This window comes from Hyperolius riggenbachi, chromosome 1 (genome assembly GCF_040937935.1).
Source record: "Hyperolius riggenbachi isolate aHypRig1 chromosome 1, aHypRig1.pri, whole genome shotgun sequence".
In the NCBI taxonomy this organism is placed as follows: domain Eukaryota; kingdom Metazoa; phylum Chordata; class Amphibia; order Anura; family Hyperoliidae; genus Hyperolius; species Hyperolius riggenbachi.
In genome coordinates, this window is record NC_090646.1 from 41,008,407 (window position 1) to 41,080,495 (window position 72,089).

Consider the following 72,089-nt stretch of genomic DNA (forward strand, 5'->3'; position numbering starts at 1 on the left):
GCTCTTTTCAGAGCTCATCCTGTACTTTTTTTTTTCTGTGTGTCAAACTGAAACTTTTGTTGCATGCACAGCCTTGCTAATTCATAGTGTGTGTGCCACTGCCAGCAGCCCAGCACATTCAGTGACTACCTGTGTGAGTGACAGGGAGCTGTACATTGTACTACCCAGTACTGCATATACCCAGTACCTGTTGTGTTTACTTAATCCACCTCATCACTGCATATACCCAGCTTTGTGTTGAGTTAACCCAGCTCACTGCATCTAACTACCTGTTGTGTTGAGTGAACCCACCTCACTGCATCTAAGTACCTTTACTGTTCAGTGAACCCACCTCACTGCATCTAACTACCTCTTGTGTTGAGTGAACCCACCTCACTGCATCTAAGTACCTTTACTGTTCAGTGAACCCACCTCACTGCATCTAACTACCTGTTGTGTTGTGTGAACCCACCTCACTGCATCTAAGTACCTTTACTGTTCAGTGAACCCACCTCACTGCATCTCACTACCTGTTGTGTTGAGTGAACCCACCTCACTGCATCTAGGTACCTTTGCTGTTCAGTAAACCCAGCTCACTGCATCTAACTACCTGTTGGGTTGAGTGAACCCACCTCACTGCATCTAAGTACCTTTACTGTTCAGTGAACCCACCTCACTGCATCTAACTACCTGTTGTGTTGCGTGAACCCACCTCACTGCATCTAAGTACCTTTACTGTTCAGTGAACCCCCCTCACTGCATCTAACTACCTGTTGTGTTGAGTGAACCCACCTCACTGCATCTAAGTACCTTTACTGTTCAGTGAACCCACCGCACTGCATCTAACTACCTGTTGTGTTGAGTGAACCCACCTCACTGCATCTAAGTACCTTTACTGTTCAGTGAACCCACCTCACATCATCTCACTACCTGTTGTGTTGAGTGAACCCACCTCACTGCATCTAAGTACCTTTACTGTTCAGTGAACCCACCTCACTGCATCTAACTACCTGTTGTGTTGAGTGAACCCATGCGGACCTGTCCCAAAATACAGTGCTCAGAAGAAGGCACGTGCCATCACTTCCCAAAATTGTGAGGACGTGGTTGAGTATTTAACACAGAAGACCTCATCTCCCGCAGCCAGTGCCACCAGCGCTAGTACAAGCACCACATCTGCTGCATTTGACACTTCGCAGGAGTTATTTGGTGGGGGTGAAATCACTGATTCACAGCCCCTACTGCAACAACAAGAAGAAGGCGCAGGTACACCACCTCATACATCTGAGTTAGGTGGCAATAGTATGGACGTAAAGTGTGAGGAGGGGGATGATGAACCACCTGAAGTTGGTGCAGTTGAGGACGTGTCTGAGGAAAGCGAAGCTGGGCAGGAGGATTATGATGACGATTATACGGATGCCACGTATGTTCCCGGTAGAGGAGATGACCAGGGGGACAGTTCAATGGGGGAGTCAGAGAGGAGTAGGAGGAGACGACTCCATGATAGAAGCAGAGGGAGCTCATCCTCAGAAACAGCTGGGGGCAGTGTCCGGCGCCATGTATTTCCAGCTATGGACAGCCAGCCAACATGCCCTTGAACGTCAGCTGCTGATGCCACCGTAGCGCCATCACCCCAGGGGGGCTCAGTGGTTTGGAAATGTTTTAACATGTGTGTCTCAGATCGGAGCAAAGCCATCTGTTGTCTCTGCCAGCAAAAATTGAGCAGTGGAAAGGCCAACTCTCACGTAGGGACAATTGCCTTACGAAGGCACCTGGAGAGAAGGCACAAACAGCTATGGCAAGAACACCTGAGGAAAAGCAGCACCCAAAAGATAAGCCACCCTCCTTCTCCTCTTCCTCCTTCAGGTGTATCGTCTTCATCCGCTTTCTCCCTTGCACCTTCACAGCCACTCTCCTCCACACCGCCTCTTCCCTTGAGCGGTTCCTTCTCCTCTGCCCACAGCAGTACCCAGCTGTCCGTGAATGACGTATTTGAGTGTAAGAAGCAAATGTCTGCCAGTCACCCTCTTGCCCGGCGTCTGACAGCTGGCGTGGCGGAACTATTAGCTCGCCAGCTATTACCATACAAGCTGGTGGAGTCTAAGGCTTTCCGTAAGTTTGTGGCCATTGGTACACCACAGTGGAAGATACCAGGCCGCAATTATTTTTCACAAAAGGCCATACCCAAACTGTACCGTGCAGTTGAGAGGCAAGTGGTGTCATCTATTGCGAAGAGCGTTGGGTCAAGGGTCCACCTGACCATGGATGCTTGGTCTGCCAAGCACGGGCAGGGCCGCTACATTATATACACAGCCCATTGGGTCAACCTGGTGACCGATGGCAGCAAGCAGGGAGTACGTGGCTGCGCAGCGGACTGACTTGTCACACTTCCACGGCTTGCAGGCAGGCCTCCAGCCACCTCCTCTCTGCCTGCTACCACCTCTTCACTGTCGTCATCCTCCTCCTCCTCCTCCTCCTTGGCTGGTGCCGCGATCTCCTCTCCAGCTACACAGTCCCCGCAACCCAGGGCCTATGCTGCATGCCAGGTACGATGGTGTCACGCAGTGTTAGACATGTCTTGCCTGAAAGCGGAGAGTCACACTGGAGCAGCTCTCCTGGCTGCTCTTAACAAACAGGTGGAGCAATGGCTGACCCCGCACAAGCTTGAGATCGGCAACGTGGTGTGTGACAATGGCAGCAATCTCATTTCTGTGTTGAATTTGGTCAAACTGACACACGTACCCTGCATGGCACATGTGTTGAATCTGGTCGTGCAAAGATTTGTGTCCAAGTACTAAGGCTTAGAGGACGTCCTGAAGCAGGCCAGGAAGTTGTGTGCGCTCTTTTCAGGTGCTCTTACACGGCCATGGCACGCTTTGCGGACATTCAGCGTAGAAACAACTTGCCGGCGAGACGCCTCATTTGTGATAGCCCGACTCGCTGGAAATCCACGCTGCTGATGTTCTCTCGCCTGCTAGACCAGGAGAAAGCCGTCACCCAGTACCTGTATCATTACAGTACAAGGACACAATCTGGGAGGATGGGGATGTTGTGGCCCAACAACTGGACACTGATGCGAAATGCATGCAGGGTCATGGAGCCCTTTGAGGAGGTGACCAAACTGGTGAGTCGCGCTGAGGGCACCATCAGCGACTTGATCCCCTACACCTACTTCCTGGAGCGTGCCGTGCGTAGAGTGGTGGATACAGCTGTGGAGGAGCGTCAACGAGAACAGTTATGGCAGCAGGAGTCGTGGGAGCTATTTACATCCGAACCCGATGTTATCACAACACCTGTGGCAGCACAGAGTGGGGAGGAGGAGGAGGAAGAAGAGGAGTCATGTGGGGAAGGAGAGGAGTCATACTCTGATGATGGTGATGAGGAAGGTGTTTCTGTGGAGGAGGAAGAGGCGGCGGAAGACGAACAACCGCGGCAGCCGTCACAGGGGGCTTCTGCTGCTCCACGTTCCCGTGGTATTGTTCGTGGCTGGGGGGAGGAAGAGGAGTTGCGTCCCGTCACTGAGGAAGAGCAAGAGGAGATGGAGAGTACGTCTGCATACAGCTTTGTGCAGATGGCCTCTTTCATGTTGTCCAGCCTGTTGAGGGACCCCCATATCAAAAAACTCAAGGTGAATGACCTGTACTGGGTGGCTACGCTACTAGACCCTCGGTACAGGCACAAAGTGGCAGACCTGTTACCAACTCAACAGAAGGCAGAAAGGATACAGCACTTGCAGAACAAGCTGTCGATGATGCTTTACAATGCGTTTAAGGGTGATGTGGCTGCACAACGCAATCAAGGTACCACTGGCAGTAACCCTCCTCCTCCCAAGTCCACGCAGGCAAGGACAGGATGCACCAGCGATCTCAGGGTGATGTCGGACATGCGGACATTCTTTAGTCCAACTCCTCGCCATAGTCCTTCCGGATCCACCCTCCACCAACGCCTGTACCGGCAGGTAGCCGACTACCTGGCCTTGAGTGTGGATGTAGACACTGCGAAAAGTGACAATGAACCCTTGGACTACTGGTTGCACAGGCTTGACCTGTGGCCAGAGCTGTCCCAATTTGCCATACAACTTCTCTCTTTCCCTGCCGCAAGCGTCTTGTCAGAAAGGACCTTCAGTGCAGCTGGAGGCATAGTCACTGAGAAGAGAAGTCGCCTAAGTCACGACAGTGTTCAGTACCTGACCTTTATCGAAATTAATGAGGAATGGATCATGGAGGGCTACTGCATGACCGAAGACTAAGTCAGTCCCCACACACAGCATCTCTGCCTGCAGGCCGCTTGCCTTCTCCGCCACCACCAACAGGGTCCAGGACTCTAGGCGGATTCCTGAATTTTTAAGGCCGCTGCTAGCAGCGACCGCTACACTAATTTTTCTGGTGCGTGTACATGCCTGCCTAATTTTTCTGGCTGCACTGCGGGCGGCTGCAACAAAAAAACAAAAGGCATGTACATGTGCCCATCCCCCTTCGTGATCATTACCTTGCCGTGGTGAAGGGGCTTGCGTATCACAATGAAGCAATGACCGCCGGCTATTTGAGTGTCTCGGGTGGGGTGGGACACAAAGGATAATAAGGTCGTTGCTTCATTGTGGTCAGACCAAATTTGATCAGCTGGACAGTCACTGTTGTTCTATCATTGAGCTACCACAGCCCGGCCACCATATGGGCTTGAAAACCGCCACGGCCTACACTCTCGTCACGGTGCGCACCAGTCACGGCCGTCACTACGCAAACAGCTGTTTGCGGTGCGTTACACAGTGAGTTTGGTGCGTCACTGTGAAGCAGAACTCTAATTACACTCCTTGATTGATGTATACACATGCAAGATGTTTTAAAGCACTTTAGGCCTGCAATTTAGCATTCAATGTGACGCTGCTTTGCGTCACATCCAGATTTTTCCCCGGGACTTTGGGTGTGTATCCCACTCCGCCATGCCCCCCTCCAGGTGTTAGACCCCTTGAAACATCTTTTCCATCACTTTTGTGGCCAGCATAAGTTCGCATTCCCATTGAAGTCTATTGCGGTTCGCAAACTTTTCCGCGAACCGAACTTTCCGCGAAGGTTCGCGAACGAACCGAAAATTGGAGGTTCGCGACATCTCTACTTGCCCAGTATACCCTTGAACTCCTGTCCTGCCCCCCTTCCAGTGTCCTCTCCGAGAGATGCTTCAGTGCGGCTTCAGTGCGGCCGGTGGCCTGGTCACCGAGAAGCGCTCTTGGCTCTCCCACGCCAATGTGGAAAATCTCACCTTCCAGAAAATCAACCAGGTTTGGGTGGAAGGTGAGTTCCTGGCCCCTATTGCCAGACACAAGGGGACATGAAGTAGCTGCTGCAATGTGTTAACCATGCCTGCCTTTGATCTAACCTGCCGCTTTGTCCTCCTGACTCAGTCACTACTAGTACTACTCTGCGTTCACTCTGCCCAGGTAACCGGACGCATATAATTTTTGGGGCAGCACTATTACACTGTGGTACTACTACCAGTGAGTTGCCATGGTCCTTCTGTGCTGCTGAACTGATCAGCCGCTTTGTCCTCCTGACTCAGTCGCTAATAGTACTACTCTGTGTTCACTCTGCCCAGGTTACCGGGCGCATCTGATTTTTGTGGCAGCACTATTACACTGTGGTACTACTACGAGTGAGTTGCCATGGTCCACAGCCACTGCCTCTGCACTCCTGTCCACCTTACAGCAGCAATATGGCAAGCCACACCATCTGATAATAGATATGCCAACTTGCTGGAATTCTACTCTGGTCATGTTGGAGCAGCTGTATCAGCACAGGCTGGCTCTTAGGGCCTACATGTTAGACCAAACTGGCCCCAGCAACCAGCATGTCCCCATCATCAGTGCAAGTCAGTGGACACAGATGCGGCAAGTATGCCTGGTGCTGAGTCCCTTCCTGGAGGCAACCAAGATGGTCAGCGAGGAGCGGGCCTCAATGTGTCAGTGGGTGCTAATGCTTTGCCTGCTGGAGCAGGCAATGTGCCATTTAATTGAGCATGGAGAGGAAGCCCTGAGGCAGTTGGAAAAGGAGCAGATAGCAGCACAAGAGGGCTTAGAGGTAGTGGAGGAGGTGGAGGAGTTGGAGGTCCCTAACCTAAATGCTGAGGAGGAGGAACAGAGCGCCGCTGGCGTTGTACGGGGATGGCGACTTGGGGAGGACGACACGGCACAGGAAGAGGACAGGCATGTGATATGGGATAATGAGAATGAGGTCACCAAGAAGCGCTCTTGGCTCTCCCATGCCTCTGTGGACAAACTCACCTTCCTGAAAATCAACCAGGCTTGGGTGGAAGGTGAGTTTCTGGCCCCTATTTTCGGACACAGGGGGACATGAAGTGTCTGCTGCAATGTGTTAACCATGCCTGCCTTTGCAAAGAAAGTTACAACCTTCCTACCTTGGTTCATTTTTTGGCTGTGGTACTATCAGTGAGTTGCCGTGGTCCTTCTGTGTTGCTGAACTGACCGTCCGCTTTGTCCTCCTGACTCAGTCACTACTACACTCTGTGTTCACACTGCCCGGGTCACCGGACGCATTTAATTTTTTGGGCAGCACTATTACACTGTGGTACTACCAGTGAGTTGCCATGGTCCTTGTATGCTGCCGAACTGACCATTCGCTTTGTCCTTCTGACTCAGTCACTACTACACTCTACGTTCACACTTCCTGGGTCCACTGACGCATCAAATTTTTTGGGCAGCACTATTACACTGTGGTACTACCAGTGAGATGCCATGGTCCTTCTGGGTTGCTGAACTGACCGTCCGCTTTGTCCTCCTGACCAGTGTTGCTCATCCGGATTCCGGATATCTGGGTAACCCGGATATCGAAACTGTTTTCAGCTATCCGCCGGATTCGGATTCCGGATACCTGGGCCCAAATCCGGATAGCCATCCATGGATTTCTGGCCGCATACCCGGATATCCGCATCCGGGTACTTGTTACCATGGAGATGACGTCCATGATGTCACTTAGTCAATTAGAGGGCTCCTAGCCTAAGCCCAACCAACCAATCACAGAGGAGAACCTTGGCCAGTCCCTCCTGTATATAAGGGGCGGCCAAGTTGAGGACAATCGTTCTTGCTTTAATACTGCCACTGAGAGACATTCTCCAGTGTGTTTGGCTGAAGCAAATGCATTATCTGAGTGATAACACAGCATTTTTACACACAAACACCTGTACTATAATACTGTTGTATTGTTGTTTAGCTAGTAGTGTGTTGTAATGTGATTGTAGTTAGTGTGTGTCAGTCTCTGCTGTCTGTGAGCTGTGACAAAAAAAAAAAAAAACATATATCCAGGCACATCGCCTCTAGTTAGGACATGAAATAAGTTATCAAGGAAAGGGAGGTGCTGAAGGGGGTGTGGCTAGAAAACAGCAAAAATCTATTAACCCCTCGCACTGAATTCACAGATTCACTCATCCAGGCACAACTGTTATCCCTACAGCTAAGTTAAAAGCCGAGGTTTTAGTTCACAGAAGAATGCAGTCTTATGCTTAGTCACCTATACTGCACAGAAGTACCCAGGTAAACATAGGTGTCCTCACTCTAGCCCTGTAACATGCATAGTGTAAACATGTAAACACATTAATTGCATCAAACCTATCAATGGATTAGGAGCATACATTCTGACGTCCTCTCCTGGGACAGACAGTGCATCTTACCAATCGCACAAGGGAGCTAACGTTATGTATCCATGTGCACCATGCACATACACCAGCAAAAGCTGTGTGCATGCTGACAAACACATACAGGGGAAGGAGGGATCTGTGACAGTCTCTGCTGCAGCCTGCAGCAGTTCTGCTAGTTAGGTGTCTGTGTCTGTGTGTGCTGTTTGTGCACATAGGCCAGGCCTGTGCTATTGCCTTAGCTACACAGTATAGTTTAGGGCATAGGGAGGATAACTGTATATTGTGCAGTTATTTAGTACTGCAGTGCTAGTTGTTAGAGTAGTACTGTCTGTGTGACTACTGCATTTCTGCTGTGCTGCTCACTCTTAGGGCTCGATTCACAAAGCGGTGATAACTCAGTTATCACGCCTAAAAGACTTTAGGCATGATAACCTTTGCACTAGCAAAGTTATCACCGCTTTGTGCTCTAACTCGCGCGAAGCTACCGCGTGTACGCGCGTATGCAAAGTCCCATAGGGCTTAATGGGAGCTTCGCGCGAAGTGCAATACTTTGCGCGCGGAAAATTCGCGCGAGTTTCTTCTTATCATGCCTAAACTGAGTTTAGGCGTGATAAAGGGGTTTTCACCAGCGTGCTAACACTTTGCACCGCTTTGTGAATCAGGCCCTTAGTGTCAGTGTGACAGACCGTCCGTTAGTGTGCACACTGTGCTGTCTGTCACTCAATGCTAATTAATTCAAGTCAAGTCCAATACCAATTACCCCGATTTGACTAAAGTGCAAGTACCCCACATCCATCTGGTGACATCATCAAAACTTGTATTATGTCTGCTGGCACTGGCAGCCGGGGGAAGGCTATCAAGGCCAAGAAGAGAGGGAACATTGCTGGCACCGTCACCGCCAGCAGTTCTGCCGCACCAGTGTCCATTTCACCGGTAGCCACTGGCTGTGGACGCACTGGGCGCCCAGCTGATAGGGGGAGTCACACTGCAGAGGCCCAGCAGCATGTAGCGGCCATTTTTCAGCAGGGTCGGCGCCACAAATTAGAGGAGAAACACGCCGAGCCTGTGATGCAGCTGATGGTGGATGAGCAGGCCACCACCACCAGCTCTACAAGAGAGAGCTCCACCCCCTTGGAGAAGGACATTCTGGGCACACTAGGGTTTCCGGAGGAGTCAAAGATGATGACAGTGATAGTTGGTGGGGATTCCTTGCCTGAGGTGTCAGCAGAAGAAGAGTGTGGGGGGTCATCACCATCCCAGCCATTGTTTGATGATGATGATAATAATGCTGGCCGTGACTACCAACCACAAGAGGGGGATGTTGGCTCTGAGTCTGAGGAGGAGGATTAGCATTGCAGACAGTGGCAGGAGCAGCAGTGAGCATGGAATGTGGGACCCACAGCCTACTGCTTCATCTTCTCCTGCCGCAACCACCAGCCGCACCACTCAACCCCAGGCCCCAACCACCACAGGTCCAACCACCGCAGGGAGAAAAAAAGCAGCAGCAGTAGCCCATTCAGGGCGTAGGGGTAAATGTCTATCCCCAATCTGGCAGTTTTTTGACCTGCCCTCAGTGGACAGCCAGTTTGTAACTTGTGTGCAAGGTGAAGCTGAGCAGAGGTTGCAACCCCTCCAACTATGGCACCTCAAGTTCAAGAGGCTGAAGGAAGCTGGTGCTGGCAGTGCTCCGGCAAAAAGCACCACCAGAACCCCCTCTGCCACTCCTGCCGACACTGAGGCCTGTTCAGGCAGCCAGTCCTCAGCGGTCTCCTCTGCTCCCTCCTCCTCATCCCGTGCAAGCCAGAAGCGATGCCAGACCCTGCTGAGTGAGTCCTTTGTCATCAAGGCTCAGCCTCCCAGCAGTCGTCGCATCCAACAGCTCAACGGCCTGCTTGCACAGGCCATGTCCTCCCAGCTCCTCCCGTACTCCTTTGTGCAGGAGGGGAGCGACATGCATGCGCTCCTGCAGAGCGCAGCGCCAGATTGGCCAATACCGAGCCGGCACTATTTCTCAAGCACGGCCATGCCAGCACTGCACCGCTTTGTGATGGCCAACATGGAGCGTGGCCTAGACCATGCGGTAGGGGAACGGTCCATGTGACGATGGACTCCTGGAGCAGCAGGTTCGGGACAGGCCGCTATCTGTCCTTCACGGCCCACTGGATCAGTTTGGTGGAAGGGGGTGAGGAGGGGACAGCACCATCGTCAAGCCAGTGGGTGGTGTCACCACGCAGCAGGGTCAGGGAAAGTTCAGCAGGTTCCTGTGGTCTGGTTCCACCCTCCGCCAAATGCCCCTGCCTCAGCAGCAGTGTGAAGGCCCACCACTGCCAAGCGCTGCTGGAGATGGTCAGCCTGGCCAAGAATAAACTGACAGCAGACCACGTTCTGGACAAACTCTGAGAGCAGGAGAGGAGTTAGCTGACCCCCAGAGGCCTCAGAGTTGGTGTCCGATAATGGGGCCAACCTTGTTGTTGCCATCCACCAGGGAGATCTCACCCACATCCCCTGTCTGGCTCAAGTCCTGAACCTGGTGGTTCAGAAATTTCTGAGCACCTACCAGGGGATGGAGCCACTTTTAAAAGCGGCTCGCAAAGTGGTGGGTTATTTCCGCCACTCAGGCAGTGCCTCAGCGGCCCTGGAAGCCGTGCAGCTGGAGCTGAACCTGCCACGGCACTGTCTGATCATAGACATACCAACACGGTGGAATTCCACAATGGATGGTGGCAGACTATATGGGATCCTACAGCGGCCTTGGGAGCGACACCACTGTGGACCCCTTGTATTACTGGGTCAAGCACCTGGATATTTGGAGTGAGCTGGCACAGTATGCCCTGGAAGTCCTTGCTTGCCCCCCTTTCAGCGTGCTGTCCGAAAGGTGCTTTAGTGCTGACGTTGGTGTGGTAACTGAGAAGTGCTCTCGTCTGTCCACCCAGTCTGTGGACAGACTGACGTTTCTCAAAATCAACCATTCTTGGGTGCTTGGTGAATTCCTGGCCACTGTTGTTGGCAAGCAAGAGGAGGAAATGAAGTGGCTGGAAAGAAGAAATCACTATGCCTGCCTTACCACCCATTACAACCACAACCTCCAGGCTCCATCTTCTTGAGTCATCATCATAAGCCTGGTTCAAAAAATTTTTACTGAGCCGTGGTACCACCAAGTGCCACGGTGAACAGTGTTAACACAATTGCTGTGTAATTTTTTTGGAAGTGTCTGTGCTGTCCCAGTTGTGGGGACTAGGCCCCAACTGCGGCAGTACGACCGCTTCCTGGAACCTCTCCTAATGTTTTTACTGAGTCGTGGTACCACCAAGTGCCACGGTGAATTATCTAAACACAATTGCTGTGTAATTTTTTTGGGAGGTATCTGTGCTGTCCGAGTTGTGGGGAGGCCCCAACTGCAGCAGTACGAACGCTTCCTGGAACCTCTCCTAATGTTTTACTGAGCCGTGGTACCACCAAGTGCCACGGTGAACTAACTAAGCACAATTGCTGTGTAATTTTTTTGGATGTGTCTGTGCTGTCCCAGTTGTGGTAGTACCACGCTTCCTGATCCTGGAACCTAGTCCTCCTGATGTTAATTGACACTTTGGCAGACAATTTTTTTAATTTTTTTTTTTTTTTGGGGGGGGGGGGGGATTTTAAGTCCCCACATCATCATTTGGTGTTCCCCTTTGAAAAATAATGATGCTACATGCCTCATTTACCCTTAAAAAACGTTCTGGAAGCAATTTAAAGGCCACTTCCAGTTTTCTATGCCGATATCCGAATAGGTCAGATATCCGCGGATAATGCGTTCGGATATCCGCATCAATCCAGATACCGCAAAGTTCGGATTCGGATATCCGATCCAGATCCGGATATCTGGGTATCCGGATCTGGATCAATTCGGATTTTGAAAAGGGGTATCCGAGCAACCCTAGCTGCCATCCTTGCACTGTTAATGACATAAGCCTCAAACCTGGTACAGTTGGTCATTGGGTGACTGGGGTTCAAATTGAGAAAGAGGGTGGAGCCACAAACAGCCAATCAGATTTGTTTCATTCCAATGCAAATTATTGATGCCAAACACAGCAAAGCTCACAAAGTTGGTAATTAAGTAATTGATTAATTGTGTGTTAGGGTTAGAAAAAGTGGGCAGAGCCAACCCCGGCCAAATACATAATCAGGCAACGCGGGGTCATAAGTGGGTGGAGACAAATACAAATTTCACTGGAAAAATGTAAACTGTAGCCATTCTTACACTGTTAATGGCAGGGTTCTCAAACTTTGCACAGTTGGTTACTGGGTGACTGAGATTACTATTCAGAAAAGTGGGTGGTACCTACAAAAGCCATTTAAAATTCACCCATTGATTTTGAAGGGAAATATTTCATTGCTGCCATTTTGCACTGTTAATGGCACAAGCCTCAAACTTGGTGCAGTTGGTTGGGTGACTGGGGTTTAATTTGAGAATCGAGGGTGGAGCCACAAAAAGCCAATCTGATTTGTTCATTTTAATGTAAATGGTTGATGCCAAACACTGCAAAGCTCACAAACTTGGGCATTGAGTAATTGATTACTTGTGTGTTAGGGTTAGGAAAAGTGGGCACAGCCACCACCAGCCAAACACTTACCCGGGCAACGCGGGGTCATCAGTGGGCGGAGACAAATACAAATTTCACTGAGAAAATGTAAACTGCAGCCATTCTTACACTGTTAATGGTAGGGTTCTTAAACGTTGCATGACTGGTCACTGTGTGACTGGGATTAATAATCAGAAAACGTGGGTGGGTCAACTCACGTCATGATCACGGCCGTGATCATGAATCTAAATCTGTAGTTGGCAGAAATGATGTCTCTGAGCCCATCAGAGGTTCCAGCCAGGCTCTAGCAACCAAATATAGGAGGGGAGGCTCTGCCCTCCCCTCCTGTATCTAAAGTGGTGGCCATGTTCAGAGGCCTCGTCCTTGCTAGACTTTGTGGACTGAGAGAGGTATCTCCAGACAGTCCATATAGCATAAAGCAAGAGTGTTTTTGTGTAAAATCCTAGCATTTTTACTCATATCATTTCTCTATTACTGTATTTGATACTTGTATTTAGCCAGCCAGCCAGTGATCAACTTAAGTTAGTTGTAGTCACTCAGTGTAGTCAGTGACATTGTACTGTGCCAGCGTGCAGTTACTTTGCTGTGCGTAGTGCAGGCAGGCAGGTGTTCACTCATTTTACTGCTCTATTACTGCACCATTTCTGCCACTCCGCCACTGCCTCTGCAACCCTGGATGACTGCGAGGGCCTGCCATCACACCATCTGATCATAGATGTCCCAACTCGCTGGAACTCAACCTTGGCGATGATGGAGCAGCTGTGGCAGCACAGGACAGCTCTTTGCAGGTACATCTGTGAGGTAAACGTCTATGGTAACGGCTCCACCAACATGCAAGTGATCTCTGCAGCTCAGTGGACAGACATGCAGCAAGTGTGCCTGGTCTTGACTCCCTTCCTGCAGGGAACCGGGAGCGGGCATCCGTCTGTGAGTGGGTGCCCCTGGTTTGCCTGCTGGACAGGGTGCTGTGTGTTCTGATGGAAGAGGGGGAGGCAGCCCTAAACCAGCTGGATTAGGAGCAGTTGGCAGCACAGTCCACCTCACAGGAGAAGGAGAAGGAGGATGCCGACGACTTACAGGTAGTGGAGGAGGAATTGGAGGTCCCTAACCTGAATGATGAGGGGGGGGGGGGGGAGCAGAGCACCACTGCCATTATATGGGGGTGGTGGCTTGAGGAGAACACGACGCAGTAAGACAAGGACACATATCTCCTCTTGGGGGACAACGACGAACGTGTGTCACAGTCTGCCAATGCCGGCCTCTTCCCCATGGCTGTGCACATGTTGCGCTACCTTTGGAGGGACCCCTGGGTGATCCAGATGCGTGAAAGGGAGGACATTCACCTTGATCCTGGACCCGCGTCTGAAGGGCAGGCTGGGAGAATTTATGTCACCATGTACCACTGAGCGCCACACAAGGAAGTTGTAGGGGGCTCTTGTGTGCAGAATGTAGGAAGCATTTCCCCAGTCTTCCACCCCCACTGTTGGCGCTCTGCCATCCCAGCAACAGGTGCCTGCAGCCACCAGCAGCAGCATCCGGCACCTGGAGACCTGCTGAGCCTAACGAAGAGCCTGTATGAAGTGCAGCTGCCCAGAACATAGGTGCCAGCCGCAGGATCCTCCTCCAACCATCACCAGCGGGCTTCACACCAACAGCCCCGTGGACCCCATGGAGTACTGGGTCAAAAGACTGGACGTCTGGAGGGAGCTTGCTTAGTATGCCCTGAGAGTCCTGTCCTGACCCCCTTCCAGTGTCCTCTCCGAGAGATGCTTCAGTGTGTCCGGTGACGTGGTCACCGAGAAGCGCTCTCAGCTGTCCAATGACTCTGTGTACAAACTCACCTTCCTGAAAATTAACCAGTCTTGGGTGGAAGGTGAGTTCCTGGCCCCTGCTGTCGGCAACAGGGGGACATGAAGAGGCTGGGAATTTTGATAATGTCTGCCTTTCCAGCACAAGCTACAAGCTGCTCCTAATTGGCCTGGTTCATTTTATTTCTTGCTTTGGTGCCACCCGACATATTCCATGGCCTCATATGCTGCTCCTCATCCTGCTGCAGCATTTCCCTACTGCAGTCTGTGTTACCACCGCCAGGTCCACAGATGCATATAATTTTTGGGTAGAATTTTCATGCTGTGGTACCACCAGTAAGGTTCCATAGTCTTTTATGCTGCCACACTGACTGCTTATTAGTCTGCCTCCTGCTTCCCCTGAGTTTCACTATTTAAGTCTGCGTTTCCCACTGCAAGGGTCCACAGATGCATATAATGTTTGGGCAGCATTATCAGGCTGTGATACCACCAGTACTGCTGTAGTCTTTTGTGCTGTTGCACTGACTGCTTATAAGTCCACCTCCTGCTTCTGCTGAGTTTCATTACTAAAGTCTGTTTTTCCCACTGCCAGGTCCACAGATGCATATAATTTTTGGGCAACATTTTCATGCTTTGGTACCACCAGTGAGGTGCCATAGTCTTTTGGGCTGCTGCACTGACTGCTTATTAGTCCACCTCCTGCTTCCGCTGAGTTTCACTAATAAAGTCTGTGTTCCCACTGCCTGGGTCCACAGATGCATATCATTTTTTGGGCAGCATTATCAGGCTGTGGTACCACCAGTGAGGTGCCACCGTGCCATGGTCTTCTGTGCTGCCATACTGACTGTTTTGCTTAGTCCTCCTCCTGCTTCTGCTCATGTTGTAATTCACTACTAAAGTCTGCATTCCCACTGCCAGGTGCCATTGGGACTCATCGTCATCACCTGCCTGCGTGGTTGTAGTTTGCAAGGGACCCTGTGATTGCTTAAAGTGTATTTACATGTTTAAAAAGACGTATTACTATTATTAAGAACCGCTTTTAAAGGGATAATTTCTTTAAAATCGATTTTCTCAATAACTAAAAGTTCTTTTTTCTTTTTTTTTTTTTTAAAGTTGTAGCCACTTCTCACCTTTATAACTCATGGCATTTTGGGAATTGTAGCATGTATGGGGGCTGTGCTATAAATGTTAAAGTGTGTATCATGACCGTGATCATGGATTCTAGAGGTAATCACGGCTAAAATCCAACTTGAATTTGGAAGTCCATTTCAAATTCAGATCGCAATCACAACCTATCCAGATTTTGGTACCACCGTGGCCGGATTTACTTAAATCCATGATCGGGGGTATCCGAGCACCACTTGTCGGCGGTTTTGTGCAGATATCTTCAGTCAATGTAACGAAGATCGCAAAATAAGCGGATATTGGTGTGGGACCTTTCCGAAGATATTGGTGTGGGAACTTTTTCTTAAAGGTACTAGTAGGTTGTTATGTCAGGACTTTTCTTGTTGTTGTGTTTTTATTTCATTTAACCCTTTGTGGAAATGGGTAAGGGGTGTTTTGTATCCCTATACTAATTTCTCCTTGGAGGGGGGTGGGCATGGGCATCTGGGGTCCCCTTCTTAAAGGGGGCTCCCAGATGCCACCATGAACCTACCCCAGGAAGTCATTGCCCTCACCTTCTCCTGAGGCACCGGAGGTGGGGAAGAGCCCCTTGTCCATGGATTGAACAAGAACCCGGGGGAAAAAGTGGAAGACTTGGCCGCCCCTCTCCCCTGGAGCGCCCCCCATACTATGGACCATGTGGACTGGTATAGCTCAGGGTGAGAAGCCTAACACACCCAGGGCTCCACATTCTGGCTATCCCAGCCTGCATGGGATAGACAAGGGGTTAAAGAGACTCAACGATTTTATTATTATTATTTTTTTTACATTTCCCACCCTCTGAACATAAAAAAAAGTTGGTGGGAAATGAAAAAAACAACAATGTTGGGTCCCCCATCCCAACTTTCTTTAACCCCTTCTCTTCCATGCAGGCTGGAATAGCTAGAATGTGGAGCCCTGGCCGAGTGCGGCTTGACACCCTGAGCTATACCAACCCGCATGGTCCATGGTATGAGGGGGCTCCAGGGAGAGGGGTGGCCATGCCTTCCTCCCCCCTGAGCCCTTGTCAAATCCATGGAAAAGGGGCTCTTCCTCACCTCCGGTGCCCCAGGAGGAGGTTGGGGTGATGAATCCCTGGAGGGTTCATGGTGGCATCTGGGAGTCCCCTTTAAGAAAGGGACCCCAGATGCCCACCCCCCTCCCAGGATAAATGAGTATAGGGGTACAAAGTATCCATTACCCATTACCAAAAATGGTTAAATGAAATAAAAACACAACCACGAGAAAAGTCCTTTAATAATCTTAATTAACTAGAAATACTTACCTGTACCTTTAAAAAATGTTCCCAAGCATCTGTACAAATACATAAACTCCTGGTCAACCGATCTTGGCTGCCCTATAGACCACTCAGATATAGGGCTTGATTCACAAAGCGGTGCCAACTGTTTAGCACGGGTGCCGCGATTCGTGCGATCACGGATTTTTGCCGCAAATTGCGCACGCAAAACTCCGCGATCGCGCGAATCATGGCACTTTGCGCGCGCAAAAGTCCGCGAACGGAACTTCACGTGCTAACTGTTTAGCACACCCGTGCTAAACAGTTAGCACCGCTTTGTGAATCAAGCCCATGGTTTCTTCCACCAAATCAATAAATTGTTTCTCCTCCTGTATAAATCACAGAGAAACATTTCACAAAATCCTACTCAAATGGTACTTTACCCCCAGACGATTATCTAATTTCTCCAATAACACCTCCCCCCTATGCTGGAGGAATTGTAACAACACTGGTACCCTTTTCCATCTTCTTTGGACCTGTCCTAAAATCCAACCCTTTTGGACATCGATTGACCAGGAACTGAGTAATATTATGCAGTCAAGATGTGTGATTACACCTCAACTAGCCATGCTCCATATTGGATTAATGTCCATTCCAATTAAATACAGACTAATAGTCTCACAAATAATCTGTGTAGCTAGGAATCTGATCACATCTAATTGGAATTCTAATGAAATGCCCACCCTCTCCCAATTAAAGCATCAGGTAGACTTTAATCTCCAAATGGAACGATCCATCAGATTGGGCAAAGGAAAGAAGGAATCCCCCTATCCGCTTGACGCTCAATGGATAGACCTCTCCTAACAATAACCCATACCTCTACCTCAAAAGATGACTCCCCAACTCTTACTTCTCCTCCCACAGGAGCCTCATGAAATCGGCTAGGGGGCTCAGCCCTCCACAATTGGGGTCTAGAACCCTCTACACAAATCTCACAAAAGGAATAATAGAAAATTGATTAACTGCAATGTACCAACCATTGAGCCTAACACGCCTATTTTTTTTAGTTTTGCTCGTCTTCCCTGGGCTTCTTATAACCTTCACTGCTACCTAGGATACACCACCCCCATTCACTAATCCCACTAATATAATAAATGGGAAAGTTTGGATGTTTGGATGTTTGGATGTTTGTTACTCGATCACGCAAAAACGGCTGAACATATTTCAATTAAATTTGGCACACACTTAGTACATTACCTGGAATAAAGTATAGGATACTTTTTATTCCCATAACCAAAAAGGGGGCGGAGACAAATACAAAATTCATGGAGAAAATGTAAACTGCAGCCATTCTAACACTGTTAATAATAGGGTTCTCAAACTTTGCACAGTTGGTCACTGGGTGACTTGGATTAATACTCAGAAAGGTGGGAGGAGCCTACAAAAGCCAATCATAATTAACCTATTGATTTTCAAGGGGAATATTTACATTGCTGACACTCTTGCACTGTTAATGGCACAAGCCTCAAACCTGGTACAGTTGATCATTGACTGACTGGGGCTCAATTTGAGAAAGGGGGTGGAGCCACAAACAGCCAATTAGATTTGTTTCATTCCAATGCAAATTATTGATGCCAAACACCGCAAAGATCACAAACTTGGCAACTGAGTAATTGATTATTTGTGTGTGAGAGTTAGAAAAGTGGGCACAGCCAAAACCAGCCAAATACATAAGCGGGCAACACAGGGTTATAAGTGGGCGAAGACAAATACAAATTTTACTGGGAAAACGTAAACTGCAGCCATTCTTACACTATTAATTGTAGGGTTCTCAAACTTTGCACAGTTCATTACTGGGTGACTGGGATTAATATTCAGAAAAATGGATGGAGCCTACAAAAGCCAATCAAAAATTACCTATCGATTTTTCAGTGGAATATTTCATTGCTGCCATTTTTGCACTATTAATGGCACAAGCCTCAAACTTGGTGCAGTTGATCATTGGGTCACTGGGGTTTAAATTGATAAAAGGGGTGGAGTCACAAACAGACAATCTTATTTGTTTCATTTTAATGCAGGTTATGGATGCCAAAAACCGCAAAGGTCACAAACTTGGTCATTGAGTAATCGAGTAATAGTGTGTTAGGGTTAGGAAAAGTGGGCGCAGCCAACACCAGCCAAATACATAATCAGGCAATACCGGGTCATCAGTGGGCGAAGACAAATACACATTTCACTGAGAAAATGTAAACTGCAGCCATTCTTACACTGTTAATGGTAGGGTTCTCATACTTTGCACAATTGGTCACTAGGTGACTGGGATTAATATTCAGAAAAGTAGGTGGAGCCTACAAAAGAAAATCAAAATCCACCTATTGATTTTTCAGGGGAATATGCAATTGCTGCTATTCTTGCATTGTTAATGGCACAAGCCTTAAACCTGGTACAGTTGATCATTGGGTGACTGGGGTTCAAATTCAGACAAAGGGGTGGGGCCACAAACAGCAAATCAGATTTGTTTAATCTCAATGCAAATTATTGATGCCAAAAACAGCAAAGCGCACAAACCTGGTCATTGTGTGTGTGTGTGTTAGGGTTAGAAAAAGTAGGCGGAGCCAACACCAGCCTAATATATACCCGAACAATGCCAGGAAATCAGTGGGTGGAGAAAAATACAAATTTCATTGGGAAAATGTAAACTGCATCCATTCTTACACTGTTAATGGTAGGGTTCTCGAACTTTGCACAGTTGGTCACTGGGTGACTGGAATTAATATTCAGAAAGGTGGGTGGAGCGTACAAAAGCCAATCAAAATCCACCTATTGATTTTTAAGGTGAATATTTAATTGCTGCCATTCTTGCACTGTTAATGGCACAAGCCTCGTGTACTGTTAATCACCTGTACCTGGTACACTTGGACATTGGGTGATTTGGGTTCAAATTCAGAAAAGAGGTGGAGAATCAGATTTATTTTATTTCAATGGAAATTATTGATGCCAAAGACCGCAAAGCTCACAAACTTGGTCATTAAGTAATTAAGTAATTGTGTTTTAGGGTTAGGAAAAGGGGGTGGGGCCAACACCAGCCAAATACATACCAGCTAGTGTTTACTAATGCTTACCAACATTTATTACTGGTTAATATTACTATTGTTCATTATGACTATTATTATTCAATCATTATAATATTCTCTTTTTGACTATCTAAATTTGAAGTTGACCCCCCCAGATTATACTTCTGCTCCTCTACTGGAACATTAGCTATACTTTAATGAGTTATATTGCTCCTTTGTTTCATGTTCCAACAAACCAGTACTTTCTAAATGTTATGAGTCAACTTGCTTGTGTATTGTACCATTTCTAATAACCAATAAATATTAACCGTTAAAAAAAAAAAAAAAATTCCATGCCAATATCCTCGGAAAGGTCTCACGCCAATTTCCTCTATCTTGCAATCTTCAAGTTGATTGAAGATCTCCACCGGCCGCCACCATATACGCCACCCCCGCCGCACTGCTCTCAGGTATACTAAGTGTAGCTGAGAGCGTGTCCTATGCGAACGCTATTCCGCCGGCTCCCGCTGTCCTCCCTGCCTCCCACACCTGTCACCCACACCCATTCTGGGTGATAGTTGCCATCTCTACTCGTTATCTTTCTGCACAGACATTGTAGGGAGTACAGAAACTCAGCCTCTGACATTCTTATTTCTCTTACTGAAGCAGCTTCTAGTTTACCACAAAATCTTCGGTATAAAACACAAGTGTAGGTCAGGCTCTCACCTCATTGGTAGATCTCCACACTATGGCGCTGGCGTTGATGTTGAGTTGTTGACCTTCAGGAGCCCAGGGGGTGAAGTTTCCCACTTCTTTGAAAGTAATTGTGTTGTTATCTCTGAATACCCAATTAGTTATTCTGTAGTAATTAACAAATTCTCCATATTCATCAAAGTATGGCACAGACTCATTTAAATGAAAGGAATGTGTAATTTGTTTTAGAAAGAGATGAAGCTTGAAAGGAAAAGGAAAATGGGCTGTGAGGAGGGAAATGTCATGAGTAAAAACACCTATGATATACAGCAGCACGTAATACGACACTTCTCAGCCTCTGGCTTGATGCAATTCACTTTTTCTCCTAGGACTAGAGATCATTTTTCATCTTCTGTTTCAATAACTTTTCAGCACTCTGCAATTGAAAGAGTCCCGACAAGTAGGTGAATATGTACTGTTAGAATTATTCGGAGTATTGTCTTGCTTGCTAATGGCTTAAAAGGCATTTTAATGATAAGATGTGAAAATTCACCTAGGAGACAACTTACGAGAAAAAGTGAATTGCATCATGGGGCTCTATCACCTAAAGAGACTGTATAAAAAAAAAGTTCCCTTGAGTGGTACTCACCTCGGGAGGGGGAAGCCTCTGGATCCTAATGAGGCTTCCCCTGTCCCTGTAGCTGCAGGCAGTCCAGTGCTGGCTCCCCCGAAGCATCCCGGAATCATAGTTACATAGTTATTTTGGTTGAAAAAAGACATACGTCTATTGAGTTCAACCATATAACAAGTACAACACCAGCCTGCTCCCTCCCATATCCCTGTTGATCCAGAGGAAGGTGAAAAACCCTTACAAGGCATGGTCCAATTAGCTCCGCAAGGGAAAATAATTCCTTCCCGACTCCAGATGGCAATCAGATAAAATCCCTGGATCAACATCATTAGGCATTACCTAGTAATTGTAGCCATGGATGTCTTTCAATGCAAGGAAAGCATCTAAGCCCCCTTTAAATGCAGGTATAGAGTTTGCCATAACGACTTCCTGTGGCAATGCATTCCACATCTTAATCACTCTTACTGTAAAGAACCCTTTCCTAAATAAATGGCTAAAACGTTTTTTCCTCCATGTGCAGATCATGTTCTCTAGTCCTTTGAGAAGGCCTAGGGACACAAAGCTCATCCGCCAAGCTATTATATTGCCCTCTGATGTATTTATACATGTTAATTAGATCTCCTCTAAGGCGTCTTTTCTCTAGACTAAATAAACCCAGTTTATCTAACCTTTCTTGGTAAGCGAGACCTTCCATCCCACGTATCAATTTTGTTGCTCGTCTCTGCACCTGCTCTAAAACTGCAATATCTTTTTTGTAATGTGGTGCCCAGAACTGAATTCCATATTCCAGATGTGGCCTTACTAGAGAGTTAAACAGGGGCAATATTATGCTAGCATCTCGAGTTTTTATTTCCCTTTTAAAGGGACTCCGAGCAGTGCAGAAACTATGGAAAGATGCATATCATTTTAAAGCTCTCTTTCTCCTCTGTCCAATGATATATAAACCACCACCCTACGTCTTTTAGTTTTCGCTATTTTTGCGATTGAAATTGCCGCGGCCGCGATTTCGATCGCAAAAATAGAGAAAACTAAAAGGTGTAGGGCAACGATTTAGGTGTCGTCAGAAAGAGGAGAAAGAGAGCTTTAAAATGATATCCATCAAGCCATAGTTATATTGTATTACACAGGACGACACTTTCCCCAGTGTCAGTAGCTCCATTCTACTGAATGCAGCTGCTGACTTTGACAAAAAGTCGCCCTGTGTAATACAATAGAACTATGACTTGATGGATATCATTTTAAAGCTCTCTTTCTCCTCTTTCTGACGACACCTAAATCGTTGCCCTACGCCTTTTAGTTTTCTCTATTTTCGCGATCGAAATTGCAGCCGCGGCAATTTCAATCGCGAAAATAGCGAAAACTAAAAGGCGTAGGGTGGTGGTTTATATATCATTGGAAAGAGGAGAAAGAGAGCTTTAAAATGATGTGCATCTTTGCATAGTTTCTGCACTGCTCGGAGTCCCTTTAATGCAACTCAAAATTTTGTTAGCTTTAGCTCCCCCAACAAACCTGACAAGCGCTGATTTATTTACCTTCCCTGGCGCCTGCAGGGGCGCTGTTGCGGCTATCTGTATGGAAATAGGAGGAAATACCCAAACTCTGTCAGGTCTGCTCCACTACGCAGGGGCAGAAGATTTGTGCCTCCGCAGTAGGGCGGACCGACAGCGATCGGCTATTTCCACCTATCTCCGAGCGGAGAGCCGATACTGCGCCTGCGCTGGAGCCGGGAAGGTAAATATTTACATCCCCGGTGTTCGGAGGGCCAGAGGGATACCGCCGTGGGACACAGGAGGACGGGGGAAACCTCGATCGGATTCGGATGCTTCCCCCTACCGAGGTGAGTACCCCCACAGGGGAGGTTTTTTAGTTACAGGTTTTCTTTTTTCCACAATATCATACAGCATGGTTTAACAAACATGTATTAAACAATGTTTCACGACGGGCACCACCCGCAGTGATTGTTCTTCTTGGATCAACTGCCATGTTGGATTTAGTCTTTGTTTATATGATCCTTCGTTTACGATGACACTAAGCATACCTGTCGATTCGGCCAGATGAATCAGGGAATGATCGTTGGATGGTGAGGATCCCCAATCCATCTAGCCGGGGAGTACTCAGTTTAGGCCTTGTTCAGACACTGGCATTGATATTATGGGGTGCAGGGGCGTAGTAATGACCATATTTGTTGCTATGGGGCCCTGGAGCAGAGGGGGCCCAGTCGGTACTCAATGGGCCTGATTCACAAAGCGGTGCAAAGTGTTTGCACGCGAGTGAAAACCCCTTTATCACGCCTAAACTCAGTTTAGGCATGATAAGAAGAAACTCGCGCGCAGCACTCGGCGCTTCGCGCGAAGCTCCCATTAAGCCCTATGGGACTTTGCGCGCGGGAGCTTTGCGCGAAGAGCAGCACAAATCGGTGATAACTCAGTGGTGCAAAGGTTATTACGCCTAAAGTCTTTTAGGCGTGATAACTGAGTTATCACCGCTTTGTGAATCAGGCCCAATGTATTCACCATTAACTTTCTTGTGTTTCTCCACACTCTGACTTTGTATCAGTGCCCATGAACTATGTACAGTGTAGAATGCATGAGAATGTAAATTCCCCAATTAACTCTTATCCATAGGGTAGGGGCAGGTGGCATTGCTTAAAGTGAACCTCCAGACTAAAAATCGACTGTTTCTTCCAGAGTAAAATGTGCTATAAATGACTTTTCTCCTATGTTGCTGTCACTTACAGTAAGAAGTAGAAAAAAAAAACGTACTTCTTATTTGTATGTGTTTACATGTATTTTAAATATTACTATTTTTTGTAATAAGTTAGGATGTGTGCTCCTAATCCATTGATAGGTTTGATGCAATGAATGTGTTTGCATGTCTGCACTATGCATGTTACAGGGCCAGAGTTAGGACACCTATGTTTACCTGGGTACTTCTATGCAGTATAGGTGACTAAGCATAAGAATGCATTCTTCTGTGAACTAAAACCCTGGCTTTTAATTTAGCTGTAGGGATAACAGTTGTGCCTGGATGAGTGAATCTGTGAATGCATTTGTTTGAACATTTGCATGTGAGTGTGCGAAGGGTTAATAGATTTTTGCTATTTTTTGTAATAGTGGTCCTTTAAGGGGACTCCGAACACCTCATGGGCATGCCTTTAAAGCGGTATAAAACCCTGATATAATATTCAATAAAATCATGTTTTCCTACTTTTTATATGCCATACGGTTATCATATTTGTATTTGTGCATAAGTATTATTATTCATTTAGAAATTACAAGATCCCAAAAGTACAGTTTTTTTTGCTTTGAGAGCTGCCTTTGCATTTTATTCATAACTGGTTGTATGCATACAATCCATGAAAGGTATTCTTGTGACTCAAGTTGGGTAGTCTATATGCTTAAGTGCCCTTGTGGCAAGTGTTATATCGGACAAAAGACACAGAGATTAAAAGATCGTTTAGCTTCACACAAATCAACAATTCGAAAAAAGAATATGGATCAGGCTGTTTCAGAACATTTTACCACTCATGGATATAATGTTAGTCAGTTGAGGGTCTGCATCATTGATGGGGTTCAACAGGACAATAAGGGGGGTGATAGATTGTCTAAATTATTAAAATTGGAATCTAAATGGATCAGAGAACTTGACACTGTAAACACTGGGTTAAATAGGGAATATGATTTGAGGCTAGATTGGTAATTCTGGTAGCTCATAGGTACATATGTATATAGTGGCATTGTTGGCTTTTCTGGTTATTGGGCTTTTAATGCAATCTATTTCTGATATTAGCACTATGATGGCATAGATTGATTATCTTTTTACGCATTTTTGGACGCAATGCGTCATTTTTGACGCATTGTCTCCATATATAGATATAGCCGGAATGCGGAGTTGCGTAACTTTTGACGTATATCCGTGGTTGCTATGGTGATATAATGCCGATACATATTACGGTTACGTGAATGCGTCTTTTTGATGCGCGTATACGTTATTGTGTGCCTTTATGCGGATATACGTCATTTTGAGGCGTACTATTCCCATTGGTGGTTTAGTATGCGTAATGGCGTCATCTTTAAGCGTACGTTGGTATGTTTACATCATCACGTCGTGTGACGCGTATTTCCTTTTTCCGTTGTCGCGGTTTGTTGACGCGGACATGCGTCATACTTATGCGTATTTTTACTTTTATTGTACTGACACTTTTTGGACATTTTGTGGATAATCAGCTAGTGCCACTAGTGCAATTTGGTAGATCTTTTACTAAGGAATTCATGAGGTATGCCTGATCATTGTTATCATTATTTTTCAGCCTTGATTTTTCAAATGTTTGGGTCCTAGTTGGATCTACCAATGGGGTTGTTGGAGGTGTGACTAGATATGTAAATAGGCTGTTCTCCATCAGGTCCTCTAATTAGTATATCATCAGGGATTGGTTGCATTTGTGTATATATTTGCATGTATTGTATGTCATTTTTGGAACTAGGCAGCATGATGACGGGCAGGAGCCCGAAACAGTGGACTGTCCTGCCTCATAGTTCTTTTTAAACTTTGTATGTTTCTATCCGAATAAACAGAACAAGCTTTCTTTGCAGGTGGTGCGGATCATTTTTTGTTTTTGCTCACCCCAGTGAAGCTCACAGCAAATTGCCCAGCAAATCACGCAGAAAAGCCCCAGGCCCAGCAACCAGCAAAGCCAGGCCGGCACAGCAACACCACCAGCAAGCCCAGCATAACTGCCAGCCGAGCAAGTTTGCTCGAATGTACCCAAATTTGATTCGAGTACATTCGGCTTCGGGTTCGGGGCAAATTTGGATTCAAATCACGACCAACCGAATTAGATTTGAATTCAAATTCGATTTGTGATCAGTTCAGGAATTCAGGAAATATTTGTGTTCAAGAATTCGGTTGGCCTTTTTTTTTTTTTTTTAGGTTTAATTTAAAGAAAAAATACATTTGATGGAAAACTGCAATTTCTGCAATTCTTGTTTATTCTTCTTCACTGGCTTCACCTTCTTCTTTTTGTTCTCTCCATCTTTTTCTTCACCGTCTTCTTTTTCTGTTTTACCATCTTCTTTCTCGTCGACGTCGAGTCGTCATCAATCATTACTATCATCTTCTTCTTCTTTTTCTTCTTCTTCTTCTTCTTCTTCTTCTTCTTCCTATATATTCTTCTTCTTTCATATTCTTCCTCTTGTACCCAACTGAATGTCGTTCCCTTACAGAACTCTACTGTTGTAAAATTTGTGGCATAATAGCTATTGACGCAATGCAGCAGCGGATAATTCTGTGTACCCTGGTGGTGGGAACACAGATAGCAGGAGGTAAAATAACGCAGCAGCAGGAGGAGGAGGAGTGACGTGTGGCAGCAGGCAATGTAACGGGCCATGGTACCTAGCGTTGGTAGCATGGCTGTAAATAAACACCAAGAGGAGGAGGTTCCGGACAGCAGTTGTGAAGCCCACATTGTGCCCAATGCACAACTGGGACAGCACATTTTTCAACCCAGACACCTCAGAATATTTTTTATTTGTAAATGTAGCTATTGTAGAGGCGTAATAGCTAGTGGTGCATGGAAGAAGCACATAATTCTGTGGATCCTGGCAGTAGGAACACAAACAGCAGGAGGTTAAATACAGCAGCAGCAAGAGAGGAGGAGTGAAGTGTGGCAGCAGGCAATGTAGTAGGCCATGGCACTTAGCGTTGGTACCATGGCTGTTATAAATACCATACAGCAGAAGGTTCCGGACAGCAGTTGTGAAGCCCACATTGTGCCCAATGCACAACTGGGACAGCACAGTTTTCAACCCAGACACCTCAGAATATTTTTTTTTCTAAATGTAGCTATTGTAGTGGCGTAATAGCTATTGGTGCATGGCAGCAGCACATAATTCTGTGTACCCTGGCGGTGGGAACACAGACAGCGGGAGGTTAAATACAGCAGCAGCAGGAGGAGTAGGAGGAGGAGGAGTGACGTGTGGCAGCAGGCAATGTAACAGGCCATGGTACCTAGTGTTGGTAGCACGGCTGTAATAAACACCATACAGCAGGAGGTTCTGGACAGCAGTCGTGAAGCCCACATTGTGCCCAATGCACAACTGGGACAGCACAGTGTTCAACCCAGACACCCCAGAATATTTTTTTTTCTAAATATAGCTATTGTAGTGGCGTAATAGCTAGTGGCGCATGGCAGCAGCGCATAATTCTGTGGATCATGGCGGTGGGAACACAGACAGCAGGAGGATAAATACAGCAGGAGGAGGAGTGACATTTGGCAGCAGGCAGTGTATTCTGTGGACCCTGGTGGTGGGAACACAGACAGCAGGAGGATAAATACAGCAGGAGGAGGAGGAGTGAAGTTTGGCAGCAGGCATGTCACTGGCCATGGTACCCAGCGTTAGTACCACAGCAACTAAAGAAAAACCAGGCCAAATTATCTGGACCCAGGGACTGAAGGTTGATGTCAAACAATAATTCCAAGGCACCTCATGTCCTCCTCTCGCCGACAACAGGTGCCAGGAACGTGCCTTCAATCCAGGCCTGGTTTATCTTCAAAAATGTGAGTCTGTCCACGCCCTCTGGGGACAAACGAGAGCACTTCTCGGTGACCACGCCACCGGCTGCACTGAAGCACCTCTCGGACAGTACGCTGGAAGGGGGGCAAGAAAAAACTTCCAGGGCATACTGCGCCAGCTCACTCCAGATGTGCAAGCGCTCCACCCAGTACTCCATGGGGTCCACAGGCTCTTGCTGTCAGTGTCAAGCCCACTGAAGGACCCCATTTAGTCGGCCACCATCCGGGTCATTTACTGGCTGTGACTTGCTGCACGCACCTCCTCTCTCGGCTGCTCTACCGTCAGGTAGAGTGCCTTTGTCAATGACAGCAGGTCTCCTGGGCACCTGATGCTGCTGCTGGCCACAGGCACCGGCTGTTGAGCTGGCTGGACAGGAACAGAGGGGGTGGAAGGCTGGGGGAAGGCTTCCTCCAATCGCCAAACAAGGATCTCCTGCAACTCCCTTGTTCGCTGCTCTTGGCAGATGACAGTCACAGATCACAACAGATGCTTGCTGGCCTGTGAAGTAACTATTACACAGTACAGAAGCGTACAAACTAACAGTAGAAATTAAGTAAACTAGTAGTAGTAGAAGTGGTAGTAGTAGAAGTGGTAGTAGCAGTAGTAGCAGTAGTAGTACGCAACTAACTATAATCCCTAGTGTAGTACACGATAACTAAGTCATGTGGCAGACAGTGAGTGACAATTAAAGTCGGTCACTCACACACAGATGCAATCAATAGGGCCGGGCAGATGACAGTCACAGATCACAACAGATGCTGCTGGCCTGTGAAGTAACTATTACACAGTACAGAAGCTAATAAACTAGCAGTAGAAATTAAGTAAACTAGTAGTAGTAGAAGCAGGGCCGGATTTCTACTTTTTACCGCCCAAGGCCCACCTTCACCAGCCGCCCCCTGACCAACAGCATCTCAACCAACCCCACCCCCCAACTTGCACACACTTTTCCCTCAAGAATATAGCCTTAAAGTGAACCTGAAGCAAAATAAAATTAGATACTTACCATAGTAGATCCTCCTGGGGCCCACTGTTCCAGTGCTGGGACCCTCTGATGATATTCAGACCCCACCACTGCTGCTTGGGGCCCTCTTCTTACTCAAGGCTGCGCTTCCCTCTGTGTACAAGCCCCACAAAGCCACTTCGTGCTACTAGGCATATACTTGCATATACACAGTATGGTTGTGCTTGTACACTCTCAGTATAGGTAATCAGATGACCCTCCTCCCACCCATGCATTAGGGAGACGTGAGGACCAGAACTGGGGCCACAGTATGAGTTAAAGGATCAGGGTGGAATGGGGGGGGGGGCATACGTGAGAAGGGTGTGTGAATGGGACTGTGCATGCGCACTCAGAGTGCCAAACTTACAAAGCCGCCAGTGGGAGAATGGAGGGGCTCAGAGAATGCTGTGGAACCTCATGGACTACAGGGAGCTGGAAGAAGCCCAGGGTAAGTAAAAATGCATAGTTTTAAACAAAGCTCAGGTGTGCTTTAAAGAATAAAAAAAACATCACCACACAACTCCAAAAAATGTGAACTAAGCAAAAACAAAACAGGATTTACACATACTTGGGCTTTTTCCTGAGGCAGGGGTGGGACACTGATCCTGGCCCATCAGTTACTTTAGACTCCTCTCCATCTGCAATAGCCACACTTAAAGAGAACCCAAGGTGGGTTCTAAGAATCCTATTAGCACACAGAGGCTGGGTCTGCATATAATGCCCAGCCTCTGTTGCTATACAGCGTCCCCCTCAGGCCTCCCCTGCAGCCTGCTTTCCCCATAATTCAAAGCCGTGCTAGCAACACACAGCGTGTCGATAGCCGACTGTTTAACTCTGGATGTGTCACTCTCGCCGCTCCCCCGCCTCCTCTATATCTCCGCTCCCCGCCTGCGTCCCTTCCCTCCAATCAGCGGGGAGGGAAGGGATGCAGGTGGGGAGCGGCGACATAGAGGAGGTGGGGGAACGGCGAGACTGACACATCAAGAGGTTAACAGCCGGCTAGCGATGTCGCTAGCACAGAGTTTGATTTATGGGGACAGCAGAGCTCAGGGGGGGGGGGGGGGGCTGAGGGGGACGCTGTATAGCAACAGAGGCTCGGGATTATATGCAGACCCAGCCTCTGTGTGCTATAAGTAGTCTTAGAACCCACCTCGGGTTCTCTTTAAAAAGCTGCAACTGACCTCAGCTATGGTGCATTATGCTTTGAAGCAGCAAGGCGGCTGTGGCCCAGATCATTCTGCACATGCGTAGTTTGAAAATAATCCAGATCGCACATGCACAGAACCTTACTGGCCATCGCTGCTGTGCACAGCCACTGGGGTGCATAATCGAGGAGGCGCTGTGCACGCAGGACTTTGCATGTGCCATAGCTGTAACTGTGCCCATTTGTAGCTTTTTAAGAGGGGTGACAGCTATATGACAAAGAGGACTCCTAAGGAACTGAGGGGCAAGAACACTCTGGGGCATTTCTTCCAACTTTTGAAATGAGAAAGAGGGACACTTAAGCCACGCCCCTGGCATACCCCTGATCACGCCCCGTCACACCCCTAGTCACACATACCATAAAGATTTCATAAGAAAAATATGTTGTTTTATAATTCAAACCACACCAGTCCTTTCTATCCTGGTTCATTATCCTTCAAATTAACATTTTAAAATTAGTAATATATCAAGTTAAAGGATGAGAATTAAGTTTAGAGTCAATTAAATACATTTTTTCAGTAGAGAAATACATATAATTACATAGAAAGAGGGACAAATGAGGAGGAAAGAGGGACAGAGGGACTGGGTGCACAAAGAGGGACAGTTGGGAGCTATGCTCTGGGGGGCTGGAAGAAACTCCAGAAATGTGTACATCCATCCTGTACTTCTGAATCAACTTACAGAGTCCTGAATCCCCTCCTCCAGGCTCCACTCAATCACGACATTCTCTCACAGGATGTCACCCCATGACCCAGCAGCTGTACAATTCCTGCACACAAGTGCAGCCATGGGGAAAACAGGGGGAGGAGATGAGCCTCCTTTGACTTTCCTGTCTTGCTGAACAAAATAGCAGAACTCCTCTTGCGTGCTTCATATTGCCCGGGCACACAAGCAAGGGGGAGGAAGTGGGGGCGGGGCAGCCTGACGTCTAGAAGAATGACAGCGAGCAGGGCTGCAGCGATACAGCCGCTGCTCCTGTCACACTCAAATTAGTAAAGCTGCCCGCTCTGTTCCTGTCATTAGCCGCTGCTGCTGCACACATAGACATGCTTTTGTGTGCAGAGCAAAGCAGACACTTACTGTGGGAATAGTGTCAGCGGCTGTGGTGAGCCTGGTTGGCAGATTGACTGCTCGTTTGTCAACCCGCCCCTTTCCTTGGCTCCGCCCTAGGAACATGCCTTACAGGCCTTCCCACAAATCCGGCCCTGAGTAGAAGTGGTAGTAGTAGAAGTGGTAGTAGCAGTAGTAGCAGTAGTAGTACACAACTAACTATAATCCCTAGTGTAGTACACGATAACTAAGTCATGTGGCAGACAGTGAGTGACAATTAAAGTCGGTCACTCACATACAGACAAAATCAATAGGGTCGGGCAGATGACAGTCACAGATCCCAACAGATCCTGCTGGCCTGTGAAGTAACTATAAAACCGTACAGAATCTAATAAACTAACAGTAGAAATTAAGTAAACTAGTAGTAGTAGTAGAAGTGGTAGTAGTAGTAGTACGCAAATAACTATAATCCCTAGTGTAGTACACGATAGCTAAGTCGTGTGGCAGACAGTGAGTGACAATTAAAGTCGATCACAAACAGACACAATCAACAGGGTCGGACAGATGACAGTCACAGATCACAACAGATGCTGCTGGCCTGTACACAGTCAGTAACTAACTAACTAACTAACTAACTAACTAACTAACTAACTAACTAACACAGTACTGAAGCTAATAAACTCACAGACTACAGTACAAATGAACTAAACTAGTACTAGTACACAACTACCTATAATCCCTAACCTACCTAAGCTAGTAGTAGGCTAAGGCTGCCCTAGGCTAGCAGGCCTAGCCTGCACACAGACTAACACTAGCCTAGCACAGTATACAGTATATACACTAGCTGACTAAAAATAATCAAATTACTATCTATCTATCTATAAATGAGTATAATATAAGTGTTCAGGAGGTGTTTAGGAAGCAAACGCTAGGTTTAGCAACAAGAAGCACTTGCTCAGACACGCAGCAGCACTGGAGATACTCTCAGTACCGCTCAGTCACACAGCAAAGATGGGCTCTGCAACATGGCCGCTGCCTTATATAGAGGAGGGGAGGGTCAGGCTCCCCTCCTCTGATTGGTTGCTAGGGTTGCTAGGGCCTCGGCTGGAGGAGTTCTGATTGGCCCAATGACGTCATCCCCGGATACCAAAACCGAACCCATGATCACCGCGTCATCCGGCCAAATTCAAGTGTGCCTATTCGGGAACCATGCAAATTCAAATTCGGTATTAGCATCGGGCTTCGGCTTCTACTTCGGCACACATGAAAAGAAAAATACCCGAATAATCCGGGTACATTGGAATTCGAGAGTCCTGATGAGCAAGCCTGCAGCCGAGTACAGCACACAGGCCAGCCAGCCGAAAACAAGACAGACAGAAGCCAGGTGAGGGGCTTATTTATGTGAAATACTGCCTATATAATATATTTAAGTTACACCACTGCTATGTTCATGTACATTTGGCCCCACCTATGACCACGCCCACTTTCACGCGGCATGACCATGCCCATTTTTTGCCACAATCTTTTCCTCCTTGGTGCCCAGGGGTGCCCCGGATCTCTTAGGAACCTAGAAATGCCCCTGCTGGAGGGGAACCCTAGAAGAGTGAAAAGGGCGGGATGCCGCCCTGGTGCTTTTGCCGCCTGAGTAAGTGGCATCAACTGGCATCATGGGCGGCCCGGTAATAAGGGCATATAGTGTGTGTAGGACTTTTCAGTCCAGGATTTTGTGAAGTTTGAGTAGTGTAGACAGACATTAGTAATAATGTCTTTCTACACTACTCAAACTTCACAAAGTTTCGGAAGGGTAGGCAAGTTTGTTAGCTGAGATTCTACAGACATTGAGAAAAGCCATGTCAGGAGGATAGGCAGCTCTTCACTGCACCTTCTTGTAGGCTACAGCTGTATGGAGAGAAGACATCTGAAGTCCACACAGTGTAGGTTGTGTGTTGTTGGTTGCAGCTTTCCCACAGAACTGACTGAGAACAACAAGCTATAGAACTTGCATAATATCAGTGAAATTGTCCTGTAGGGATTAGTTAGAGCCTTTGTTCTCTACCTGATGTTCATGAGAATGCTGTTGCTCATTACTGTATTTTCTTTGAAGACGTAAATATAAATCAAGTGCTTTAGCCATGGCTTCTACTGCATGATAAAGTCGAGAAGTGACGTCCCACAGAAAAAAATTATTCAAATTGAAATATAATTTTCTAAACATCGGGTCACTTTTTGCGGCTTGTAAACATTCAGCTGACTCATTTATGTGGCTTCCAGACAAGCAGTTTACAATTGAGAAAAAGGAAGGCTCACCGCTTCTTTCCCACTCATCAATGCTAAAAGAGAAACAATCTTTATGTGGATAGTTCATGGGGAAAAAATCTATGGCCAAACTACCGTTAAAGAAAACATTGTTTGTTATATGCAACAGAGAGGTGGGGCTTAAGCCAGGAGAGAAAATGTACGTTCTATCAGAGTTCAAAATGTATTCATCATCAATGTAATGGTCAAACAATTCATAAACTCCACACATTACAATAACTTTAGCTGCAGAATTTAGATAAACTTTTTCAATTTTTTGTTCCACTTCATAAAAACCGAACTTCAATTGATAGCATGGTGGCAATGACAATGTAAAGGCAACACAAATACCATTACTGTTCATGAACTTTGTTATTATCTCCTTTTCATTCTCTCCAGCATCATCCTGGACTGTTGTTATTCCAACCCAGGTCCAGCCAAAATGTTTCAGGAGCCTAACTACAGCCAAGTAATGAACGTGGTGATTCTGAACCATCCGGAAAACACGAGGATAGAGACGTCTGTCAGTCAGAGAGTGGGCTGTGGCTCCATAGCTGATCTGTAAAAATGAAAGCACAACTGATTAATTACCATTCTTTTTTCTCAAACATCAATTAACCCTCTGCACTCAAAAACTCACATAAAGTTAGTAATGGTAAAAACAACTTGCATAAAGTTGCATTTTTGCCCTAATTTGCATGAGATGTGCATAAAGTAGTACTCATGAAGGACGTTTGCTTCCAAAATGGTTTGCATGCAAAAGCATTTCATACTAGACCCTTTCACTTCAATTTAATGACTCCTTTCCTCAGCACCTCCATTCACATTTAAATTTTGGCCCTCCATAGAATGAGCACAGCTTCTCTTGCTCTTGTGTATTTTTTTGGTTACTTTTTTCCCCCTGTTTCTCCACTATGTACCCCTCGCTATGCCTCCAGCTAGTGTTGGGCGAACACCTGGATGTTCGGGTTCGGGCCGAACAGGCCGAACATGGGCCAGATGTTCGGCATGTTCGGCCCGAACGCCGAACTCAATGGGAGTCAATGGGACCCCCGAACATGCCCATTTTGGGGGCCCTATGGGGTCGCAGGCATAAGGGGGGAGCATGCCCCGGTCGCGGGGGGGGTCGGAAATTCCCCCCACCCCCTCCGCTAGCGCTCCCCCCTCTGCCTGCTTCCCCATACAAAAAGTTTAAATCAAGTTCAATAGTACCTGGGCTGGTGGCATTGGCTGGCAGTGGAGTGAGGAGGAGGAGGAGTCCGAATAGCAGAGTGACGTTGAGGCCGGGCAGCGGGCGGTTCAGCGCTAGTACCCTTGTGGTACTTCCGCCCTTTCTCTGACCTCACGTCCTCTGCGTGATGACGCATACGAGGGTACGCGTGATGCGTACCCTCGTATGCAGAGGACGTGAGGTCAGAGAAAGGGCGGAAGTACCACAAGGGTACTAGCGCTGAACCGCCCGCTGCCCGGCCTCAACGTCACTCTGCTACTCGGACTCCTCCTCCTCCTCACTCCACTGCCAGCCAATGCCACCAGCCCAGGTACACTACTATTGAACTTGATTTAAACTTTTTTTATGGGGAAGCGGGCAGAGGGGGGAGCGCTAGCGGAGGGGGTGGGGGGAATTTCCGACCCCCCCCGCGATCGGGGCATGCTCCCCCCTTATGCCTGCGACCCCATAGGGGGGCCGTATTGCGGCCTGTTCGGCCGAACAGGGCCCTGTTCGCCCGAACAGGGGCCCTGTTCGGCCCTGTTCGGGGGCATACAGAAGTTCGGGGCGAACCCGAACTTAAAAGGCCGAACACCATCAGGTGTTCGGCCGAACTCGAACATCACCCGAACAGGGTGATGTTCTGCAGAACCCGAACAGTGGCGAACACTGTTCGCCCAACACTACCTCCAGCGTCCCCCTTTGTGTCACCTCTTTCACCCTGTTCCCTCAGCGACACCCTTTGTGCCACCTCTGCCTCCACTGTGTCACCTCTGTTTCCCTGTCTCCTCCATGCTCCCCTATGTGCTCCCACTGTGTCACCTCTTTTCCCCGTCTCCTCCATGCTCCCCTATGTGCCACCTCTGCCCCCACTGTGTCACCTCTGTTTCCCTGTCTCCTCCATGCTCCCCTATGTGCTCCCACTGTGTCACCTCTTTTCCCCGTCTCCTCCATGCTCCCCTATGTGCCACCTCTGCCCCCACTGTGTCACCTCTGTTCCCCTGTCTCCTCCATGCTTCCCTATGTGCCACCTCTGCCCCCACTGTGTCACCTCTGTTCCCCTGTCTGCTCCATGCTCCCCTATGTGCCACCTCTGCCCCCACTGTGTCACCTATGATCCTCTGTCTGCTCCATGCTCCCCTATGTCACCTCTGCCTCCCCTGTGTCACCTCTGTTCCCCTGTCTCCTCCATGCTCCCCTATGTGCCACCTCTGCCCCCACTGTGTCAACTCTGTTCCCCTGTCTCCTCTATGCTCCCCTATGTGCCACCTCTGCCCCCACTGTGTCACCTCTGTTCCCCTGTCTCCTCTATGCTCCCCTATGTGCCACCTCTGCCCCCACTGTGTCACCTCTGTTCCCCTGTCTCCTCCATGCTCCCCTATGTGCCACCTCTGCCCCCACTGTGCTAACTCTGTTCCCCTGTGTGTTCCATGCTCCCCTATGTGCCACCTCTGCCCCCACTGTGCTAACTCTGTTCCCCTGTCTCCTCCATGCTCCCCTATGTGCCACCTCTGCCCCCACTGTGCTAACTCTGTTCCCCTGTTTCCTCCATGCTCCCCTATTTGCCACCTCTGCCCCCACTGTGTCACCTCTGTTCCCCTGTCTGCTCCATGCTCCCCTATGTGCCACCTCTGCCCCCACTGTGTCACCTCTGTCCCCCTGCCTCCTCCATGCTCTTCTATATGCCACCTCTGCCCCCATGGTGTCACCTCTGTTCCCCTGCCTCCTACATGCTCTCCTATGTGCCACCTCTGCCCCCACAGTGTTACCTCTGTTCCTCTGTCTGTTCCATGCTCCCCTATGTGCCACCTCTGCCCCCACTGTGTCACCTCTGTTCCCCTGTCTCCCCCATGCTTCCCTATGTGCCACCTCTGCCCCCACTGTGTCACCTCTGTTCCCCTGTCTCCTCCATGCTCCCCTATGTGCCACCTCTGCCCCCACTGTGTCACCTCTGTTCCCCTGTCTCCTCCATGCTCCCCTATGTTCCACCTCTGCCCCCACTGCGTCACCTCTGTTCCCCTGTCTCCTCCATGCTCCCCTATGTGCCACCTTTGCCCCCACTGTGTCACCTCTGTTCCCATGTGTGGTCCATGCTCTCCTATGTCCCCCCTCTGCCCCCACTGTGTCTCCCTTTTCCACCACGTGTAAAGAAAATTCTTTCTTCGACTTAATAAAAAAAAAAAATTCAAAATCTTTTTTGTACTTGCTCCAAGTATTAGGTTGTGTTTATCGGCGGGCCATTAGTACGTCTGAAGTTCGTAAGTTGAAGACAACGTGTACCTGTGAAGTGTAAACAGTGGAAATATTTGCCTGTTTTTAATTGAAGAAAATGAAGAGCGCGGGGGAGGGGGGGGGGGGGGAGTAAAAGGAAGAAAATAAAGAAACATAAAGAGAAGGCAAAGCTGAAGTCTTACAGCAATTATCTGGAGTCTTGTAGCAATTAAGATTATATGTTGGACCGTTAGTTCCATAGATCGGCTCATCATATTAGTCACTAGCTGGATGCCCGGCATTGCCCGGGTACGTATTTGACTGGTGTTGGCCCCGCCCCCTTTCCCTAAGCCTAACAAAGAATTTTTTAAGTACTTAATGACCAAGTTTGTGAGCTTTGCGATCTTTGGCACCAATAATTTGCATTGAAATAAAATAAATCTGATTGGCTGTGGCTCCACCACTTTTCTGAATTTGAACCCCAATCACCCAATTGCCAAGTGTACCAGGTACAGGTGATAAACAGTGCAAGAGGCTTGTGCCATTAACAGTGCAAGAATGGCAGCAATTAAATATTCCCCTTAAAAATCAATAGGTAGATTTTAATTGGCTTTTGTAGGCTCCACCCACCTTTTTGAATATTAATCCCAGTCACCCAGTGACCAACTGTGCAAAGTTTGAGAACCCTACCATTCACAGTGTAAGAATGGCTGCAGTTTACATTTTCCCCATGAAATTTGTATTTTTCTCCACCCACTGATTTCCTGACATTGTTCGGGTATGTATTTGGCTGGTGTTGGCTCCGCCTACTTTTTCTAACCCTAACACACAATTACTCAATGATCAAGTTTGTGCGCTTTGCGGTCTTTGGCATCAATAATTTGCATTGAGATTAAACAAATCTGATTGGCTGTTTGTGGCTCCACCCCTTTGTCTGAATTTGAACCCCAGTCACCCATTGACCAACTGTACCAGGTTTAAGGCTTGTGCCATTAACAGTGCAAGAATGGCAGCAATTACATATTCCCCTTGAAAATGCGCCCACTTTTCCTAACCCTAACACACAATTACTCAATTACTCAATGACCAAGTTTGTGAGCTTTGCGGTTTTTGGCATCCATAACCTGCATTAAAATGAAACAAATAAGATTGTCTGTTTGTGACTCCACCCCTTTTATCAATTTAAACCCCAGTGACCCAATGATCAACTGCACCAAGTTTGAGGCTTGTGCCATTAATAGTGCAAAAATGGCAGCAATAAAATATTCCACTGAAAAATCGATAGGTAATTTTTTAATGGCTTTTGTAGGCTTCATCCATTTTTCTGAATATTAATCCCAGTCACCCAGTAATGAACTGTGCAAAGTTTGAGAACCCTACAATTAATAGTGTAAGAATGGCTGCAGTTTACGTTTTCCCAGTAAAATTTGTATTTGTCTCCGCCCACTTATGACCCCGTGTTGCCCGCTTATGTATTTGGCTGGTTTTGGCTGTGCCCACTTTTCTAACCCTCACACACAAATAATCAATTACTCAGTTGCCAAGTTTGTGATCTTTGCGGTGTTTGGCATCAATAATTTGCATTGGAAAAGAAACAAATCTAATTGGCTGTTTGTGGCTCCACCCCCTTTCTCAAATTGAACCCCAGTCAGTCAATGATCAACTGTACCAGGTTTGAGGCTTGTGCCATCAACAGTGCAAGAGTGTCAGCAATGTAAATATTCCCCTTGAAAATCAATAGGTGAATTTTGATTAGCTTTTGTAGGCTTCACCCACTTTTCTGAATATTAATCCCAGTCACCCAGTAACCAATTTTGCAAAGTTTGAGAACCCTACCGTTAACAGCGTAAGAATGGCTGCAGTTTACATTTTGTCAGTGAAATGTGTATTTGTCTCCGCCCACTGATGACCCGGTATTGCCCGGGTATGTGTTTGGCTGGTGTTGGCTGTGCCCACTTTTCCTAACCCTAACACACAATTTCTCAATTACTCAATGACCAAGTTTGTGAGCTTTGCGGTTTTTGGCATCAATAACCTGCGTTCAAATAAAACAAATAAGATTGGCTGTTTGTGGCTCCACCCCCTTTTTTCAATTCAAACCCAAGTCACCCAATGATAAACTGTACCAGGTTTGAGGCTTGTGCCATTAACAGTGCAAGAATGGCAGCAATGAAATATTCCCCTGAAACATCAATAGGTAATTGTAACGGTTGGTGTCAGCAAAACAGATGTCTGATTATTGAGTGATCTGCAGTATCACCAATAATACAGACACTATACCTGATTATGTAGTGATCTGCAGAATCACCAATAATACAAGTATAGCAACACACAGAATGGATACTATGAATAGTGCTTGGTGCAACAGTAGTACTTAATAGGTTCAGCTATATCTCACCAGAGGAGCTGGTGGCACTGGCGTAGTGCCCGCGGTCACAGGGGTCGCCGTGTGGCGACCGGGCACGCCTCCTGAAGAGGCAGGGGAGGGGCCCGGGCCCCGGGGGCTGTGTTTTGGAGGACCGAGCCCCCCCGCTCTAGTCGCCGCTCGCTCCCTCCCTCCCTCCCTCTAGCCGTCAGACCTCGATCAGGCGGCGCCGCGGCGACCAATAGTGCGGGCGCTAGGACCCAGCGCCCGCACTGATATGCGGAAGTGACATCACTTCCGCATATAGAGCGGGTGCGTCCGACACCCGCTCTTACTGGTCGGGTCGCCGCTGATCCTGAGGTCTGACATGCCGCAGCCTGCAAGGTAAGGGGGAAGCGGCAGCGGTAGCTGGGGGGGGGGGGGCTCCCTGTCACTCACTAGCTAAAGGGGCTCCCTGTCACTCACTCACTCACTCACTACCTAAAGGGGCTCCCTGGCACCCACTCACTGCCTAAAGGGGCTCCCTGTCAGTCACTAGCTAAAGGGGCTCCCTATCTGTCACTGCCTAAAGGGGCTCCCTGGCACTCACTCACTACCTAAAGGGGCTCCCTGGCACTCACTCACTACCTAAAGGGGCTCCCTGGCACTCACTCACTACCTAAAGGGACTCCCTGTCACTCACTGCCTAAAGGGGCTCCCTGTCACTCACTCACTACCTAAAGAGGCTCCCTGTCACTCACTCACTACCTAAAGGGGCTCCCTGGCACTCACTCACTACCTAAAGGGGCTCCCTGTCACTCACTCACTACCTAAAGGGACTCCCTGTCACTCACTCACTGCCTAAAGGGGCTCCCTGTCACTCACTCACTACCTAAAGGGGCTCCCTGTCACTCACTGCCTAAAGGGGCTCCCTGTCACTCACTCACTACCTAAAGGGGCTCCCTGTCACTCACTGCCTAAAGGGGCTCCCTGTCACTCACTCACTACCTAAAGGGGCTCCCTGTCACTCACTGCCTAAAGGGGCTCCCTGTCACTAACTCACTACCTAAAGGGGCTCCCTGTCACTCACTCACTACCTAAAGGGGCTCCCTGTCACTCACTGCCTAAAGGGGCTCCCTGTCACTCACTCACTACCTAAAGAGGCTCCCTGTCACTCACTCACTACCTAAAGGGGCTCCCTGGCACTCACTCACTACCTAAAGGGGCTCCCTGTCACTCACTCACTACCTAAAGGGACTCCCTGTCACTCACTCACTGCCTAAAGGGGCTCCCTGTCACTCACTCACTACCTAAAGGGGCTCCCTGTCACTCACTGCCTAAAGGGGCTCCCTGTCACTCACTCACTACCTAAAGGGGCTCCCTGTCACTCACTGCCTAAAGGGGCTCCCTGTCACTCACTCACTACCTAAAGGGGCTCCCTGTCACTCACTGCCTAAAGGGGCTCCCTGTCACTAACTCACTACCTAAAGGGGCTCCCTGTCACTCACTCACTACCTAAAGGGGCTCCCTGGCACCCACTCACTGCCTAAAGGGGCTCCCTGTCAGTCACTAGCTAAAGGGGCTCCCTATCTGTCACTGCCTAAAGGGGCTCCCTGGCACTCACTCACTACCTAAAGGGGCTCCCTGGCACTCACTCACTACCTAAAGGGGCTCCCTGGCACTCACTCACTACCTAAAGGGACTCCCTGTCACTCACTGCCTAAAGGGGCTCCCTGTCACTCACTCACTACCTAAAGAGGCTCCCTGTCACTCACTCACTACCTAAAGGGGCTCCCTGGCACTCACTCACTACCTAAAGGGGCTCCCTGTCACTCACTCACTACCTAAAGGGACTCCCTGTCACTCACTCACTGCCTAAAGGGGCTCCCTGTCACTCACTCACTACCTAAAGGGGCTCCCTGTCACTCACTGCCTAAAGGGGCTCCCTGTCACTCACTCACTACCTAAAGGGGCTCCCTGTCACTCACTGCCTAAAGGGGCTCCCTGTCACTCACTCACTACCTAAAGGGGCTCCCTGTCACTCACTGCCTAAAGGGGCTCCCTGTCACTAACTCACTACCTAAAGGGGCTCCCTGTCACTCACTCACTACCTAAAGGGGCTCCCTGTCACTCACTGCCTAAAGGGGCTCCCTGGCACTCACTCACTGCCTAAAGGGGCTCCCTGTCACTCACTCACTACCTAAAGGGGCTCCCTGTCACTCACTCACTACCTCAAGGGGCTCCCTGTCACTCACTCATTGCCTAAAGGGGCTCCCTGTCACTCACTCACTTCCTAAAGGGGCTCCCTGTCACTCACTCACTACCTAAATGGGCTCCCTGTCACTCACTCACTACCTAAAGGGGCTCCCTGTCACTCACTCACTGCCTAAAGGGGCTCCCTGTCACTCACTCACTACCTAAAGGGGCTCCCTGTCACTCACTCCCTAAAGGGGCTCCCTGGCACTCACTCACTACCTAAAGGGCTCCCTGGCACTCACTTACTACCTAAAGGGGCTCCCTGTCACTCACTCAATGCCTAAAGGGGCTCCCTGTCACTCACTCACTACCTAAAGGGGCTCCCTGTCACTCACTACCTAAAGGGGCTCCCTGTCACTCACTACCTAAAGGGGCTCCCTGTCACTCACTCACTAGCTAAAGGGGCTCCCTGTCACTCACTAGCTAAAGGGGCTCCCTTTCACTCACTCACTGCCTAAAGGTGCTCCCTGTCACTCACTCACTGCCTAAAGGGACTCCCTGTCACTCACTCACTACCTAGAGGGGCTCCCTGCCACTCACTCACTACCTAAAGGGGCTCCCTGTCACTCACTTGCTGCCTAAAGGGGCTCCCTTTCACTCACTGCCTAACAGGGCTCCCTGTCACTCACTCACTACCTAAAGGGGCTCCCTGTCACTCACTGCCTAAAGGGGCTCCCTGTCACTCACTGCCTAAAGGGGCTCCCTGTAACTCACTGCCTAAAGGACTTATTATGTGCATTTACTGGTGAAAAGCTGTCTCTTATTATGTGCATTTACTGGTGAAAAGCTGTCTCTCATTATGTGAGTTTACTGGGGAAAAGCTGTCTCTTATTATGTGCATTTTCTGGGGAAAAGCTGTCTCTTATTATGTGCATTTTCTGGTGAAAAGCGGTTTCTTATTATGTGCATTTACTGGTGAAAAGCGGTCTCTTATTATGTGCATTTACTGGGGAAAAGCTGTCTGTCATTACGTGCATTTACTGGTGAAACGGTGTCTCTTATGTGCATTTAGTGGGGAAATTTTGTCAGTAAAGATAATCTTTGTCAGTAAATTTTTAGGTATTTGTCAGTAAAAAATAACATGAAAGGTTGACAACACTGGCAGGCTGCGCAGCGCAACGGGAAAGATACAGGCAGCCCGCCTCACGCTTGGGCTTGGCGGGGGGAGGAGCCGACGACAGCGAGCGAGAGTAGGGTGGCCGCAGGCAGCCATAAATACGCAGTGTGTGACTGCGTCGCACTCGCAGAACCTCTCAGCCTGCATCAGTCCAGAGACTAGCAGACTCGCAGGCAGCCAAAGCCAGCCAGGAGCAAGCGAAGAGGGGTAGGAATGGGGTATCACATGCATGCGTAAAGAGGTGGAAGGTGTGGGTGTGATTAGGCAGGACATGGGTGTGGTTATGTGGTTGGGCGCGGTTAATTTAACCACTCCCATAGGCGCCAGAGAAAATCTTGCACCCAGGTGCCAGGCACCCCAGGCTCACCCCTGATTGCCTGGGTATGTTTGTTGTGTTGGTCCTATAATCTGTCCAGGGAAATTATGCTTTACAATGTAGCATTTTATTGCAGTGTTTTTAGTATTCTGGAGTGGTTAAGCACTTGTATTATTATCCCATTTAAGTGTGAAGTTTAATTAGGCATGTTTGTATAATACAAATTGGTATTACCAGTCAGCTTTGTGACCCAGTGCTAAGGTGTGTGCGTGCGTGTGTGTCAGTCAGCAGCAGTGTGTGTGTATATATATGTGCGTGTTGGCAGCAAAGTTTTTAAACGTAAATGTGAGCCGGGCCTTATGCTGGGAATACACGGGTTGATTCTGGGGCTCGATTCTGCGCCCAATCGTTTTTGCCACTCAAATCTGTGGGCAATTCTCTTATTTTCCGCTTGTTTTTCTTATCTTTTTCCATTGTCCCCAATGCAGAATTGAGCGGCAAAATGATCGGACGTGTCGGAAATGATCTATTGAGCCATCTTATCAGCTCAGAATCGAGCCGTGTATTCCCAACACTAGGTTCGGGCTGATCTCTGCTACTTTCAACATGTACAGTATAAGCTGTTATTCTGTGCCTGTACTGATAGTAAACTAGCTGCAGTGTGTACTGATCTCTTCTACCTCCAGTATGTACAGTGTAAGCTGTTACTCTGTGCCTGTACTGATAGTAAACTAGCTGCAGTGTTTGCTGATCTGTTACCTCCTGTATGTACAGTATAAGGTGTTGCTCTGTGTCTGTACTGACAGTAAACTAGCTGCAGTGTGTGCTGATCCCTGCTACCTCCAGTATGTACAGTATAGGGTGTTGTTCTGTGCCTGTACTGATTGTAAACCAGCTGTATTGTGTGTACAGTATTAGCTGTAAAGCCTGGTACACACATACAATTTTTGAATAGCCAATTTTACTACTTCTAGGTATTATGAGAGCCCAGCTCTGTTCACAGTATTCAAAGTCTCTTGGCCCTCATACTGATACTGATACGGATATGTGTGTGCGTCGGGTGTTGGGGGGGGGGGGGTGTTGTTGCCGGGGGGGGAACGGTTGTTGCCAGGGGGGGCACATCCAAATTCTGCATCGGGGCCCAGAGGTTTGTAGCTACGCCACTGGCTGGTGGGTACTATCAGTACAGAGGCTGGTGGGTACTATCAGTACAGTACTATCAGTACAGAGGCCCTCACCAGAGATCAGGGCTCTCTGGTGGGGAGGCGAGGTCAGACAGGCAGGGTCAGCAACAGACAGGTAGTGACAGTACAGAATCAGATAGCAATAGGAAGGTGGTTATACAGGCAAAGTTGGCAACAGGATCATATGGGCAGAAGTACAGAGTCAGTAAACGAGAGAGAGGTCAGAGGCAAGCCAGAGTCATACACAGATATCAATACAGAGTAATACAATAATTCCTATCTAGTGTGAAATCCCCGGTTTCCTCCCGGATCAAAGAACATCAGATCTATCTAAGGTCTGAGCGCTAACACGGATGTATTCGCAACAGCAGACAGTTTGTAAGTGAAGCCGAGAGGCTTAAGAAGCGGAGGAGACCCAATTGGCATGCCCACTCCTCTGAGCCAATGAGGAGCGGGGAAGGTCTCCCCTGATGTCAGCCGACCAGCTGGTCAGCTGACGCGCCTCCTCTCCGCATGAAGGTCCTGTCTGTGCGCGTGCGCACGCGACAGTGCAACCCTATGTGCGGCTGACAAACCCGTCCTCGGTGTGCTAGACGCCAGAGGCACGGGTGACATGCTGGTCAGAGGAATGGAGGCAGCTGCAGAGGATGCCAGACTGCCCGCAGCTGCCTCCTCCACATTTATTACAGTACCCCCCCTTGAGGCGTGGACTCCGGACATGATCTACATGGTTTTTCTGGATGCAACTCATGGAACCTCTTACCCTTTCCAATGCACCAGGTACTGTACTGAGTTGCGCATCCATCGAGAATCCAAAATCTGCTCATTCTCATATTCAGGCTCACCATCAATCACCACAGGGGGGGGGGGGGGAGGAATCCACATGCACAACCGGTTTTGACAGAGACACATGGATGGACTTTACACCTCTCATGTTGGAGGGCAATGCAATGACATAGGTGACATTATTATTCTTCTTAGACACCGGGTATGGGCCTATAAATCTGGGACCCAATTTAGTTGAGGGTTGCTTTAAGGTCAGGTGCCAGGTAGAGACCCACACCATGTCTCCTCAAGGAAAAATCCCATTCTACAGACCTTCTCTTATCTGCCTGTTTTTCTGGGACAGAAAGGCCTTTTCCAGATTCTTTTTGACCAGGACCCAAATTTCCTTCAAAGCTCCCTGCAATTTTCCAAGGCAGGAAAGGGAGATGACACCACAGGTAATGGCGAAAATTTGGGCGATCTTCCCATAACCACCTGGAATGGGGAGAAACCTGAAGAGGAACTCTTCAGGTTATAGTGCCCAAATTCTGCAAACGGTAGGAACTTAACCCAATCCAACTGGGCACCAGCCACATAACACCTGAAGAACTGTTCAAGGGACTGATTAACCCTTTCAGTTTGACCATTGGTCTGTGGGTGGTAGCCGGAGGAAAATGATAGGTTCATACCGAGATGATGATAAAAGGCCCTCCAAAACTTGGACACGAACTGGACTCCCCTATCTGACACTATATTTTCCGGTATCCCATGCTACCGGAAAATATGCTGGATGAAGAAGTCTGCCAGTTCTTGAGCTGAGGGGAGTCCGTCTAATGGAATGAAGTGAGTCATTTTGCTGAACCTATCGACTACCACCTAGATGACCGTTTTACCCTCAGATCTAGGTAGTTCACCCACGAAATCCATGGACAGTCCATGGTCCATGGTTGCTCAGGTACAGGCAATGACTGAAGCGTACCTACAGCAGCCTGTCTGGACGGCTTATTCCTGGCACAGACTGAACAATCTCTAACAAAATCCCTACAATCTGAGACTATAGATGGCCACCAGACGCATCTGTCCAACAATTCCTGTGTCCTAGCAACCCCTGGATGCCCTGCATTCTTATGGGCATGAAATACATTAACAATCCTCCCAAGTTTCTGTAGCTGCGAGGACAACTTTCTCGGGAAGGATGTTCTCAGGGGTTGGTGGCTGTACTGTCTCAGGCTCAAAACATCTGGATAAAGCATCTGCCTTGATGTTCTTACTACCTGGTTTGTAGGTAATAATGAACCTGAATCTCGAGAATCTCGAGAAAAATAACGACCAACGAGCCTGTTTAGGACTGAGACGTTTGGCTCCCTTGATATACTCTAAATTCTTGTTGTCAGTATAGACCGTAATAGTATGTTCTGCCCCCTTGAGCCAATGTCGCCACTTTTCAAATGCGAGTTTGATGGCCAACAATTCTCAATTTCCAATGTCATAATTTCTCTCGGCGGGAGAAAACTTCAGAGAGAAAAATGCACATGGGTGTAATCTGCCCTGTAGACCGGAGTGTTGAGACAGCACAGCCCCAACCCCGATCTCTGATGAATCTACCTCAACAATGAAAGGATAAAAGACATCTACATGACGTAAAATGGGGGCGGAGCAAAACAATTGTTTCAGTGAGGAGAAAACAGAATGTGCTTCAGGTGACCAATTATAGGTACATAGCAAGGAAATGAGCAGCGCTACTTAAAAACAGACTAGTGCCTACCTGCAAAAGAGTGCAAGCCCCACTTGTGGGGTCGAATACACACCGAGCATACACATGACCTGTCTACCACTAGAGGAGGATGCTGGTTTCCATTAACAGCTTGCATGCAACCTATTAAGTACTCGTCCCTCCCACTGCAAAGAAGTCAATCCTCCATGGGAGGGGCCTAACACTAACTGAATCCTAACCTATGTATATGCATAGCCTGGGTGCGGCTAATCAAATAAAATCGAAAATTGAAAATTGCGCAAAAGGTGGATCAGTGCAACACCAGGCCGCCTCCGAATGGCCTCCATCAGAGATGCGCTGAGCCCCCCCAGGAACTACAAACGCACCTTGAACCCAAACAGAAGCTCTGTATATACACCAAAAGCATGGCTGTTAAGTGGGAGCAGCTGCTCCCACTTAACAGCCGTGTTTTGACCAATTATAGGTATCAGCCCCCTTTTTGGTAAGCTCAGTGAGGGGTGAAACCACAGAAGAAAATCCCTTGATAAACTTTCTGTAATAATTGGCAAATCCAATAAATCTCTGGAGTGCCTTTAGTCCCAAGGGCTGTGGCCACTCCAGAACGGCAGAAACTTTGTTTGGGTCCATAGAAAGACCAGTAGTAGAGATAATGTATCCCAGAAATGGCACCCCAGGCACTTCAAAAAGACATTTCTCTAACTTTGCATATAAAGAATTCTGTCTGACTTTGTTTAGCACAAATTTCACATGCCTTCTGTGTTCAGTTAAATTGGGGGGAAAAAATAAGTATATCGTCCAAATATACAAAGACGAATCGCCCCAGGACTTCTCTGAAAACCTCATTGATTAGCTCCTGGAAGAAGGCTGGCGCATTACACAACCCGAAGGGCATGACAAGATACTCGTAGTGCCCGTCGGGTGTGTTAAACACCGTCTTCCATTCATCACCCTCCCTTATCCTTACCAGGTTGTATGCCCCTCTCAGATCAAGTTTAGAGAAGATACAGGCATCCGTAACCTGAGAGAATAAATCGTCAATTAAGGGGAGAGGGTAACGATTTTTTACAGTAATTTTGTTTATCTCTCTGTAATCGATACATGGCCGAAGGCCACTGTCCTTTTTCTCTACGAAAAAGAATCCTGCTCCTGCCGGAGACTTAGAAGGATGGATAAATCCTTTGGCCAAATTTTCCTTAATATACTCCTGCATAGCAAAGTTTTCAGGCCCTGAAAGGTTATACAAGTGACCCCTAGGAGGCATACAACCTGGTCTTAACTCAATGGGGCAGTCAAAACTCCGATGTGGAGGAAGTTTGTCTGCCGCTTTGAGACAAAATACATCAGCAAAATGTGAGAACTGAGCAGGCAATCCTTCCATTTGAACCTTGGTAGCGCAAACCTTGACTTTCTCAATACAATGATGATGGCAAAAGGAGGACCAGCTCAGCAACTGTCTGGAACTCCAGTCGATCTGAGGGGAGTTTTTTTGCAACCACGGCATACCAAGGATTACTGTGGAAGTAGCCATTTTGAGAACAAAGAACTGTATCTGTTCTTTATGCAGTGCCCCCACCTGACATAACAATACAGGAGTCTGTGATAGAGGTTCTTTCCTCTGTAGTGGTGAATCGTCCACTGCAGTAATGAAAATTCTACGACCCAAGGAAACAAGAGGAAAACCAAACCTAACTGCAAAATCATAGTCCATAAAATTGGCTGTGAAGCCCGAGTCTACAAAGGCCTGGGTAGATCGGACTTGATCTTCCCAGGTGATAGAGCATGGAAGCAGTAACCAATTTTCTTTTAGAGGTAACATAGGTTCACCTAGGGTAGTACCTCCAGCTACACCTAGGCGATACAGTTTTCCGCCTTCTGAGGACAATTCTGTACCATGTGACCTTTCTCAGCACAGTACAGGCAGAGTCTCTCAGTACGTCTCCTAGTTTTCTCTGCCTCAGTCAATTTAGATTGTCCGATTTGCATCGGCTCATCTTGAGGAAGAGAAGGAGCTGGGGCAGAGAACGTAATAGGATTAGATCTCACTGGTGCTCTACCCCGATTTTGCCTTTGGTAGCGAACTCGGCGATCTATCCTTACAGCCAATGAGATTGCATCATCCACAGATTTGGGTTCTGGGTGACTCAACATTAGATCAGCAACAGCGTCAGATAATCTCGATAAAAAGCAATCTAGAAGAGCAAACTGTCCCCATCTGGCTTACACCGCCCACCTTCTAAATTCTGCAGCGTATGATTCAACCGTATTATGCCCTTGCCTGAGAGTTTTTAACTTCCTCTCTGCGGTCACTGCTAAATCGGGATCGTCATATATAATTGCCATAGTCTTAAAGCATTCCTCTACTGAATTTAAAGCCTCATGACCAGTGGGGAGACTGTAGGCCCATGACTATGAATCTCCAGATAATAACGTCTTTATAAAAGTAACTCTCTGACTTTCTGAACCTGACGAGGCAGGTCGCAACTCAAAATAGGAAAGACAACGATTTTTAAAATTTTGGAAAACAGACCTATGCCCTGAAAACCTTTCAGGGAGAGGTATCCGGGGTTCCATAACCATAGGGGATGACACTAGTGCATTGGGAGTTCGTAAGGTGCGCACCGTCTCAGACAGCTGGTCTATCTGTCTCTGTTGGGTGTTTACCGTGGTGGTTAAATTGTTAACGGCCGTTGTCAGGAGTTCGACCTGACTGCACAGTGTCTCCATAGACATTTTGGTCTGCTGTTCTGTAACGATTGGTGTCAGCAAAACAGATGTCTGATTATTGAGTGATCTGCAGTATCACCAATAATACAGACACTATACCTGATTATGTAGTGATCTGCAGAATCACCAATAATACAAGTATAGCAACACACAGAATGGATACTATGAATAGTGCTTGGTGCAACAGTAGTACTTAATAGGTTCAGCTATATCTCACCAGAGGTGCTGGTGGGTACTATCAGTACAGAGGCCCTCACCAGAGATCAGGGCTTTCTGGTGGGGAGGCGAGGTCAGACAGGCAGGTTCAGCAACAGACAGGTAGTGACAGTACAGAATCAGATAGCAATAGGAAGGTAGTTATACAGGCAAAGTTGGCAACAGGATCAGATGGGCAGAGTCATACACAGATATCAATACAGAGTAATACAATAATTCCTATCTAGTGTGAAATCCCCGGTTTCCTCCCGGATCAAAGCACACTGGATCTATCTAAGGTCTGAGCGCTAACACGGATGTATTCGCAACAGCGGACAGTTTGTAAGTGAAGCCGAGAGGCTTAAGAAGCAGAGGAGACCCAATTGGCATGCCCACTCCTCTGAGCCAATGAGGAGCGGTGAAGGTCTCCCCTGACATCAGCCGACCAGCTGGTCAGCTGACGCGCCTCCTCCCCGCATAAAGGTCCTGTCTGCACACGCGACAGTGCAACCCTATGTGCGGCTGACAAACCCGTCCTCGGCGTGCTAGACGCCAGAGGCACGGGTGACATGCTGGTCAGAGGAATGGAGGTAGCTGCGGAGGATGCCAGACTGCCCGCAGCTGCCTCCTTTACAATTTTTACATTAATTATTGATTGGTTTTTGTAGGCTCCACCCACTTTTCTGAATATTAATCCCAGTTACCCAGTAATTAACTGTGCAAAGTTTGAGAACCCTACAATTAACAGTGTACGAATGGCTGCAGTTTACATTTTCCCAGTAAAATTTGTATTTGTCTCCTCCCACTTATGACCCTGTGTTGCCCGCTTATGTATTTAGCAGTGCCCACTTTTCTAACCCTCACACACAATTAATCAATTACGCAATTACCAAGTTTGTGAGCTTTGTGGCGTTTGGCATCAATAATTTGCATTGGAATTAAACAAATCTAATTGGCTGTTTGTAGCTCCACCCACTTTCTGAAATTGAACCCCAGTCACCCAATGATCAACTGTGCCAGGTTTGAGGCTTGTGCCATTAACAGTGCAAGAATGGCAGAAATGTAAATATTCCCCTTGAAAATCAATAAGTGAATTATGATTGGCTTTTGTAGGCTCCTCCCACCTCTCTGAATATTAATCCCAGTCATCCAGTGACCAACTGTGCAAAGTTTGAGAACCCTACCATTAACAGTGTAAGAATGGCTGCAGTTTACATTTTCTCAGTGAAATTTGTATATGTCTCCGCCCCCTTTTTTGGTTATGGGAATAAAAAGTATCCTAAACTTTATTCAGGTAATGTACTATGTGTGTGCCAAGTTTCATTCAAATCCATTCAGCCTCTTTTGCATGATCGAGTAACAAACACCCAAACATCCAAACATTGAAATTTCTGATTGGAAATCAGCATTTGCAAACTGGAAATATCACATTACTACAACTTGGTAATCTTAGGCACAGAACTCGGAAGTATTGGACCAATCAGAGAATGCAGAGTCAACTTGTAAGTATTTGGCCAATCAGAGGATGGGAAAAAAATGACCAAGAAAGACTCCTTGGAATTGGAAATAGGAAATCAGAACTCGGAAATCTCCAGAATCGGTAAAAGGCATTGGCGGAAATCAGAATTTCAGCGGAATATGAAATTGGCTTTCCTTCATGCAGGTTCCATTACTTGGCATTGGCAGTGTGAACACATGTAAGCATAAACAGAATACCCCGGTCACACACCATATGAATGAGTGTCATGGTGGTAGACATACAATTTTGGGGGTTCAGTTGTGGTAGATGGGCCCTAATGGTGGCAATTTGGATAAACAGCTATGGCAGATAGAAGACTAATAGATTTATCATTAGGATCTTTGTCACCTAATGGTCTGAATGAAGGATTTACCATTGCCCCCTGTATTTAAGTCCTTATCTTAATGAGTACAATCTTTATTAGTAGTGTGTAGAGAGTTTGGAGCATCATATATATATATATGCCTTAACAAGGTTCAATATATCTAGCGAATACTATTTTGTTTTTAATGTATCATTGCCCAATATATACTTAGAAATTAGAGATGGCCTGAACGGTTCGCTGGCGAACTTGTTCACGCGGACTTCCACTGTTTGCATCCGCCGCCAACCCCGAACATACAGTATGGGGCATTCGACCCGCCTCCTTGTCATTGGATAAACTTTGACCCTCTACATCACAGTCAGCAGTAGTGATGCTCGGATACCTCCCAATCACGGATTCGAGTGCATCCGGGTTTCCTCATCTTCCAATTCGACTACCACGGCCGTGGATAGAAAAAAATCCGGAATGGTCGTGTTTACCAATCCTGGATTTGAAACTGACTCATGAATTTGAACCGGATTTCCCCCATGGATGAGTCAATCACGGATATCCACGGCCGTGGATCCAAATTTTCTTTTAAGCCCCCATACATGCTACAAACCCCAAAATTGCATGAATTATAAAGGTGATAAGGGGCTACAACTTAAAAGAAATCAAAAAGAACTTTTAGTTTTTAAGAAAATGGATTTTAAAGTGAAATCAACACTTGAAATTGGGCTATGAATTGGTAAAAATAGTTTTTTAACAGGGAAATACACTTTAAAGAGAATCTGTACTCTAATATTCTTACACTAAAAAGCATACCATTCTATTCCTTATTTTCTCCTGGGCCCCTCTGTGCTGTTTCTGCCACTCTCTGCTGCAATCCTGGCTTGTAATTAACCGTTTTAGGCAGTGTTTACAAACAAACTAACCAGCTTGTAATAGGCTCAGCTAAGCAGAGTGTGTGAGTCATTCAATGTGTGCAGGGGGCCTGCAGAGGGTGTGTATCGCTTCTATCCAATGACAAGCAGCCCTGCACATTCCACACATTCAAAGCCTTAGCCCGACAGACACGACAGGGGAAAGATACATTGATTTATTACAGAGACAGTATAATTAGGAAAGGCTGCAGTAAGCCCCAGCACATTAGAACAGGCATAGGAACTTATAGGATAGAAGAACTAAGGCAGAAAAAATTGTTACAGAGTCTCTTTAAAGCGGAATATAACCCTGCATTTCAACTTTGCTCTAAAACATTATTTACAGCATATTATATGCAACCAGCATTTTTTTTTACTAGACCAGCATTGGAAGGGTTACACACAGAGCTTTAATGTTCTGTGGAGAGAACTGCAGACGCACCCGAAGCTTACATAGATACATTTAACTAAACAGAATGTAACAAGTGAGGAATGTTACACACTCTTTGGCTGTCCTCCAGCTCCTGCACAGTTAGAGAGAGTGAGTCACATTCCACAGTTGATACATTCTGTTTAGTTAAATGTATCTGAATTCCAACAATTGAATTGAATTGATTCATGCAATAGTTAAATGTATCTATCTAAGCTTCGGACGCGTCTGCAGTTCTCTCCACCGAACTTTAAAACTCTGTGTGTAACCCTTCCAATGCTGGTCTAGTAAAAAAAAAAATGCTGGTTGCATATAATATGCTGTAAATAATGTTTTAGAGCAAAGTTGAAATGCAGGGTTGTATTTTAAGCACTCGCAGAGGTAATAGCTAGTCCCATTGGCACCTGGCAGTGGTGGTACCACTGGAGAGAGGAGGATGAGACAAGTTTGCGGCGCCACAAAAAAAACACAGAGGTTTTTGTCAATTTTTTTTTTTTTTGCAGCAATAGCAATGACATGACACAGAGCAGAGTTGTCAGTGGACCCTGGCGTTGGGAACGCAGACTTAAGTAGAGAGTCCGGAGGACTAAGCGGACAGAGCGGCAACACAGAATGACCATGGCACCTCACTGGTGGTAACACAGCATGATGACGTTGCCCAAAAAAATTAGATGCATTCCGTGGACTCAGGCGGTGGGAACGCAGACTTTAGTAGAGAGTCAGGAGGACTAAGCGGTCAGGGCAGCACCTCACTGTTAGTACCACAGCAAAAAAAGGAACCAAGGCAGACAGGTTCTTCTAACCTGCTTTAAAGAAGGCAGGCATGGTTAACAAATGATAGCAGCCACTTCATGTCCTCCTGTGGCCAACAGCAGGGGCCAGGAAGTCACCTTCCACCCAAGCCTGGTTTATTTTGTGGAAGGTGAGTTTGTCCACAGAGGCATGGGACAGCCAAGAGCATTTCTTGGTGACCACACCACTGGCCGCACTGAAGCATCTCTTGGAGAGGACACTGGAAGGGTGGCAAGAAAGGACTTCCAGGGCATACTGGACAAGCTGCCTCCAGATGTCCAGTCTCTTGACCCAGTACACCAAGGGGTCCACGGGGCTGTCAGTGTCATTAAGCCCGCTGAATGACCCCATGTAGTCAAACACCATGTTGGTCAGTCGCTGCTGGTGGTTGGAGGAGGATGCTGTGTCTGCTGGCACCTCTGTTCTGGGCATCTGCACTGCATACAGGCACTTGCTTAGGCTCAGCAGGTCTCCAGGGTGCTGGCTGCTGCTGCTGTTGATGGTACGGCTGCTGGTGACGCCTGCAGGCACCTGTTGCTGGGTTGGCTGAACAGCAGCAGTGGGGGTGGAGGGCTGGGGGAATGCTTCCAGTAGTCTGCGCACAAGGGCCTCCTGCAATACCCTTGTGCATTGCTTGGTGGTGGATAGCGTCATGAACTCTCCCAGCTTCCCCTTCAGACGCGAGTCCAGCATCAAGGTGATCCAGGTGTCCTCCCTTGAATGCAGCAACATGTGCGCAGCCATAGGGAACAAGTGGGTGTTGGCAACAACATCTTCATAGTCGTTGTCATTGTCCCATATGACATGCCTGTCCTCTTCCTGTGCCGTGTCCTCCTCCTGATGCCGCCATCCCTGCACAATGACAACGGCGCTCTGCTCCTCCTAATCCTCAGCATTAAGGTTAGGGAACTCCAACTCCTCCACTACCTGTAAGTCCTCCTGTGAGCTGGACTGTGCTGCCATCTGCTCCTGATCCAGCTGCCTCAGGGCTGCCTCCCCCTCTTCTATCAAATCACACATTGCCCTGTCCAGCAGGAAAATCAGGGGCACCCACTCACACACGGAGGCCCGCTCCGTGCTGACCATCTTGGTTCCCTGCAGGAAGGGAGTCAGCACCAGGCACACTTGCTGTATCAGTGTCCACTGTGTTGCAGTGATAATGGCAGAGAGTTGCCGGTTGCTGGGGACGTTTTGGTCTAAAATGTAGGCCCTGAGAGCCAACCTGTGCTGACACAGCCACTCTAGCATGGCTAAATTCCAGTGAGTTGTACATCTATAATTAAGCAGTGTTGTGGCTTGCCCAATTTCCGCTGTTGGCCGGATAGGTTTGCAGAGGCAGTGGCTGAGCGGCAGAAACAGGGCACCACGCTCCGGGCATCTTGCAGAAGATCACTCATCCCCCGATAGGTGCGCAGGAAGCGATGCACCACAAGATTGAGAACATGGGCCAAGCAGGGGATGTGCAGGAAGTTTCCGTGCAGCAATGCGGCCACCAGGTTGGCCCCATTATCAGCCACCACATAAACTACTTTCAGGCCTCTGGGGGTCAGCCACCTCTCCTCCTGCAGCCTGAGGGCAGCCAGAGTTTGGGTGGCCATCAGTTTGTCCTTCCCCAGGATGACCAATTTCAGCAGCGCTTGGCAGTGGCGAGGCTTGGTGCTGTTGCTGCTGAGGCGGGCTTGCTTGCTGTGGGGTGTAGAGGGACTGGGATCACAGGAGCCTGCTGCATCCCCACTGATCCCGCGTGGTGGCACCACCAAGTGGCCTGCTGCGCTCTTGTTCTCCCCCCTTCCAATAATGTCACCCAGTGTGCTGTAAAGGACATGTAGCGGCCTGTCCCAAATCGGCAGCTCCACGAGTCCATCGTTATGTGGACCCGCTCACCCACGGCGTAGTCCAGCGAACGGGCCACATTTGCCACCACAAACTTGTGGAGCGCTGGGATGGCTTTCCTCGAGAAATAGTGGTGGCTGGGGTTTTGCCACCTGGTGATGCCAAACTGGAGCAGCGTGCGGATATTGCTCCCCTCTTGCACCAGGGAGTAGGGAAGGAGCTGTGATGCCATGGCGCGGCCCAGCAACCCATTTAGTTTTCTGATGCACCTGTGACCAGGAGTAGGGATGCTCACAGCATTCCACGGAATTCATTTTTCCGCGATTCCGGACGGAATTTGGTGATTCCGTTCCGTTGCATCGGAACAGGATTGCCTTAGCGCTATAGCGGAAGTTCCGCGGAACGATGCGTAATTCCGGCTAGAAGAAATTTAAAGTGAAAACAACAGGATTTCTTCATGAAAATCGGAATTTCTGCACCAATCAGAAGCTTACAAAAACCACCCAAATGGATTTCTGCATGAAAATCGGAATTATTTCAGCACCAATTACAGTGTTAACAAAAACCAATCAATCCTATGTTAGCAACCAGCTTCCTAGCTATCTCACCTATCCCAACCATTTTGTATAGGTCCCAAAGCTTATGCGACACCTCCTGCAGTGCCAATCTTTTAACAATAGTCACATGTACAATAATGTTCAACATCATTTTTTACTGTCCATCGTAATCCATTAATGTTTGTACATCTGACTTGAAAAGTTCAATAAAATTTGAAGTAAAAAAAAAAAATAAATAAAAAACTGCAATTTGAATTTGCCCAATGAAATTTGTATTTGTTTCCGCCCACTGATGATCTGGTATTTTGAATTTTGGTGAATTTTGATTGGCTTTTGTAGGCTTCACCCACTTTTTTGAATATTAATCCCATTCACCCAGTGACCAACTGTGCAAAGTTTGAGAACCCTACCATTAACAGTGTAAGAAAGGCTTCAATTTACATTTTTCCAGTGAAATTTGTATTTGTCTCCGCCCACTGATGACCTGGCGTTGCTCGATTAGTGATTCCCGGATACCGCTATCCATGAATTTGTGTAAATCCGGAAATTCCGGATTACTTCCCACATCCACAGATTTGATAAACCCAGCCATGGCTAAAAAAATACCCGGAAACCGCTGTGATTAAAATCCGGATTTAAAACTGAATCACAATATCGAACCGGATTTTTGCAGTGAATGAGTCAATCACGGCTATCCATGGCCCGTGATCCGGATTTTCTTTTAATGTTAATAGCAAAGCCCCTATACAAGCTACAATCTCCAAAATAGCATGGATTATAATGGTGAGAAGGGGCTACTGCTTTAAAAAAAATAAATAAAAAAAAACTTTTAGTTTTTGAGAAAATAGATTTTAAAGTGAAATGAACACTTGAAATGCGGCCATGTATTGGTAATAATTGTTTTTAAACCGGGAAATGGGTAATGGTGGGTTCCAATGGAACCTGACGGTGGTGGTACCACTGGAGAGTTTTTTGTAAAAGTTTTTTTTTACTTGCATCGATAGCAGTGACATGGCAGCAAAGTTGTCTGTCCGATAAATCAGCCCAAAAATTGTAGCATCCATGGACCCTGGTGGTGGGTACACAGACCGCTGTTGTCGCTAAATATACGACATGAGAGACAGCAGCAGGAGGACTAAGCAGCAGTCTGCGACAGCACAGAAAGAGAGTATGGCACCTCACCGGTGGCACCACAGCATGATAAATCAGCCTGAAAATTGTAGCATCCCTGGATCCTGATAGTGGGTAAACAGACTGCTGTTGTCGTTCAATAGTATGACATGAGAGGTGGCAGCAGGAGGACTAAGCAGCACTCTGCGACAGCACAGTAGAAGAGTATGGCACCTCACTGGTGGCACCACAGCACAGTAAATCGGCACAAAAATTGTAGCATCCCTGGACCCTGGTGGTGGGTACACAGACTGCTGTTGTTGTTTAATAGTATGACATGAGAGGTGGCAGCAGGAAGGATAAACAGAATAAGAGAAGAGTGGCACCTCAGTGGTGGCACCACAGCATGATAAATCGGCCCAAAAATTGCAGCATCCCTGGACCCTAGTAGTGTGTACACAGACTGCTGTTGTTGTTCAATAGTAACGACATGAGAGGCGGCAGCAGGAGGACTAAGCAGGACTCTGCGGGGCAGCACAGTAGAGGAGTGTGGCACCTCACTGGTGGCACCACAGCACAATAAATCGGCCCAAAAATTGTAGCATCCCTGGACCCTGGTGGTGGGTACACAGACTGCTGTTGTTGTTTAATAGTACGACATGAGAGGTGGCAGCAGGAAGGCTAAACAGCACTCTGCGACAGCACAGAAAGAAGAGTATGGCACCTCACTGGTGGCACCACAGCACGAGAATTGTGCACAAAAATTGTAAGTATCCGTGGATCCTGGTCTTGGTAACACAGACTGGTCAGTCGCTGCTGCTGCTGGTTGGTGGTGGATGCTGTGTCTGGCACCTCTGCTCTGGGCAGCTGCACTGCATACAGGCTCTTGCTTAGGCTCAGCAGGTCTCGAGGGCGCCGGCTGCTGCAGCAGCAGCTGGTGGTGGCCACAGGCACTGTCGCTGGGTTGGCAGAACAGCAACAGTGGGTGTGGAAGGCTGGAAGAATGCTTCCAAGAGTCTGCACAAAAGGGCCTCCTGCAACTCCCTTGTGCGTTGCTTGGTGGTGGATGCCAACATAAACTCCCTAAGCTTCCCCTTCAGTCGCGGGTCCAGCATCAAGGTGATCCAGATGTCCTCCCTTTCATGCATCTGGATCACCCGGGGGTCCCTGTGAAGGCAGTGCAACATGTGCGCAGCCATGGGGAACAGGTGGGCATTGGCACCATCTTCATCCCCTAGGACATTCTCGTCGTCCTCTTCCTGTGGAGTGTCCTCCACCTCAGTCCGCCACCCCTGTGCGGTGCTCTGCAGCAGGGGTGCAGATAAGGTTTTTGTGGCCCCAAGCGGACTGTAGCAAGTGGCTCTATCCTTCGCGCGCCGCGGCGAAAAATGGGTGTGGTTATCCCGCATACGTGGGCGTGACCATGACATGTGGGTGAAGCAGGAGGGCGGATTGGGGCGGGGCTGTTTGCGGGAAAAAATTGATGTGGGGGATGGGCGTGGCCTTGACATTGTATGGGCGGAGCTTAACCGTAGCACAGCAAATATAGCCAACTATGACCATTACATAATAAATGCAGTTACCCCAGACACCAGAAAATAAAAACGCAATTTGGGCCACATTTCAGCAGAAATCAAACGCAATTTGGGCACATTTTCAGCAGAAATCAAACGCAATTAGGGCACATTTTCAGCAGAAATCAAATGCAATTAGGGCACATTTTCAGCCGAAATCAAACGCAATTAGGGCACATTTTCAGCAGAAATCAAACGCAATTAGGGCACAGTTCAGCAGAAATCAAACGCAATTAGGGCCACATTTTCAGCAGAAATCAAACGCAATAAGGGCACAGTTCAGCAGAAATCAAACGCAATTAGGGCACATTTTCAGCAGAAATCAAACGCAATTAGGGCACATTTTCAGCCGAAATCAAACGCAATTAGGGCACATTTTCAGCAGAAATCAAACGCAATTAGGGCACAGTTCAGCAGAAATCAAACGCAATTAGGGCCACATTTTCAGCAGAAATCAAACGCAATAAGGGCACAGTTCAGCAGAAATCAAACGCAATTAGGGCACATTTTCAGCCGAAATCAAACGCAATTAGGGCCACATTTTCAGCAGAAATCAAACGCAATTAGGGCACAGTTCAGCAGAAATCAAACGCAATTAGGGCACATTTTCAGCCGAAATCAAACGCAATTAGGGCACATTTTCAGCATAAATCAAACGCAATTAGGGCACAGTTCAGCAGAAATCAAACGCAATTAGGGCCACATTTTCAGCAGATATCAAACGCAATTAGGGCACAGTTCAGCAGAAATCAAACGCAATTAGGGCACAGTTCAGCAGAAATCAAACGCAATTAGGGCACATTTTCAGCATAAATCAAACGCAATTAGGGCACAGTTTAGCAGAAATCAAACGCAATTAGGGCCACATTTTCAGCAGATATCAAACGCAATTAGGGCACAGTTCAGCAGAAATCAAACGCAATTAGGGCACAGTTCAGCAGAAATCAAACGCAATTAGGGCCACATTTTCAGCAGATATCAAATGCAATTAGGGCACAGTTCAGCAGAAATCAAACACAATTAGGGCTGCAAAAAGAAAATAATTTACTCACCTGGCAGGCTGGCACTGGCAGAAATCTTCTCCCCGTCTCCTCTCCCGGCCGGCTCCTCAGGTGCGCAGTTCCCACGGAGCTCCCTCCCTCCTCCAATCTCCTGCGCTGATTCATGCAGGGCTACGGGAAGATGGCCACCCGAAGCGCTGTACTGGAGACATAGTCTCTAGAGCAGGGCTTCGGCGGCGGCCATCTTCCCGTAGCCCTGCTCTGCTCTGCCAGCCCCGCGGGGCTGCGGGGAAAAAGTGACGTCACGCCGACGTCACGGAGCCGCCTAGGCCCCTAAGATCTTGAGGCCCCAAGCGACCGCTTGGTTCGCTTTATGCCTCGCGGCGCCCCTGCTCTGCAGCTCCTCCTCAGTATTCAGGTTAGAAACCTCCAATTCCTCCTCCTTCACTATCTCCAAGTCCTCCTCCTCCACCTGTGATGTAGATTGTGCTGCCTGCTCCTGATCCGGCTGCCTCCCCCTCTTCCATTAGATCAGACATTGCCCTGTGCAATGGGTAAACAAAGGGCACCCACTTACAAATGGATGCCCAATTCCAGCTCACTATCTTGGTTCCCTGCAGGAAGGGAGTCGGGACCAGGCACACTTGCTGTATCCGTGTCCACTGAGCTGCGGTGATAATCACTTGGAGTTGCTGGGTCTCTTCACTACATATGTACTTGTTAAGAGCCGTCCTGTGCTGCAACAGCCGCTCCAACATCGCCAGAGTGGAGTTCCAGTGAGTTGGGACATCAATAATAATCCGTGGACCCTGGCAGTTGGAACACAGATTCAAGTTGTATTACATTCCAATATCATCAGCAGGAGGAGGACAAAGGACTCAGCAGCAGTACATAAGGGCATGGCCCCTCATTGGTGGCACCACAGCACAAGAATTGTGCCCAAAAATTGGATCCATCCATGGACTCTGGTGTTGGGAGCACAGAATTTAGTAGTTAAACACAACATACAACATGTTTTCCGGGGCCTGAGGCACATACAGATGATCCCGATCATCATCATCATCATCACCATCATCATAGAACTCTTCTCCCCCCCCCCCCCACCTCTGCCGCCCCAACGTCCACAGGCACAGACCCCTAATTGTCCTCCACATAAACTTGGGATGCTGGCCTGAGCCCAACCTCCTCCTCCACATCAATCTCCATCATCTCCTCAACAGCAGCCATCAATACTCGGCCAGACACCGGACTAAGGGACACAGCGCTCTCGTCCGGGGAGGGCTGCTGACCACTGGCTGCAGGGGTAGATGTCACAACTTGCGTGGGGCATTGGCTGCTGCTGCTGCTGGGAGTGCTGCTCACAGCGGAGGTCTGTGAGAAACTCATGATGGGCTGCTCCTCCGTCATCATGTCCATCAATGCATATGAGTCAAGCTCCTGAATGACAACACGGCGTCGAGCCAAGGTGCTGAAAATGGGTGACACCGATGTCGGCTGCCTCGGCTTAGGCAGTGCTGTGGATAGACGTCTCTCTGCTGCACACCCTACAGCTGTGCGCCCTCTCCCTGGCCGTCAACCAGTCCCAGAACTGGCGGAGGCAATGGCACTCCCTCTTCTACCACTACCCCTGCCAGATATGTTGTATGCACAAGATTTCAAGGTGGAAAAAGTATGCTGATTTTTACAGTCAATACGGTGTGTGTGGGCCTGGGGACAGATGGAATATAGCAGGGGGCTTTTATTGATTTTTCAGAAAAGAACAAAAATAAAATAAAAAATGCGCAGACAGTGCAATTCACAAATACAGTATACAGTACAGAATACAGTAATAGAACTTGAAAATCCCTGGATAGCGCCACAGTCTGACTGCACTACGCACACAGCAAAGTAACTGGCTGCACACTACTAGCACAGTACAATGTCACTGAATTAACTTAGTGACTGACAGTGACTGTAAGTACTAACTAAAGTTGATTACTGTCTATGAGCTGAATACAAGTGATACAGTAAAATAATATAGAACACAAAAAGTAGTGGACAGCGGTCTGCCTGCACTAACAGTACAGTACAATGTCACTGACTAAACTTAGTGACTGACCAGTGGCAGTTAATGCAACTAACTGAAGTTGATCACTGGCTATGAGCTGTCTAAATACAAGTGTCAGATACAGTAAAATATAGAACACAAAAAGTTATGGAGTAACAGTAATACAGCAGTATAATCAGTCTGAACCTGCCTGCCTGCACTAAGCACAGTAATCAGAACACTCTCACTATGACTACACTGACTACAGCTAACTGAAGTAATAATAAATAACTAACAGGCTAGCTAGCTAAATACAACTTACAAGTTTTAACAAAAAAGATGCACTTGCTGAAGCAACAATGGCCTGGAGATGATCCTCTCAGTGCCACAGTCTCAGCAAGGACAGAGCTTTCCATAATGGCCACCGCTTTATATACAGGAGGGGAGGGCATAGCCTCCCCTCCTATGATTGGTTGCTAGGGCCTGGCTGGGAGCCTCTGATTGGTGCCAGGGAAGTCACTTCCGCCCATTTTCGCTAATCACGACCTAACCAAGGCTTTCCACGCCATGTTCACGATTGTGAATGGATCCGGATATATGAAACCATGGCCTGTCATGAACCGTGTTCTGTGGTTTGAAATCAATCCACGGCTTATGATATCAAAGCTGAATACTGGAAAAATGCTTGTGAATCACGGCTGTTCCGTGATCACGAGTTCATGGTGAGCATTCCTATGCTCGATTATGTATTTGGCTGGTGTTGGCTGCGCCCACTTTTCCTAAGTCTAACACACAATTACTCAATGACCAAGTTTGTGAGCTTTGCAGTATTTGTTATCAATAATTTGCATTGAAACGAAACAAATCTATCTAGCTGTTTGTGGCTCCACCCCCTTTTCTGAATTTGAACCCCGGTCACCCAGTGATCAACTGTACCAGGTTTGAGGCTTGTGCCATTAACAGTGCAGAAATGTCAGCAATGAAATATTCCCCTTGAAAATCAACAAGTAAATTTTGAGGCTTTGTAGGCCCAGTCACCCAGTAACCAACTGTACAAATTTGCATTTGTCTCCGCCGATTTTTTTGGTTATAGTCATAAAAAGTATCCTATACTTTATTCCAGGTAATGTGCTATGTGTGCGCCAAATTTCATTCAAATCCATTCACCTGTTTTTGCGTGATCGAGTAACAAACATCCAAACATCCAAACATCCGAACTTTCCCATTTATGGTATTAGTAGGATTGGAAAGTTTGGATGTTTGGATGTTAGTTACTCGATCACGCAGAAACAGGTGAATGGATTTGAATGAAATTTGGCACACACATAGTACATTACCTGGAATAACACATAGGATACTTTTTATTCCCATAACCAAAAAGTGGGAAGAAAAAAATACAAGTTTCAATGGAAAATGTAAACTACAGCCATTCTTACACTGTTAATGGCAGGGTTCTCAAACTTTGCACAGTTGGTCGCTGGGTGACTGGGATTAATATTCAGAAAATCGCCTTTTGATTTTCAAGGAATTATTTAATTGCTGCCATTCTTGCACTGTTGATGGCACAAGCCTCAAACCTGGTACAGTTGGTCATTGGGTGACTGGGGTTCAAATTCAAAGTATGGAGTGGAGCCACAAACAGCTAATCCGATTTGTTTCATTTCAATGCAAATTATTGATGCTAAAGACCGCAAAGCTCACAAACTTGGTCATTGAGTAATTGGGTGTTAAGGCTAGAAAAAGTGGCCGCAGCCAACACCAGCCAAATTTATACCCGGGCAATGCTGGGTCATCGGTGGGTGGAGATAAATACAAATTTCACTGGGAACATGTAAACAGAAGTCGTTCTTACATTTTTAATGGTAGGGTTCTCAAACTTTGCACAGTTGGTCACTGGGTGACTGGGATTAATATTCAGAAAGGTGGGTGAAGCCTACAAAAGCCAATCAAAATTCACCTATTGATTTTCAAGGGGAATATGTAATTGCTGCCATTCTTGCACTGTTATTGGCACAAGCCTCAAACCTGGTACAGTTGGTCATTGGGTGACTGGGGTCCAAATTCAGAAAAGGGGGTGGAGACACAGCCAATCAGATTTGTTTCATATCAATGCAAATTATTGATGCCAAAGACCCCAAAGCTCACAATCTTGGTCATTGAGTGTTTGTGTGTTAGGGTTAGAAAAAGTGGGCGGAGCCAACACCAGCCACATACATACCCGGGCAATGCCAGCCCATCAACTAGTATACAATAAAAGTTAAATTTTAGGTTTGGTCTATGGTACCATCAAGAAGGGCCACTAGGGATTATATTTAATCCCAGTGTTTTGTATTTCGATTACCCAATTTTCCAAATGATTATCTGAAGTGTTTTTGATGATCTGGGAATGTAAGAAGTTTATTTATTTATTTTTTTGACATCTGAAGACCATCAACAACATTTTTTTTAAAATAATTAGGGTGACAGCTTGATTTTGCTCACTATAGTATTTTCAATTTTCTAAAATATAAAAATAACATTTTGCATAATTGACAAAAAATAAATAAATTCCAAGCCATAAATAGTGGTCAATAAAGAGATAACACCCACCTGTGTATATCCATAGATCCTGAGTAGCTGCGCCATTGCTACTGTTGTCAGTGAGTAATGGTCTCCAATGAATCCCACCAGCTTGTCAGTTGCAGGACCTGAGTAATTTGGGACGATTTCTTTGGGTTTAGACAAGGTGTGCAGAACACTTTTTGTGGCCCCACATGCATCATTACAGGAATCAGCTACAAAATATCCTAATGTAATATTTGGCAAAATATCTGCATTTCGGTTGATTTGACGAACAGCATGTTCAAAAACATAAGCATTTAAAAATTTTTGGAGATCAAAGCTGAAAAAAAAAGTTACTTAAATATAACAATGCTAATATCTACATTTATATTCAAGACAATAACTGTAACGAACAGTGACGTATAGGATGACCAGGGTGAGCTCAATAAGGACAAATAGTCAGTACTTTATTCAGAGTGTGATCACACGTGTTTTTCAGTGCACAGTATTAACAGGAGTACTCCTAAGTGATAGCCCCTGGTGGCTGCCCCAGCCACCACTAAACCGAGAATGGTCGTACAAGCTAGGTCGGTAACAGATCAGTCAGCAGCAGTACAAAATCTTCAGGCAAATTTGTAGTCAATAAACAGGCCGAGGTCGGCAGCAGGTCAGATAGGCAAAGGTACAGAATCGTTAGGCAGAAAACTAGGTCGGTATTCAGGCAGAGGGTCGGCAACAGATCAGATAGGTAAGGTACAGAATCAGGAAGCAGAGAGAGTAATCAGAGGTTTCAGGCAAAGAGTCATACACAGAATAATCAATACAATATAATAATAATCCTAAACTAGAGTGACCAGATTTTTCTGGGTTCAGCCTGGGACGGGGGGGGGGGGGGGGGGGGGGTGGCCTGTGGCGCGCGCAGCGTGCCTCGGCCAAAAATGGGTGTGGTCATGACATTGTATGAGCGGAGCCAACGTAGTGATGTAACAGCGAGGCATAAGAAAGCAGTGTTTCCGCCATGATGTGGTGAAACGAGGATTCATATCATAGGTGTGCAGAAATGCTATTTATTAGTATACCGTAACCCCAAAGCAGCAAATATAGCCAACTATGACCATGAAAAAAATCAATGCAGCAACCGACACCAGAAGATTTCGATGAAGTTGCACCAAAAAACATGAGGGTTACGTTGTGCGCCGCGCCGAACAATGGGTGTGGCCATGGACCAGAATGTGGGTGTTGCCACAGGTGGAGACAAATTTTCATGAACTTAGCAATGTGGGACCTTAGATTAGGACAGTGGTGGCGAAACTTTTGGAGGCCGAGTGCCCAAACTGCAACCCAAAAGTCACTTTATCTATCGCAAATTGGCAACAGCAATTTAAACTACATACACACGTTTTAACTCACACACGAACATTATGGAAAATCCAAGTTGAAAATAAACTGTGAAGATAAACAATTTCATCCATCCTACTCCTGAAAAATGTATTCTTTTTTTTAGAATCTTCCTGTTTTATTTTCCATTTTAAACAGCTAAAAAAGTAGGTTTAATGCTATTGTCTCATATGATGATTCAGCTTTTCCCGTAGTCTCGCAGTTAGCAATCATGTGACCCCAAACAAGACAAGTTCAGCATCATGAGGCCCCCAACAAGACACATTCAGCAATCATGATGCCCCAAGCAAGACAAATTCAGCAATCATGAGGCCCCCAACAAATCATGAGGCCCCCAACAAGACACATTCAGCAATCTTGAGACCCCCAAAAAATCATGAGGCCCCCAACAAACCATGAGGCTCCCAACAAGACACATTCAGCAATCTTGAGGCCCCCAACAAATCATGAGGCCCACAACAGGACAAATTCAGCAATCATGATGCCCCCAACAAGACAAATTCAGCAATCATGAGGCCCCCAACAAATCATGAGGCCCTCAACAAGACACATTCAGCAATCTTGAGACCCCAAAAAAATAATGAGGCCCCCAACAAGACAAATTCAGCAATCATGAGGCCCCCAACAAGACAAATTCAGCAATCATGAGGCCCCCAACAAGACAAATTCAGCAGTCATGAGGCACATAAATAGCAGGCATGGTCGGAATAGCCCATTTCCGTTTCCGGCACAATTCCGCATTCCGTCATATAGAAATTCTGTTACCGTTCGACGGTATACTGGGGCAATTCCGACTTATACGGAATTCCGTCGGAAAAATCTCGCTCTCTCTCATGCAGTAGGGAATTGCAGATTTTCAAAACAGCTTATATACCATAGCTGGGATTTGAACCCCAGACCTAGTGTATAGTAGGTATCTGTCTTAACCTCTAGACCATGGCCCACACTACATGCTAAAGCTGGTGGTAGCATAAACCATACTTCCATTATGATCAATTCGATAGAAAAAGTAGCATGATTAAGGATTTGTACTTTGTGAAAAGCATGCTTATATACCATAGCTGGGATTTGAACCCAGGACCTAGTGTGTAGTAGGTATCTGTCTTAACCTCTAGACCATGACCCACACTACATGCTAATGCTGGCGGTAGCATAAACCATACTTCCATTATGATCAATTCGATAGAAAAAGTAGCATGATTAAGGATTTGTACTTTTTGAAAACCATGCTTATATACCATAGCTGGGATTTGAACCCAGGACCTAGTGTGTAGTAGGTATCTGTCTTAACCTCTAGACCATGACCCACACTGCATGTTAGTAGGTACCTGTCTTACCCACTAGTAAGGCTGAGGCTGGAGAGGCTGCAGCCTCAGGGCGCAGTGTAGGAGGGGGTGCACAATTCATTCAGCTGTCATTCCCAATTGTGTTTGAAGCAGAAAGAAATAAGAAAAGGTGATACATGGCAGCGACTGCAAGCCAGATAAGTAGAGATTAAGGTGTTGGGGGTGGGGGCCCTGGGGCACCTCTTAGTGTAATAGCAATCAGTGTGTGACAGCTGGGGTGGGAGGGATGGGGGGGCGCACTTTGCTGTCTCAGCCTTGGGTGCTGAAGGACCTTGTCCCACCTCTGACCACACTACATGCTAAAGCCTGGCCCTGAGTGTGGTTGATGGTCTAGAGCAGTGGTCCTCAAACTAAGGCCCGCGGGCCGAATGTGGCCCCCTAAGGCTTTCTTACCGGCCCCCCACACAGAAAATGTATTGCTTATAAATGCAGTCAGCTACATCTTTAAATATTGGTGGTCCACATATGGAATAGCAGTGCAGCACCCCCATCCACATGGAAGCCAGAAAGCAGAAATTTTGCTGGTTTCCAAACAAATTACACATCAGGTGACACTGCTGTCCAATTGGCTTGCAGATTGTCACCTGGGTATGCTTCACTGTCTGGTCCGCAAAGACTGCTACATCATTTTATGTTTACTCCGGCCCCCCAGCGGTCTGAAGTATGTTGACCCGGCCCTCAACCCAAAATGTTTGGGGACCCCTGGTCTAGAGGGTAAGACAGATACCTACTACACACTAGGTCCTGGGTTCAAATCCCAGCTATGGTATATAAGCATGCTTTTCAAAAAGTACAAATCCTTAATCATGCTACTTTTTCTATCGAATTGATCATAATGGAAGTATGGTTTATGCTACCGCCAGCTTTAGCATGTAGTGTGGGTCATGGTCTAGAGGTTAAGACAGATACCTACTACACACTAGGTCCTGGGTTCAAATCCCAGCTATGGTATATAAGCATGCTTTTCAAAAAGTGCAAATCCTTAATCATGCTACTTTTTCTATCGAATTGATCATAATGGAAGTATGGTTTATGCTACCGCCAGCATTAGCATGTAGTGTGGGTCATGGTCTAGAGGTTAAGACAGATACCTATTACACACTAGGTCCTGGGTTCAAATCCCAGCTATGGTATATAAGCATGCTTTTCAAAAAGTACAAATCCTTAATCATGCTACTTTTTCTATCGAATTGATCATAATGGAAGTATGGTTTATGCTACCGCCAGCATTAGCATGTAGTGTGGGTCATGGTCTAGAGGTTAAGACAGATACCTACTACACACTAGGTCCTGGGTTCAAATCCCAGCTATGGTATATAAGCATGCTTTTCAAAAAGTACAAATCCTTAATCATGCTACTTTTTCTATCGAATTGATCATAATGGAAGTATGGTTTATGCTACCGCCAGCTTTAGCATGAAGTGTGGGTCATGGTCTAGAGGTTAAGACAGATACCTACTACACACTAGGTCCTGGGTTCAAATCCCAGCTATGGTATATAAGCATGCTTTTCAAAAAGTACAAATCCTTAATCATGCTACTTTTTCTATCGAATTGATCATAATGGAAGTATGGTTTATGCTACCGCCAGCTTTAGCATGTAGTGTGGGCCATGGTCTAGAGGTTAAGACAGATACCTACTACACACTAGGTCCTGGGTTCAAATCCCAGCTATGGTATATAAGCATGCTTTTCAAAAAGTACAAATCCTTAATCATGCTACTTTTTCTATCGAATTGATCATAATGGAAGTATGGTTTATGCTGCCGCCAGCTTTAGCATGTAGTGTGGGCCATGGTCTAGAGGTTAAGACAGATACCTACTACACACTAGGTCCTGGGTTCAAATCCCAGCTATGGTATATAAGCATGCTTTTCAAAAAATACAAATCCTTAATCATGCTACTTTTTCTATCGAATTGATCATAATGGAAGTATGGTTTATGCTACCGCCAGCATTAGCATGTAGTGTGGGTCATGGTCTAGAGGTTAAGACAGATACCTACTACACACTAGGTCCTGGGTTCAAATCCCAGCTATGGTATATAAGCATGCTTTTCACAAAGTACAAATCCTTAATCATGCTACTTTTTCTATCAAATTGATCATAATGGAAGTATGGTTTATGCTACCGCCAGCTTTAGCATGTAGTGTGGGCCATGGTCTAGAGGTTAAGACAGATACCTACTATACACTAGGTCTGGGGTTCAAATCCCAGCTATGGTATATAAGCTGTTTTGAAAATCTGCAATTCCCTACTGTATGATATGGATGGATGGAGGAGGGAGAGAGAGAGAGAGAGAGAGAGAGAGAGAGAGAGAGAATTCCGTTTGAGAGGTATAGGAATTCCGATTGACTACCGGAATCGGAATTAACCTAATTCCGGCCGGAATCACGGAATTTATAATTTCGCAGAATTTTCCGAGCATCCCTAATAAATAGACAGCATTTCACATAAATAGGCAGTTTAGGTAGTAACAGCCCCCCCCAGGTTAGGAAGTGACAGGGACCCCCAGTAAGGTAGTGACAGGCGCCCCCCAAGGTTAGGAAGTGACAGGGACCCCCAGTAAGGTAGTAACAGGCGCCCCCCAAGGTTAGGAAGTGACAGGGACCCCCCGTTTAGGTAGTGAGTGACAGGGACCCCAAGTCCAGTTAGGTAGTGACAGGTGTCCCCAGGTTAGGAAGTGACAGGGACCCCCATTTAGGTAGCGAGTGACAGGGAAACCCATTTAGATAGTGAGTGACAGGGACTCCCATTTAGGTAGTGAGTGACAGCAGGGACCCCCGTTTAGGTAGTGAGTGACAGGGACCCCCGTTTAGGTAGTGAGTGACAGGGACCCCCGTTTAGGTAGTGAGTGACAGGGACCCCCGTTTAGGTAGTGAGTGACAGGGACCCCCGTTTAGGTAGTGAGTGACAGGTGCCCCCATTTAGCTAGTGAGTGACAGGGACCCCCGTTTAGGTAGTGAGTGACAGGGACCTCCGTTTAGGTAGTGAGTGACAGGCACCCCCGTTTAGGTAGTGAGTGACAGGCATCCCCGTTTAGGTAGTGAGTGACAAGGACCCCCGTTTAGGTAGTAAGTGACAAGTGCCCCCAGGTTAGGAAGTGACAGGTGCCCCCATGGCCGCCGCTCCCACCTACCTCGCAGCCAGCAGCGTCACGGTCAGACCTCAATCAGTCGGCCACCGGACCGGAAAGAGCGGGCGCCGGGCGCACCGATCTATATGCAGAAGTGATGTCACTTCCGCATATCAGTGCAGTGTGCTAGGTCCTAGCGCCCGCACTATTGGTCACCGCTTGATCGAGGTCTGACATGGGGCAGCGGCGGCCGAGGGGGAGAGTGGAGGCTGGGGGGGGGGGGCAGGCGCTGCGGGCAATGAACTGGCACGGCGTCTATAGACGCCGCAGCCAGTTCATGCATACGGTGGCCAGAATCCCGAGGCCGGGACGTTTCCCGGGACCTCATGCAGCCTGGGACAGCGCTCCCTGAAGGTAGGACGCATCCCGGGTAAAGCAGGACGTATGGTCACCGTACCTAAGCTATGTGCGAATCCCCGGGGTCCTGCCGGTTCAAACACACCAGGATCTGACTAAGGTCTGAGAGCTATCACTGTGAAGTTTTTGCAACATACAAAGAGCGAATGACAAACTGGTCCTGATATACCGTGGATCCTTCAAATGGCGCCGCCCAACAGCTCAACCAATCAGGATGCAGGATCAGGCCGGCACCTGTCAGCTGACTGCCGGGTCAGCTGACAGATCTCCTAAGGGAATAAATGCGCTGACGATTCGCGCGCGTGCTTCCCTGATGCTCGCCCACATTCCCTATTCCCTATGGATTGCTATCCGCATCCATGTCACGCATGACATTACCCCCCCCCCCCCCCCCTCCCCGAGGCATGGACTCAGGACATGCTTTGAACGTTTTCTCAGGGTGTAAAGTATGAAATTCCTGTTTTAATTCCTCTGCATGCAGTCCTCAGGAACCTCTCCAATGAACCAAATACTGCACAGAGTTTTGCACTTTCCAAGAGTCCAAGATCTTCTCGATCTCATATTCTTGATGGCCAACAATTCCCGATTACCAATATCATAATTATTTTCCGCAGATGAAAATTTGCACGAAAAGAAGGCACACGGGTGTAACCGCCCCTGAACCCCTGAATGTTGAGACAGAACCGCCCCCACACCTATCTATTTCTCTGATTGGCTGTTTGTGGCTCCGCCCCTTTCTGAATTTGAACCCCAGTCACCCAGTGACTAACTGTACCAGGTTTGAGGCATCTGCTATTCACAGTATAAGAATGGTATCAGTTTAAATATTCCCTTTGAAAATCAAAAGTTGAATTTTGATTGGCTGTTGTAGGCTCCACCCACTTTCCAAAATCTTAATCTCATTCACCCAATGACCAACTGTGCAGTTTGACAACCCTGTCATTAACAGTGTAAGAATGGCTGCAGTTTATATTTTCCCAGTAAAATTTGTTTTTGGCTCCGCCCACTTTTTTGTAACCTTGACACAGTCACTCAATGACCAAGGTTTTGACAAAAATTGTAAAATTTAAAATATGTGAAAACATATACAAATAAGAAGTACATTTTTTTTCCTTAGTAAAATGAGCCATCAATTACTTTTCTCCTATGTTGCTGTCACTTACAGATGTAGTACAGGTAGAAATCTGACAGAAGTGACAGGTTTTGGACTAGTCCATCTATTCATGGGGGATTCTCAGGGATTTATTTATTTATTTATTTTCATAAGCACTTAAGTGTCCAACTGCCAAAAAACTGGGTAGCGAGCAGGGAAGCTGGCCAGCATCATTGTTTAAATCCTTTTTAGGGAATATCTTTATAAAGAATAAAAGCCTTGCTGAGAATGCCTTATGAAGAGATGGACTAGTCCAAAACCTGTCACTTCTGTCAGATTTCTACTGCCTACTGTAAGTGACAGCATTATAGTAGAAAGGTAATTTATGGCTCATTTTTCTCTGGGAAAAAAAAGTACTTCTTATTTGTCTATGTTTGCACATATTTTAAATGTTACAATTTTTCACCATAGTGCCCCTTGAAAAGTCCAAAATCAATTTTTGGTGAGAGGGAGGTTCTGCATTGTTCTGTTTAAACAATATCTCTTTCAGCATAATGACATACTAAGTGTAGGAGAATTTTACGGATAAACAAAAAAGAGGTTTGGGAGAGCACACATGAACAAGTTTTCTACCTAGACCCCTCAATTATATTTTTTTGTACAACAGCAGAGCTATCTTTAACACAATAGCAACAGCAGTAGCATGTGGCTGCGGCGTAGACCGTGGACACGGGTGGTGGGAACATATACAGCAGGAGGGAAATGCAGCAAGAGGAGGAGAAGCATGTGGCAGCAGCATGGGCTGTGGACCCTGGCGGTGGGAGTACAGCTGTAATTAAACACTCCACAACACCAGGAGGCTCCAGGAAGCAGTCATGAAACCCACATTGTGTCCAATACACAACTGGGGCAACACAGTTTTCTTTTCCAATATATTTTATTTAGGAATGCGTAATAACATGTCAACATTTCAACATTTCGATGTAATAAACAAACAACATCATGCATGCAGAAAAGTATAGGACTAGATCTATGGTGGTTAGAACAGTATTATACAATAGTTTACAATTGCTCATTTTGAGTTTTATCTGCTTCAGGTAGGTGCATAGATAAGTCAGTCCAAGTGAAGTTCCATTTTGAGTGCTGGAAAGTTCATGAGTTGACATGACCTATTGAGCAATAACTATTTTGGAAAGTAAGTGAC